The 72,089-nt window shown below is 49.9% G+C and overlaps 1 protein-coding gene and 2 pseudogenes across 1 annotated transcript; 1 reads left to right on the forward strand and 2 right to left on the reverse strand.

The window, feature by feature from the left end:
- Positions 1-24,350: 24,350 nt before the first annotated feature.
- LOC135276045 (amyloid-beta A4 precursor protein-binding family A member 2-like) lies at positions 24,351-33,424 on the forward strand (annotated as a pseudogene).
- Positions 33,425-36,025: 2,601 nt separating this feature from the next.
- On the reverse strand, positions 36,026-52,403 carry LOC105722664 (golgin subfamily A member 6-like protein 2). Its single transcript, XM_064378951.1, is given in 10 exon segments — positions 36,026-36,594; positions 36,936-37,028; positions 37,030-37,078; positions 37,412-37,470; positions 38,807-38,962; positions 39,254-39,357; positions 39,972-40,046; positions 40,176-40,437; positions 41,668-41,907; positions 52,395-52,403. Coding segments are annotated over 10 exon segments (1,575 nt in total). The 3' UTR covers positions 36,026-36,066.
- On the reverse strand, positions 43,160-59,951 carry LOC105722675 (amyloid-beta A4 precursor protein-binding family A member 2-like; annotated as a pseudogene).
- Positions 59,952-72,089: the final 12,138 nt, after the last annotated feature.

The raw sequence follows: 72,089 nt of genomic DNA on the forward strand, positions 1-72,089 counted from the left end.
CATCACACCAGGACACAGATAGAGGACAGGCCCATGTCCAGGGTTCCCCGTCACACCAGGACATAGAGGGAGGAAGGTTGGGCCCTGCGTCCACACGTCCACACCACACCAGAACACAGAGGGAGGAGAGGCCCCATGTCCATGGGTTCACGTCATACCAGGACACACAGGGAGGAAGGCTTGGCCCTGTGTCCACACGTGCACATCACACCGGGACACAGAGGGAGGACAGGCCCTGTGTCCAGGGATGAATGTCACACCAGGACACAGAGGGAGGATAGGCCCCGTGTCCAGGGGTCCACATCACACCAGGACACAGACAGAGGACAGGCCAAGTGTTGAGGGGTCCACATCACACCAGGACACAGAGGGAGGACAGACCCCATGTCCAGGGGTGCATGTCACACCAGGATATAGAGGGAAGACAAGCCCCGTGTCCAAGGCTCCACGTAACACCAGGACACAGAGGGAGGAAGGCTGAGCCGTGTGTCCACACGTCCACATCACACCAGGACAGAGAGGGAGGACAGGCCATATGTCCAGGGGTCCATGGCACATCAGGACACAGAGGAAGGGCAGGCCCCGTGTCCAGGGGTCCAGGTCACACCAGGATATAGAGGGAGGAGGGCTGGGGTGTGTGTCCACATGTCCACATCACACCAGGACACAGAGGGAGGACAGGCCCCATGTCCAGGGGTCCATGTCACACCAGGACATCGAGGGAGGACAGGTCCCGTGTCCGGGGTCCACATCACAACAGGACACAGAGGGACAGGCCCCATGTTGAGGGGTCCACGTCACACCAGGACATAGAAGGAGGAAGGCTGGGCCCTGTGTCCACATGTCCACATCACACCAGGACACAGAGGGAGGACAGGCCCCATTTCCAGGGTTTAACGACACACCAGGACATAGAGGGAGGAGGGCTGGGCCCTATGTCCACACGTCCACATCACACCAGGACACAGAGAGAGAACAGGCCCTGTGTCTAGGGGTGAGAGTTACACCAGGACACAGAGGAAGGATAGGCCCCGTGTCCACGGGTCCACACCACACCAGAACACAGGAAGGACAGGCCCCGTGTCCAGAGGTCCACATCACACAAGAACACAGATAGAGGACAGGTCTCGTGTCCAGGGGTCGACATCACACCAGGACACAGAGGGAGGAACGCTGGGCCCAGTGTCCACACGTCCACATCACACCAAAACACAGAGGCCAGACAGGCCCCATGTCCAGTGGACCATGTCACACCAGGACATAGAGGGTGGACAGGCTCCATGTCCAGGGGTCCAGGTCACACCAGGATACAGAGGTAGGACAGGCCCCGTGTCCACGGGTCCACATCACAGCAGGACACAGAAGGACGACAGGCCCCATGTACAGGGGTCCACGTCACAACAGGACTTAGAGGGAGGACAGGCACCGTGTCCAGGGTTCCACTTCACACCAGGACACAGAGGGAGGACAGGCCCCATGTCCAGGAGTCCTCGTCACACCATGACATAGAGGGAGGAAGGCTGGGCCCTGTGTCCACATGTCCGCATCACACCAGGGCACAGAGGGAGGACAGGCCCCATGTCCAGGCGTCCCTGTCACATCAGGACATAGAGGGAGGACAGGCCCGGTGTCCAGGGGTCCACATCACACCAGGACACAGAGGGAGAACAGGCCCCATGTCCAGGGGTCCAAATCACACCGGGACAAAGATATAGGTCTGGCCCCGTGTCCAGGGGTCCACCTCACACCAGGACACAGAGGGAGGACAAGCCCCTTGTCCAGGGTTCCCAGTCACACCGGACATAGAGAGAGGAAGGCTGGGCCCTGTGTCCACACGTCCACATTACACCAGAACACAGAGGGAGGACAGGCCCCATGTCCACGGGTTCACGTCACACCAGGACATAGAGGGAGGAAGGCTGGGACCAGTGTCCACATGTCCACATCACACCGGGACACAGAGGGAGGACAGGCCCCATGTCCAGGGGTCAACATCACACCAGGACACAGACGGAGGACAGGCCAGGTGTTCAGGGGTCCACATCACACCAGGACGCAATGGGAGGAAGACTGGGCCCTGTGTCCACATGTCCATATCACACCAGGACACAGAGAGCGGACAGGCCCCACGTCCAGAGGTCCACATCACACCAGGATACAGAGGGAGGACAAGCCCCATGTCCAAGGCTCCACGTATCACCAGGATACAGAGGGAGGAAGGCTGGGCCGTGTGTCCACACTTGCACATCACACCAGGACACAGAGGAAGGACAGGCCATGTGTCCAGGGGTCCATGTAACACCAGGACACAGAGGAAGGACAGGCACCATGTCCAGGGGTACACGTGACACCATTACAAAGAGGGAGGAAGGCTGGGCCCTGTGTCCACACGTCCACACCACACCAGGACATAGAGGGAGGAAGGCTGGGCCCAGTGTCCACACGTCCCCATCACACTGGGACAGATGGAGGACCAGTCATTTGTCCAGGGGTGCATGTCACACCAGGACACAGAGGAAGGACAGGCCCCATGTCCAGGGGTCCACCTCACACCAGGACACAGAGGGAGGACAGGCCCCGTGTCCAGGGGTCCACATCACACCAAAACACAGACAGAGGACAGGGCAGGTGTTCAGGGGTCCACATCACACCAGGACACAGAGGGAAGAAGGCTGGGCCCGGTGTCCACATGTCCAAATCACACTAGGACACAGAGGGAGGACAGGCCCCATGTCCAGGGTTCCACGTCACACCAGGACATAGAGGGAGCAAGGCTCGGCTCTTTGTCCACACGTCCATATCACACCAGGACACAGAGGGAGGGCAGGCCAAATGTCCACAGGTTCACGTCACACGAGGATATAGAGGGAGGAAAGCTGGGCCCTGTGTCCACACGTCCATTTCACACCAGGACACAGAGGGAGGACAGGCCCTGTGTTCTTGTGTGAATGTCACACCAGGACAAAGAAGAAGGACAGGCCCCGTGTCCAGGGGTCCACATCACACCAGGACACAGAGGAAGTCAGGCCCCGTGTCTAGGGGTCCATCTCAAACCAGGACACATAGGGAGGACAGGCCCCGTGTCCTGGGGTCCACGTCATACCAGGACATAGAGGGAGGAAGGCTGGGCCCTGTGTCCACACATCCACATCACAAAGGGACACAGAGGGAGGACAGGCCCTGTGTCCTGGCATGAATGTCACACCAGGACACAGAGGAAGGACAGGCCCTGTGTCCAGGGGTCCACATCACACAAGTACACAGAGGAAGGACAGGCCCCGTGTCCAGGGGTCCACCTCACACCAGGACACAGAGGGAGGATAGGCCCCATGTCCAGGGGTCCACATCACACCAGGACACAGACGGAGGACAGGCCAGGTGTTCAGGGGTCCACATTACACCAGGACATAGAGGGAGGAAGTGTGGGCCCTCTGTCCACATGTTCACATCACACCAGGACACAGAGGGAGGAGAGGCCCCATGTCCAGGAGTCCACGTCACACCAGGACACAGAGGGAGGACAAGCCCCGTGTCGAAGGGCCTACAAAACACCAGGAAACAGAGGGAGGAAGGCTGGGCCATGTGTCCACACGTCCACATCACACCAGGACACTAGGGAGGACAGGCCATGTGTCCAAGGGTTCATGTCACACCAGGATACAGAGGAAGGACAGGCCCTGTGTCCCGGGTTCCAGGTCACAACGGGACACATATAGAGGAAGGCTGGGGCCTGTGTCCACACGTCCACTTCACACCAGGACACTGAGGGAGGACAGGGACCATGTCCAGGGGTCCACATCAAACCAGGAGATAGAGGGAGGACAGGCCCTGTGTCCAGGGGTCCACATCACACCAGGACACAGAGGGAGGACAGGCCCCGTGTCCAGGGGTCCACATCACACCAGGACACAGAGGGATGACAGGCCCCATGTACAGGGGTCCACGTGACACCAGGACACAGAGCGAGGACAGGCACCGTGTCCAGGGGTCCACATCACACCAGGACACACAGGGAGGACAGGCCCCATGTCCAGGGGTCCACATCACACCAGGACATAGAGGGAGGACAGGCCCCGTGTCCAGGGGTCCACATCACACCAGGACACAGAGAGAGGACAGGCCCCATGACCACGGGTCCACGTCACACCGGGACACAGTGGGAGGAAGGCTGGGCGCTGTGTCCACACGTCCACATCATACCAGGACACAGAGGGAGGACCGACCCCATGTCCAGGAGTCCTTGTCACACCATGACATAGAGGGAGGAAGGCTGGGCCCTGTGTCCCCACGTCCATATCACACCAGGACACAGAGGTAGGACAGGCCCCGTGTCCAGGGGTCCACATCACAACAGGACACAGAAGGAGGACAGGCCCCATGTCCCGGGGTCGACGTCACACCAGGACATAGAGAGAGGAAGGCTGGGCCGTGTGTCCACACGTCCACATTACACCAGGACATAGAAGGAGGACAGACCCTGTGTCCAGGGGTCCACATCACACCAGGACACAGATGGACGACAGGCCAGGTGTTCAGGGGTCCATATCACACCAGGACATAGAGGGAGGAAGGGTGGGCCCTCTGTCCACAGGTCCACATCACACCAGGACACAGAGGGAGGACAGGCCCCGTGTCCAAGCGTCCACGTCACATGAGGACATAGAGGGACGAAGGCTGGGCCCTGTGTCCACACGTCCACATAACACCAGGACGCAGAGGGAGGACAGGCCCTGTGTCCAGCGGTCCATGTCACACCAAGACACAGAGGAAGGACAGGCCCCGTGTCCAGGGGTCCACATCATACCAGGACACAGAGGAAGGACAGGCCCCGTGTCCAGGGGTCCACGTAACACCAGAACACAGGAAGGACAGGCCCCGTGTTCAGAGGTCCACATCACACAAGGACACAGACGGAGGACAGGCCCCATTTCCAGGGGTCCACGTCACTCCAGGAAATAGAGGGAGGAAGGCTCGGCCCTGTGTTCACACGTCCACATCACACCAGGAGACAGAGGGAGGACAGGCCCCGTGTCCAGGGTTCCACTTCACACCAGGACACAGAGGGAGGACAGGCCCCATGTCCAGGGGTCCTCATCACACCATGACATAGAGGGAGGAAGGGTGAGCCGTGTGTCCACACGTCCACATCACATCAGGACACAGAGGGAGGACCGGCCCCATGTCCAGGGGTCCACGTCACACCGGGAAATAGAGGGAGGAAGGCTGCGCCCTGTGTACACATATCCACATCACAGCAGGACACACAGTGAGGACAGGCCCAGTGTCCAGGGGTCCACATCACATCAGGATAAAGAGGGAGGACAGGTCCCTTGTCCAGGGGTCCACATCAAACCAGGACATAGAGGGAGGACAGGCCCCGTATCCAGGGGTCCACATCCCACCAGGAGACAGAGGGAGGACCGGCCCCATGTCCAGGGGTTCACGTCACACCAGGAAATAGAGGGAGGAAGGCTGCGCCCTGTGTACACATATCTACATCACAGCACGACACACAGTGAGGACAGGCCTCGTGTCCAGGGGTCCACATCACAGCAGGATATAGAGGGAGGACAGGTCCCGTGTCCAGGGGTCCACATCAAACCAGGATATAGAGGGAGGACAGGCCCCGTATCCAGAGGTCCACATCACACCACGATACAGAGGGAGGACGGGCCCCATGTACAGGGGCCCGCATCACACACCAACTGCTAAGGAGCCGCGAAGCTGCAGAACCACGGGCGCGTCCCGGAAGCGGCCTACGGCAAGCCCGCAGGGCCTCGTCCACCTGGCACACGCGCACTCACCTGAGGCTGCCAGAACGGCCGCCCAGTCTGGCCGCTTCACCCCACCGTCTCTTGGATCACTGCGGCGTGAAACGCGAGCGGTTGGCCGCGCATGTCCCGCAGGCTCAGTTCAGTGCGCATGCGCCCGGTAGAGGCGGCCCTGCGCGCTTGCCGTCCGCACTTCCGGGACGCGCCTGCGCCCACGCCGCTTCCGGGACGCGCCGGCGGCCGCTCCGCTGCAGACGGTTTGTACGGCTTCGCGCGGCCTCGCTGAGGAGGTCGGCTTTACTGACGGAGCGGGCGGCGACTCCGCGCGACGGTAGCGCGCTGCAGCAGCTCCGCACCCTGGCCAGGTAAGCTGGGGGCCTCAGGCTGCCGGACTCGCAGGCGGCGGCAGCGTGGGGTGTCCCGCGGTGCTGCAGGCACCCGGACGCGTCGGGGGCGGCCGGAGGTTGCGGCCCCAGTTCTCCGGAGCGCTGCCTTGTGTACTCGGCGGAGCTGCGGGGTGGTTGTTGCTGGGATCTAGGGGAGCAGCCCAGCGGCCCCACTCCTCTCCTACGGGCCACTTCCTGCTCCCACGAGCGGTGGAGGGGGCGTGCAGCGGGTACTAGGCGGCGACTCCCGCATCCCTGGGTTGGGTGGGGGAGCCTGGCAGCGAATGGCCACCTGGTGCCGGCTAGAGGCTGTGTCTGGGGTTTGGAGGGTACTCGAGTCCCGCCGCCCGGCTGGGTGGGCCGCTGGTGGCTGGTGCATTCCTCCATCCTCCCTTGGCGCTGGCATCGAGTCCCAGTGCTGGGTGGCAACTGGGTTTGGGTCGCCTCTGGGTTCGCTGTCCCCGGAGAACCTGAGCCTGGATCTTCGCCCCCTTCCCTTTTCCTTTATAATAAAGCCCAGAGAGAAAAACTTCTCAATTAAAAGACCTCACACCCCGTTGCTCCTGGGTCGCAGGCACCGGGTTGGGGGCACGGGGGGCGGGGGAGGGCGGGACCTGCCCCTGGGCCGGGCCCCTTTCACAAGGTACGCACTGCCTGGCAAGGCTGCTGGTGGTAGATCTGGCTGCAGATGGTGAAGGAGAACATTGAGGACAGTTCCCCGCCCTTTGGCTGTGCTGAGCCCATCTGGAGTGTTTCTGGTTCTAATCAGAAGTGGAACAGTTTCAGTGCATCTTAGAGGTTCATGGTAGTGATAAACTTGGGAGGAGATGGTGACACAGCTTGTTGTCTCCTCCTAGGCTCTTAGTGCATCCAAGATCCTGAGCTGCCAGGGGCCTGGCCACTCCCACCCCGAGCCCTACCTTGGCTGAGCTGGTCACCGCTGTGTATCCCGGGCTGCTGGCCTGCCTGTCATCTGCAGTGCACAGGTATGCATGCGTGTGCATACGTACACGTACCACACACATACCATACCTGCCTCACACACAGCACACCCATACCCCATGCACACCACACACATATCATACCCACCTCTCACATACTATACACATGCCATGCCCACCTCACATACACCACACACATGCCCCATACACACCACACACACACCACACACCTAACTCATGTATACCACACACACCGCACATACATACATACTCACCTCATACACATACTCCATACACACCATACACAACACACGTACCCACCTCACAGAGGACGTATACACTATGCCCACCTCATACACACCACACACTTAACCCATATACAGCACACACACCACACACATACCATGCCCACCTCACACACACCACACACATAGCCCATACACACCACACACTACACACATATCATACCCACCTCACACACCACACAGTACATACATACCATGCCCACCTCACATACCCCACACATTTAACCCATGTACACCACACATATGCCATGCCAACCTCACACACCCCACTTAACCCATACACACCACACACAGAGCACACACACATATCCCCACCTCACTCACACACCATACACTTACCATAGCCACCTCACACACAGACACCATACACACCACACACAAAAAACATCATACCCAAGTCATACACCACACACCACATATACACCATGCCCACCGTACACACCCTACACACTTAACCCATATACACCACACACATACCACTCATACCATACCCACCTCACACACACCATACATATATCATACCCATCTAACACACATACCCCATAGACACCACACAACACATAATACTCACCTCTCACACCACATATATACCATGCCCACCTCACACACCCCACACCCTTAACCCATGTACACCACACACACAGCACACATATCATACCCACCTCACACACACCATACATGTATCATACCCATCTAACACACATACCCCATACACACCACACAACATATATCACCTCTCACACCACATATATACCACGCCCACCTCACATACCCCACACCCTTAACCCATATATACCACACACACACGGCACACACATATCATACCCACCTCACACACCACACACCACATATATACCTGTCCTCCTCAGACACAGCACACCTTTAACCCATATACATGACGCATACCACACACATATCATACCCACCTCACATAGACACTGTACACTTCTCATACCCACCTCACACACCACACAGCACATATACACCGTGCCCAGCTCACACACCCCACACATTCAACCCATATACACCACACACATTCCACCCACATATCATGTCCACCTCACACAAACCATACACATATCATACTCACCTCACACGCATACCCCATACACACCACATGTGTAGAACAACCACGTCACAGACACCACATATATACCGTGCCCACCTCACAAACACCAGGCACTTAACCCATACGCACCACACACACACCATACAGACCAAACATATACCCACCTCACACACACGACACCCATACGCCGTACACACCACGCACAACACGTATCACACCCACCTCATACACCATACCCTAGATATTTACCATGCCCACCTCACACACATCATACATACATCATCCCTACCTTACACACATACCCCATACACACCACATACAACACACATACCCACCTCACACAACAGATATATACCATGTCCATCTCACACAGACCACACACTTAAGGCATATGCACCACACACAACACACATACTACCATGCCCACCTTACACACATTATACACATATCATACCCACCTCACACACCAGACACCCTTAACCCATATAGAACACACACCACATATATACCATGCCCACCTCACACACCCCACACACTAACCTTTATACACCACACACAAAGCACACACACATCATATCCACCTCACACACACCCCACACACCCCAGGTACACCACACACATATACCCACCTTACACACCAGACACCATACGTATACCATGCCCACCTCAGACACACCACACACTTAACCCACGTACATCATGTACGCCACGCACATATCATACCCAACTCACACACACACCATGCGCATATCATACCTCCCTCACACACATACCCTGTACACACCACACACAACACGCATATCATATGCACCTCACACACCACAAAGCACGTATACACCATGCCCACCTCACACACAGCACATACTTAACCCATGTACACCACACAGACCCCACACACATACTTCATGTATGCCATGCCCTCTACACACATACTACACACCACAGATATACCTCATGCACACCACACACACCATACACACCACACACACCACGTAATACCATACGTACACACCATACAGATTTTGTAAACACCTACACATCCTATACACGCCACACACCTTACACACTTCATAAATTCCACACACACAGCACACCGCACTCCACATACGTTACATCATCCATACAGCACATCACCTTCTACACAACTTATTCACACTGCACAGATACCACACACACCACATATCATATATAAATATGCCGTACACACCTGATACACACCACACACACCCCATACATACCACACACTACACCATACACACGAAACATACACACTCAACCCTTCCACACTACATCACACTCCACACATACCAGACATGCATCACATACACCACAACCACACATCATACACAGTATATCGCACACACTCACCCTCAAGGATGCCCTGCCACCACACACACACACACACACACACACACACACACACGTACACACGTGCACGCACCACACACATACCACGCCCACCTCACACACACCACACACACCCCGTACACACCCCATACACACCACACAAAACACACATATCATTCCCACCTCACACACCACATACTGCTAAATATGTGCCATACCCACTTCACACACACCACACTCACCCCATACACACCCCACACAACACACATATCATACCCACCTCACACATGAAATACTACTGCATATATACCATGCCCACTTCACACACACCACACACACCAGATACCACGCACAACACACATCATACCCAACTCACAAACACCACATACTGCTACATATATACCATGTCCACCTCACACGCCACATTCTACTACGTATATACCATGCCCACCTCACACACACCTCACACACCACACACAACACACATCATACCTGCCTCACACACACCACATACTACTACATATGTACCATGCCCACCTCAAACACACCATGTACACACGACACCTTACCCACCTCACACACACCACATACTACTACATATATGTCATGCCCACCTCACACACACCACACACACCACATACACACCACATACAACAGACATATCATACCCACCTCACACACCTCATACTACTACATATATACCATGCCCACCTCACACACCCCACACACTTAACCCATATACAGCATACACCACACACATACTATGCCCACCTCACACACACCACACAGATGCCATGCCCACGTCACACACACCACACACATACCACATGCACACCACACACAACACACATATCATACACACCTCACACGCTAAACACCACGTATAACCACGCCCATGTCACATACCCCACGCACTTAACCCATATACAGCACGCACACACCACACACATACCATACCCACCTCACACACATACCCCACACACACCACACTTACCATACCAACCTCACACACAGCACACACATACCCCGTACACACGACACACAACGCACACATATCATACCCACCTCACGCACCCCACACACTTAACCCATATACACCACACACAACACACATATCACACCCACCTCAGACACCACACACTACATACACACCATGCCCACCTCACACACCCCACAAATTTAGCCCATATACACCACACCTACACCACAGACATACCATACCCACCTCACACACAACATACACGTATCATACCCATCTCACACCCCAGGCACGTATCATACCCAACTTACACACACCACACACATACCCCATACACACCACACACAACAGACATACCCACCTCCCACATCCCACACATTTAACCCATATACACCACACACACACTATACACATATCATATCCCCCCACACACACCACACACATAATATACCCACCTCTCACACGCCACACACCACATATATACCATGCCCACCTCACACACACCACACACTTAACCTATATACATTATACACACCCACCTCTCACACACCCATATACACTACACACACACCACACACATGTCATACCCACCTCACATGCACCACACATACCCATATAGACAACACGTATCATACCCACCTCACACACACCACACACATATCATACCCACCTCATACACACCACACATACCCATATACACCACACACACATCACACACATATCATACCCACCTCACACGGCACACACACATCATATTCACCTCAGACACGACACACACTTAACCCATAGACACCACACACATCATACCCACCTCGCACACACAACACACTTAACTCTTATACACTACACACACACCACACACATATCATACCCACCTCACACACCTCACACACACCCTATATACACCATACAAATATCATAACCACCTCACACACACCACATGCCACATATACATCATACCCACCTCACACACACTACACCCTTAACCCATATACACTACACACACACCACACACATATCCTACCCACCTCACACACCTCACACACACCCCATGTACGCCATACAAATATCATAACCACCTCACACACATCACATACCACATATACATCATACCCACCTCACACACACCACACCCTTAACCCATGTATACCACACACGGCGCACACACATCATACCCACCTCACACACCACACACCACATGTATACGTGTCCTCCTCAGACACACCACACACTTAACCCATGTACATCACACACACCACACACGTATCATACCCACCTCACGTAGACACCATACACTTCTCATACCCACCTCACACACCACACAGCACGTATACACTGTGCCCACCTCACACACCCCACACATTCAAGCCATATACACCACACACATTCCACCCCCATAACCATGTCCACCTCACACACACCATACACATATACCCACCTCACACACACCAGATGTGTATGACAGCCTCGTCACAGACACCACGTATGTACCGTGCCCACCTCACAAACACCAGCCACTTAACCCATACGCACCACACACACACCGTACACACCACACATATACCCACCTCACACACACCACACCCATACGCCGTACACACCACGCACAACACACATATCATACCCACCTCTTACACCATACCCTAGATACATACCATGCCCACCTCACACACATCATACATACATCATCCCTACCTAACACACATACCCCGTACACACCACATACAACACACATAGCCACCTCACACACCACTTATATACCATGTCCATCTCACACAGACCACACACTTAATGCATATACACCACCCACACGACACATACTACCATGCCCACCTTACACGCATTATGCACATATCATACCCACCTCACACATCAGACACCCTTAACCCATATGCAACACACATCACATATATACCATGCCCACTTCACATACCCCACACACTAACCTTTGTACACCACAAACAAAGCACACACATATCATATCCATCTCACACACACCGCAGGTACACTGCACACATATCATACCCGCCTTACACACCACACACCACATATATACCATGCCCACCTCAGGCACACCACACACCTAACCCACGTACATCATGCACACCACGCACATATCATACCCAACTCACACACACACCATACACATATTATACCTTCCTCACACACATACCCCGTGCACACCACACACAACACGCATATCATATGCACCTCACACACCAGAAAGCACGTATACACCATGCCCACCTCACACACAGCACATACTTAACCCATGTACACCACACAGACCCCACACACATACTTCATGTACACCATGTCCTCTCCACACATACTACGCACCACAGATATATCTCATACACACCACAGACAGCCTACACACCACACACACCACGTAATACCATACGTACACAACATACAGATTTTGTAAACACCTACACACCCTATACATGCCACACACCTTACACACTTCATAAATTCCACACACACACAGCACAGCACACTCCACATACATGTTACATCATCCATACAGCACATCACCTTCCACACAGATGACTTATTCACACTACACAGATACCACACACACCACATAATATACATACATACTACAACATACACACCTAAGACACACCACACACACCCTATACACACCACACACACCCCATACACACCACACACACCCCATACATACCACACAGTACCCCATACACACTACACCGTACACACGAAACATACACACTCAACCCTTCCACACTACATCACACTCCACACATACCAGACATGCATCACATACAACACTACCACATACCATACACAGTACGTTGTGCACACTCACCCTCAAGGATGCCCCGCCACCACACACACACACCCACCCACCCACACCCACACACTTCACACTTCTTACCCATCACACTACACACGCTGTATCTCACGCACACACCACACAGCCCCGGCCACACAAGCTACCCATTGAATGAAATGGAATTATTTAGTTTTCCCAAAATTTATACTGCCCATCTGGGCAACCCCAGCTATCCTGGCCGGCACATTCCCTGGTCCCGCCCTCCCTTGGGTCAGCACTGCCTCCGGTGTTTCTGGTGTCTTTGGCTGTGCCATGGGGTGTGCTCACGTCCCGATTGCCTGAGAGGCTGGCCCCTCTGCCCCAGTGCCGCCTTCCAGGAGGAGACTGGCCTTTTTGCCACCTCTCCTGACGCCCAGAGTGGGGGCGGGTATGCGAAGTCCTGCCTCCTCCCCTCGGTGCCAGGAGCCTGCACACAAAGGGTGGCTTTTTCTTAGGCTTCTGGGTCAGGGTCCCTCCAGTGAGGTGAGGCAGGGGTTTCTCCTCTCCCAGGAGTGGCCACTATGCAGGGGACGCGATCTGGGTTTCCCAGTCCGGGGCGTCCAGGATGCCCTGCTCTCTGTGCTGATTCCTGGTTGACCATGGGGGCTGCCTCCCCCTGCAGCCTGGGCTGGAGAGGGTCTCCTGAGCCTAGGATTTGTGGGGCAGGAGGGCTGATGTTACACGGTCGTGGAACCCGCTGGGGCTCCCGGTGGTGTCCGGGGAATGAGTGGATAAAGCTGGAGCTTGCGGCTGTGTGCTCGCGGGCCTCCCTCGGTGGGCGCTAGCAACACTGGCAGGGGGGGCCCTTGGAGTGGGCTCCATGTCTGGGCTGGTACTGGCACCTGTAATGGGTTACTGAGTCTTCCCTCTCATTTGTTAGGGATTGTGGTCTGTGCCTTTCCCCGCTGTTGGGCTCTTGGGCTCCTGGGGTCCTGGGCTGGGAGAAGCTGCAGGCTGAGTCCCGTGGGTGTGAGTGTGTGTGAGCAGGAGAGGTGGGGTGGGTGCCGGAAGGAGGTGGAGCTGGTGACCATCAGCTCCTCATTCTCTTCCACCTTGCTTGGTTTCTTGGACACCCTAGACCCAAGTTGTGGCCTGCTAGTTAACTTATTTACATAACCTTCTTAAGTAGTTCTAACCTTTTTTTCTTAAACAAAATGTTAGTTTCACATTCGTAATTGGTGGGGATGGATTGTGAAATGGAGGTATGTAATACCCAATTTGCCAACTGAGTTAAGAAATACTGGATAAAAATAAGAGATAATTGTAAAAGACGCTGATCACACCCCTGGAAGCTGAGAGGGGTGATAAGACACCTTGATTTTTCCTAGACAAAACTGAGAGGAAGTCAGAGGAAAAACAGTTGATGGTGAGGTTGGCATCAGGCTGGGCTTTGTTTGGATGGGGCCTTGGTGGCCGAGGTGAGGGCTGTTGGAGTGGGGACGGTGGGGTCTGAGCCTGGCTGTAGAGGCCCCATCCAGGCCTCAGCTCCTCTCTGGTGCTCCTCGCCACGAATACCTGCCCCGGTGACTCAACAGGTGTGGGCCTCAGGTGACACCATGGTCTGAAGTCTTGGAGAAACCTTGACTGTCCCGGGGAGTCGGAGAGGGCTGGTGGTCGGTGGGGATCGAGACCCTGAACACATTCCTGGCTGGCCTTAGATGTTTTCCGGTACAAGTGGTGGAGATGGCATGCCCTGCCTTGCAGCTTGGTCCTTAGAGAATTGGAGAGAGCTCAGGGCCTGGGTGGCGGTCTTGGCTGTGCCGCTCACAGGCTGTGTGCCTTCCCCGCACAGCCTCAGTTCCTCACCCTTGCCAGGTGGCCATGAGGACTGCGGACGTGGAGGCACAGGTAGGGTGTGAGGTAGCCACTGACCACCAGGCAGGCCTCTCCAATGTAGGTCAAGTTTGAGATGGCTGCTCACCAGAAGTCAGCCTGTGTGCCTGGCGGGGGTTGGTGGGTGCTCTTTGTTCCCTTGGATGGTGGTTGTGCCGAGCGCTCAAGGGAGGCTTCTCTGGCTCCTTCCCTTCCCTGAGTTCCTCCCTACCCCACTGCCGCCCACTGCCTGGGTTGGGTCCAGCTCATGTCTCAGAGCAGCCTGCTGGCACAGGCTGAGTCAGCTGTCGTGAGCACCGTCTTTTCTCGCCACTCCTGGATCCAATCCTCCCCTCTCTCCCTGTCCGGACAAACAAGGGAGCCAGGGGAGGTAGGTGACCTCAAGGTCCTGCAGCCAGGCTCTCTCTGTGGAACCCCGTGTACTGGTGGGGTGCCATTACTGTGTGCATTATGATTTCTGTGCCGGCTGTGAGGTTTCCCAGATTGAGCTGTGGGGTACCCCTAACTCAGTGGGTTGGCCCAGGCCAGGTGTGTCACTTTTGCCCAGGCCTTCAGTGGCTTTCCAGCATCCCCTCTGCATCCACGTTACTTGGCCGGATTTTCTCAAGTTACCCCCTTGCTCCCAAGCACGGTCCTTCCAGGCTGCCCGGGCTCCAGGCAGACAGGCTCACTGCCCAGATCTGCTCTGGGTTGTCCCCACCCCATCCTCACCTGTCATCTTGGCCCATGTCCATCCTGGAGAGTCCCAGCTGAATGCGGGCTCTTTCCCTCTTATCCCTTGGTCCTCAGATTGGCCAGGCCACTCTTGCCCCAGGGCCTTTGCACCTGCTGTTCCCACCCCCTTGGCATGAGCCGCCCCCAGATGTCCAGCTAGCCGGCTTTCTCACTTACTGCTGGCTTCCTGACAGCCTTACACAAATTAGCGTTACTTCCCTTTTCTTGTTAACCTTGGTTTGTGTTTCTCCTTAGTACTCACCGTTCAGTGTGTAATTTCTATGCTTATTGTCTATCTCTTACTACTCAAATGTCAAAGACTTTGTTCACCTCTGGATCCCCAGTCGCTAGAGAAGTGCCCGGCACACGGTAGAGCCTTAGCGCTATAGTTGGATGAGCGAGTGAATGAAACACGGGAGCACTGCTCTTCCTTGCGGCACATGTCCTGCTCCCTGCTCCTCCTTTCCCCGAGTCCCAGAGCTGAAACCGAGCTGCGTTCACATTTGGATCCTCCTCGACTGTAGCACAGACCCTCACTCAGTGGGCAGTCAGGAAAGCGCTGCAGAGTTGTACAGGGCAATACCGGTTTCACATGGGCCAGAGGAGAACGTGCTTGGGAAGGTGACCAGCCCAAAGAGTGCGCTTTCTGATTCTGCACTAAGATTCCTTTGTGGATTTTCAGTTATTTGGGTTCTCTGCACCCAGGCGGTCCCTGCTGCCCAAGCCAGCTCTGCGTCTCCCTGCAGTCACCTCAGATATGGATGGGCTTTGGAAGGAGGCACCCTTACCCCCGCACCCAGATTCCCTTCCTGCTCCGTGTGGCTCTTTCCAAACTTGTCTTGTATCTAACGTCAGACTCTGTCCCAGGGCTCCCAGCCACTCTGCTTTCCCTTCCTTCCACAAGCCTCCTCTTGCCTGAGTCCCTCCTGCCTGTGTCCTGGCCCAGGGCCCCAGGGATTAGTGGCAGGGCCTGACTGGAGAAGACGCTTTGGTTCTATGAGAAAGGGACTGGGAGGTCGGAAAAGAGGATGGGATCTGGAGTAAGAAGAGCTCAGCTCTAGCCAGGCCCTGCCACTAATCCCTGGGGCCCTGGGCCAGTCACCTGGCTTGAGAGTCTTTCTCAGCATCTGTAGTACACACGAGGCCTCTCCTCTCGCCTGGGGTTGTTTTGAGGCACAAACAAGATGCGAGGTACTTTATGACAGCAAGGGCTCCGTGGCGTGGCTGCGTGGGCTCTGTGGCGTGGCTGCGTGGGCTCCGTGGCGTGGCTGTGTGGGCTCCGGCCTGTGCGACTTCTCTTCTCGTCCTGAGAGTTTTAAGGGTCAGGTTTGTGAGTTACAGCTACGGCCTAGTGAGAGAACACAGAGGAGGCACGTCATAAACTCTAAGGGGCTGTTTTAATGTAAGGCGCTACTCCTGTTGTTTTGTGTTTGAAGGATCAAAATTAAGAGAAAAAAATATGTGGTTGAAATTCCTGCATTGAGTGACTGTGAAAATAGTTTCATCTCTAGAAATTTTCTGGAAAGTGAAGCCCTCCGACACTTGAAGGTGGATTTGATGGTGAAACCACTGGAATGAAACACACATCGTCGGCAGTTTTGTTTGTTGAGTTCCGTCCCTCTTTGCCATTTTAAATAATTTCCTGACAGCGTGTCTTGTCATTTTTTTTTTTTTTTTGGAGACAGAGTCTCACCCAGTGTCGCCCAGGCTGGAATGCAGTGGCGCCATCTCAGCTCATTGCAACCTCTGCCTTCCGGGTTCCAGCGATTCTCCTGCCTCAGCCTCCCAAGTAGCTGGGATTACAGGCACCCACTATCACGCCCAGCTACTTTTTTTGTATTTTTGGTAGAGATGGGGTTTCACTATGTTGGCCAGGCTGGTCTCAAACTCCACCCACCTCGGCCTCCCAAAGTACTGGGATTACAGGCATGAGTCACCACGTCTGGTCACGGGTCTTAAGTTTGCGTGAGGAGGCTGAGGACAGGCAGCTGTGGGTTGCCTGAGAACGCTGCTGAGACGGGGCAGTGCTGGACTTTGGGCCTGAGCTGGAGAGTATGAGGCCCATGTTTCCTCCCTGTCTCCTGCTGGGGCCCATTTTGTATCAGATTTGTTTTTAACAGGGTGGGCATGATAGGACTTATGACCACTGGTGGGCACGTGCAGGGGCTGATTTTCAACACGTGCTGAGAGAATCTGATGGCCGGCATCGGAAAGTCATGGAAATGCCACAGATAACGTGGGCCCTTTGCAGGGCTGGGAGAGGGTCCAGGGCTTGCCCTCCAGGAAGAGGCTGACATGGTTGGTGGGGCACCAAGGTGTTTTCACATTTTGCACTTGAAGCCAATATGGCTTCTTAGCACTTCTTTTCCCTAGAATCAACTGGGCGGGGAGACGGTTGGTTCTGAAACTCTCAGGCAGAGACAGTTCTGAGCAAACACTTATTAGTAAATAGTGAGTCAGAGAACACTACTGACATTAGGAATTTTCAGTTGAGATACATATGTACCATCGTGCATCACATGACAATGTTTTGGTCAATGATGGCATATATGACAGAGGTTCCATAAGATTATTATGGAGCCAAAAAATTCCTATTTCCTAGTAACATTTTTGTAAAGTTGTAGTGCAGGTTACTTTATTTATTTATTATTATTATTATTTTGAGACAGAGTCTTGTTCTGTCACTAGGCACCAGGCAGGAGTGCAGTGGTGCGATCTCGGCTCACTGTAACTTCTGCCTCCCAGGTTCAAGCAATTCTCCTGCCTCAGCCTCCCAAGTAGCTGGGACTACAGGCGTGCGCCACCACACCCAGCTAACTTTTGTATTTTAGTAGAGATGGGATTTCACTATGTTGGCTGGGATGGTCTTGATCTCTTGACCTTGTGATCCGCCCGCCTCTCCCTCCCAAAGTGCTGGGATTACAGGCGTGTGCCACTGCGCCTGGCCCAGTTACTTTTTAAAAAAAATTTAATGTAGCTTAAGGGTACAATGTTTATAAAGTCTGCCCTAGTGTACAGACGGACTCACCCAGCATCTTCCAGTCCTGCAAGCGCCATTCATGGTAAGTGCCCTAGACAGGGGTACCGTGTTTTATCTTTTACACCATATTTTTACCATGCCTTTTGTATGTTTAGATACACACATACTTACCATTGTGTTACACTTGTCCAGAGTATTCAGCACAGTAACATGCTACCCAGGTGTGTAGCCTCGGAGCAGTGGCCTGCACCCCATAGCCAAGGCGTGGAGTAGGTTTGTATAAAGTATGCTCTGTGATGTTTGCACAGTGATGAAATTGCTCAATGACAAATTTCTCAGAACACATCCCTGTCATTAAGCGACGCATGATTGTGTGTGTGTGTGTGTGTGTGTGTGTGTGTGTGTATAGTTTTTTTAATTTGGTTGGTTTTACATTCCTAGAATTGACTCCCCAGCAGGGCAGCTCTACATATGAATTCTTCCGAGCTGTTGTGTGCATTGTTAATTTAATAAAGAGGTACAGTTTATGGGTTCCCGAAATTGGTTTGATTATCAACTGTCTTGGGAAAATTCATTGTTTCAAAAATAGAAAAGCCACTAATTGAGTGAACTCATGCATTTAGGGATGGTGGATGTCTCAGGTCTGTCTGGAAGCAAGTGTGTGCATTGTGCAAATAAAACATGGTTTCTGTTTCTCAACCCTTTGGTGTAATAAGCGAGCCATGTGCTCCAGCATCTGTCTGTATTATGTGGAGCTGGTGGCAGCTGTCACAGGTGTGATGCGGTGGGGCCAGGCATGTGTTAGGAATTGGAAGCTCTGGGAAGCCAGGCTCTGCCCCGACGAGTGAGCCAGCTGTAGAGCGTCACTGCTCAGAGTTTGACTCATCCCAAAAGGGCACGTGGAGATCCGTGCCTCCTTCCTCACCTGCCACTGAGTTACTGTGGATGGAGATGAGATGCATGCAAGTGTTCTGCTGCGGTAAAGCATTCGGTCAGTGCAGTCACCATGGTTGGTGTGTGTGTGTGTGTGTGTTTTCGTTTTCTTACCAACTTGCCTGCTGGGTTTCAGATACCGGTAATTCCTTAAGCCTCTTAACTGGTTCTGGCTAGTGAGCATGAAAGCTGTCAGCAGAGTGATGAATGGACTGATTTTAGCCACGGGTCCTGCACTGCCCACCTGGCCTGACTGCTAGATTCTGAGCCCCTGAGGCAGGACTGAGTGGGTCACATTGATGGCTGATTCTCTAGGGAATGGCACCAGTGAAGTCGAGGTTTGCCTGACCCACAGCCTGTAGTAGAAGCACCTTTCTTTTATGCATGTATTGTGAAGATTCTGCCTGAGAACTTTCTCCACCCTTTGAGGCCTCAGGTTCAGGTACCTGGAGAGCAGCTTGCCATCGTTCCGCAGGTTGTATGTGCAGTTGCTGGGGAAGACGCCTTTGTGCTGTCTTGGGTTGGAGGCTTTGAGAGCAGAAGCTCTTCAGACCAAGAACTTCTGACTGTGTCTTTCCCTTGGGCTTTCACAGGTTTCAGCTTCTAAATTAATTGCATTTTATTAAGTAATGGTTTTCTTCTTGATCACAGGCGTTCCTGTGCTTAATCAGCACTGAGGACTGCTACTAATTCAGTTGATTTGAAACACCCAGAGGCAGCCTCACGTCCAACTTGTCTTGACTTCGTTTGGGGAGCTGCCTTGGGGGACCCGTGGACTGGCAGCATTCCCACCCCTCACATTGGCAACCCCGGCCTAACTCCTTTTATGTGTTGCTCCTTTTATACATCAGGTAGGATAGTTTATCTATAATGGAAACAGCTGTGTGGGACACTAACCTGGTAGGTCTCCCCTTGCCTGTCATTCACCTCTCAGTCCTTTGACAGTCAGGGGCTGTGCAGTGGTAGGAGTGGGGGCAGGTACCTTTCACTTTTCTTACCCCTGAGTCCCTTTGCCTAGAGCTCTGTCCATCCATCCACCCATGCATCCAGTAGGTATTTTTTGAGCAGCTACCGTATTCCAGCTTTCCTGTTCCCAGTTTAGAGCTGGTGGGATTAGGAGGGAGGGCATGGAAGGGGCTGCTGGAGAATGTGCAATGGCATCAGAGCCCCATTCTGGCTCTGGGTCCAAGGCCCTCCTAGAGAGGCACAGTCTGGAAGATGTGAGAGCCCCACAGTAGGTTGGGGTGTTTCCTGGACCCCATCCTAGAGTGGGCGGGTTTGCCCCTTCAGAACCTAGGCCAGAAGAGCCCTCCAGGCAGAAGGGCCAACCTGGAGTGGGGCACCCTGGGCACAGGGAGGGCCAAGTTTTTGGCAGGAGGACTATGTGGTTTGTGCAGGTCAGAGCTGGAGATGGGGGTTGGAGGGCAGTTCCTGACCATTAGGAACTTGGTGGCCCTGGAGAGTCCTTGCAGCGAACTCTCGGAGAGTGATTTCTGCAGCCGGCTTTTCTAGTGGACAGGTCAATGTCGGAGAAGGAAGTGGTCAGGGGCGCACTCAGAGGTTCAGGGGAGGGTGCAGGGAGGTGCAGGCGGACGATGCGTGGCATGGGTTGGGCAGGGGCTCAGTGAGGATGCCGGAGGGTGGGGGGGGCAGGTGTCTGGCTGAGGCAGCGCCTGCGTCATGGTGGGCGGGGAGGCTCCGGAGCCCGCTCCCTACTGTGTTCTGTGGGAGGCGGTGGCTGCTGTCAAGTCCCAGCCTTGCTGGTGCGGACGTTTAATTTTACCCTTTAGAGATTTACAGGATTTCTAGATTAAATTGCCCCTGTTCTTCTACAAGAACGACAAAATCCGCGACAAACCAATCATCACGTTATTAATTTGCTCACCCAGTGTTAACCTGTGCAGCTCTGCTGACTTACCCTGGGCACACAGGGAGGGCTGGGTCTTTCTGGCAGCTCCAGTGTGAAGGGGTGCGGTGGCAGCGCATGTGTGGTCTCCTTCCTGCCCACCTCGTGACTGGCCTCAGCCTGGCTGGGCATGCAGGCTGTATTTACGGGGCTCCTGGTCGCTTTCTGGCCCTGTGTCAGGAGAGGGGACTGCAGAGGGCTTGGGAAAGGGAGTGGGAGCAGCAGTGCTGCAGGGTGATGGGCTCCAGAGGCCTCTGCAGCAGTGGTGGTGGGGGGTTTTGGGGAGACATTTGGGTGCCTCCTGTCCGTGGCCTGGATACACCCGGGCACCTGCAGCTTGGGGCCCTGGGGGCTGCTGGGTCAGAAACATCTCTTACCTGATAATGTCAAGCATCAGAGGTCCCTGTTTTTCGGGTAAGTTGCTGTATCTTTCGGAGCTGTAGTCAGTCTGTTTTTCTCACGGGCACGGTGTGGACGTGGCGGGGGGGGCAGTATTCCCTCCCATGAGGCCCACGTCCCCCTCATTATCCCTGTCTGCTGGGATTGCACTGAACGATGGCTGAGGCTGCTTTTGTTACTTTTATGCGCCGTAACTGAAAAGGCTTTCTATTCCTTAGGCTTCTTAGAAATCTGATTTGAAGGCTGGGGGCAGTGGTTCATGGTGTAGTCCCAGCACTTTGGGAGGCCAAGGAGGGAGGCTCGCTTACGCCCAGGAGTTTGAGACCAGCCTGGGTAACATAGGAAAATCCCGTCCCTACAAATAATAGAAAAGCTAGCCAGATGTGGCGGCTCACACGTGTGATCCTGGCTACTTGAGGTGGAGGTGGAGGATCGCTTAAGCCCAGGAGGTTGAGGCTGCAGTGAGCTGTGATCGCACCACTCTACTCCAGTCTGGGTATGACTCAGAAAAGAAAATACCTGATTTGAAAGAGAAAGCTCTATTTGATGTGGGCATTGGGGGAGGAAAGTACCTCTGTGAGTAGAACTTTCTATCATCTTGATGGTTTTAATCAGACATCTAATATTATGCTGTAGTTCACATCAACTGATGTCTCAAACCTGCTTTCTTTCTTTATTATGATGTAGAGAAACCAAACTCTGGTGTATTTAATGTTTCACAGCAGAGTTCAAATGGTTATTGTCAGTGGCGTCACTGCCTCACTCACCCATCATGGTGTGGGGGCAGTGCCTGATTCTGGAGATGGGCTATCACTATGCCGACTGGGTCAGCTGTAGCTGCTTCCGCAAAGTCCCATAAAACCCACGTGTACTTGTAGAAATCCTAATAGAGTTTGCTTTCCAGTGGCTACCCTTTTAAGTATAATTAGATTTGGTTTCAAGGAAGTAACTGGAGATATAACACATTAATTTGGGACTGATTTTTGTCCCACCCGTCCAGTCCCTGTGAGGACTTCATCTTGGCCGCTCGTGCTCTCTGCCGCTCCACCCTTTGCAAGGGTTGGGTGGACAGGCCGAGGCTACCTGCTCATCTGGCATTGAGCAGACGGGCCTGGTGCTGGGCACAGAGGATGCAAACTGGAGCAGGAGCCAGTTCCTGCCCTCAAAGTGCGGTAGGAACTAACATGCCATATTAATGCCACCCTTCCAGGGCTTTATAAAGTTAAGAAAAGAGCTTCTATCCATCCCGAAGGCTGTGTGACCACTGGCTTTGTAATCTAATGGATGCTTCTGTATTCCTAGAGTTAGGTGGGAGCTCTTGGAAGGATCTCTTTTATCCCAGTGGTCTGGGTAAGAATGGATAGCCCCTTTGCGTGACTGTGACTGCAGTAGCTGGTGCAATCATCTGGTGACTTGCACCAGAGCCTAGGAGGTCGGTTGTGGCCTGCAAAGCTCACCTCTCATACTGGGATGCCAATAAATATTATCTGAAGTTGATACCCGGAAGGGGAGTTTAAAAATTATTTAGAGACGTGAAAAATAGCTACCAGTAGAATGAAAATCAGAAATAATGACAAGGATGGCCAGTGGAGTGGGGAAGTCCAGATTGGGGAATATGACGTTTCATTGTAAGCCCTTTCAGTGTTTGATTACTTTGGTCTGAGTGAAAGAATTGTCTCCTTTTTTTAGGGCTATGTACAGCAAAGGACTCACCATCTGTCAGACATACTGGTCAGTTCTCCTGGCAAGGCAGAGTTGGAGGTTTCTGTCCTCAGGTGGGTGGGCAGGGACAGCAGCTTGCCATGGAGTATCCAACAGCACCAGGGGCAGGAAATGAGAAGTGCTCAGTGATTGGTGGGATAATGGCATCAAGCACAATGATTCTTGTCAAAACCTTAATGGTGTGCAATAAATGAAAATGCTGCCCCAGTCAGATGGGACTAGCATTTTTCAGCCACCTTCAAGGTCTTGTGTCATAGAAACGAAGATCTGGCCATTTTCCACCCATGGAGGGGGTTGGTGAAGGAGTTTTCAATCTCGGGCACCCTGGGCTGTGCTGAAAGCCTCTGTCACACTGCCTGGGTTCGTTGGGAAAGAGCTGCCACTGATCTCTTTTAACCCTCGTCCTTTTGTACCACAGCAATTGCTTTGCTGGACGTCAGAACCGTGGCTGGGTTTAACATCGTCTTTGGAAATCCTAAAAAGCAATGAAGCGTTTTTTCTCTCTCTTTTTTTTTCTTCTTGATATAGCTGCATCAGTTTGAAATTTTATTTTCATACTTTTTCTAATAGTGTGTCTGCTTGACATAGTTTCTATTAAATGGGCTTGATACGGAGTTATTTAAAAATTCAAATATTTAAGAGTTACAGGACCCATCATCTTGATTTTTCAGACAGTACCTCAATTTCATACAGTGTTACTCTTTTCCAGAAAGATGGGTCACTGAATAATTTACATTTTATGGTTATTTTATAAGAAACAGTGTTTCTGGTTATAAGTGGTAAGCATCTTGTAGGTTTTGCAGTAAGAAATGATACGTTAGGAAAAAAGAGCCGTAAGTATCTTCTGCTCCAGAAGGTTTTCTGTTCATGGATGCTGCATCTTGGATTTGGAAACTGTGTTGCACTGCATCTTGGATTTGGAAACTGTGTTGCACTGAGGTGTGGTCTGTAGGGAGGAGCCTGTGGGCAGAGCAGTTTGGGTTCTGCTGGCCGCCTTTCTCCTCTGTTCAGGGAGGCTGGGTCCCAGAGAAAGATGACAGCAGTTAGGTCTTGTTGGGAAGAAAACACGGCTACCAACCCTGGATCATTTTGCCATCCCTGAACACATGCGATAGTCGTTTGCCTGCTTTTGGGGACGGTGCCTGTGGTTTGCGCGGGACGAGGTGGCAGCTGGCTGGCCTGCTTGGTGGAGGTAAGATGCTGAGACCCACTGCTGCTATTCAGGGGTGATGGAAGGAATTAATGCTCTTCCTTCTCTCCCCCAATCTCATTTACATGTCTCTGGAGCTGAACGTGTATTCTTTTTCTTTCTTCATCTCAATAGAGGTTTTAAATTAAATACATGCTGCATAAGCCATTCAGAAATGTTTCACATTTAAAAAACAGAAGGTAGCTGCCTCCATGATGCATTTGTGCCTGCCTACACCGCAGCCTTGTAGGACAGCGCCCCCCCCCCCCCCGCCCCGCCCCGCTTGGCTGTGCTGAGCCCATCTGGAGTGTTTCTGATTCTAATCAGAAATGGAACAGTTTCAGTGCAGATTATAGGTTCATGTTAGCCTTAGTGATAGAGGGATGGAAATAGATGCTTCATCGTTATTACCATTCCAAGTAAAATAATGAGGCTGCATATTTGCAGTGAGCTGCCTAAGTCAGACGTCACTAGAGTAATTTGGATTAGTGGGAAGTTGGAACATACTGTTTTAAAAGCGATTTTAGGAGCATCATCTTTGGAAATCCTGTATAGCAATGAGGTGATTTTTTTTTCACATTTTCATTTTTATTTATGTTGCTGTATCTGTTGGAATTTTTAGTTTCCTATCAATTCCCTCTAGTAGTGTATGTGTTTGAGATATTTTGACTTCTATTAAGTGGGCTTAATATGAAATTATATTAAATAATTTTTAAATAAATTATAATAAATAATTTTTCTTGCTATTTGGAAGACCTGGAAGTGTTTCCAGTTTTCATATTTTGGGTTTTGGAGATGCTACTTCCCATCCATTTTGTGACATGTAGAGTCACGCCATTTCAAGGAAGGGCCAGAGGAGACACTTTGTGTTTCTGAGACTATACCGTGGTTTAGGACATGTGGGTTATTCAAAGATCTGTCCTTTTTGTGCTTTGAATCTGAAACGTAGAAACTGTGGCCTCACCGAGGAGGAGTTCTAGGATCTGCAAGGGGGCTGATCAGGACAGAATCTTGTATTTGGGAACCACATCCAGTCCCCGACAGCGTTGCTAAGGAGAGGGAGTTCATAAAAGCCCCGAGTTCTAGCTGTCAGCCACTGATCTCTGGGAGCAGCAGGGTGAACGAGGCTCAGGCTGAGGAGTCCTGATGGCTGCCTGGTTGTTACAGGATGTTACACAGCTGAGGCCCAGGGGACACGGCCCAGCACCCGAGGCAGGAGAGGAGCTGGCTTCATTTCTGGCAGGCACCCTGCTATGGTTATTGAGCAATCCTCCAGTCTGCAGAGATGTCAGAGGAGGGCCGTAATGTCTCCTGGTTTTTTTTTTTTTTTTTGAGACGGAGTCCTGTGGCACAATCTCAGCTCACTGCAACCTCTGCCTCCCAGGTTCAAGCAATTCTTCTGCCTCCACCTCCCAAGCAGCTGGAATTACAGGCGTCTGCCACCATGCCCAGCTAATTTTTTGTACTTTAGTGGAGATGGGGTTTCACTGTGTTACCCAGGCTGCTCTCAAACCCCTGACCTTGTGATCCGCCTGCCTTGGCCTCCCAAAGTGCTGGGATTACACAGGCGTGAGCCACCATGCCTGGCCCCTGATTTTGATTATTTTATTCTTTTCGCTAGGCCTTTTACTTGCAGATATCTTGAATACCTTGTGTGTGTATTTACTGTGAAAGCACACATTTAAGTGTGTATAAGAAAAAGGTTTTAAAAACATCCATTGATCCATTCATTCATCATTCAGGAAATACCTGTTGAATACCTACTGCTACATATATGCCATGCCCACTTCACACACACCACACTCACGCCATACAAACCCCACACAACACACATATCATACCTCACACGACATACTACTACATATACTACATATATACCATGCCCACTTCACACACACCACACACATACCACATGCACACCACACACAACACACATACACACCTCACACACTAAACACATATAACCACGCCCATGTCACATACCCCATGCACTTAACCCATATACAGCACACACACACACCTCACACACATACCCCACACTCACCACACCTATCATACGAACCTCACACACAGCACACACATACCCCGTACACACGACACACAACGCACACATATCATACCCACCTCACACACCCCACACACTTAACCCATATACACCACACACAACACACATATCACACCCACCTCACACACCACACACTACATACACACCATTGCCCACCTCACACACCCCACAAATTTAACCCATATACACCACAGACATACCATACCCACCTCACACACAATATCATACCCATCTCACACCCCAGGCACGTATCATACCCAACTTACACACACCATGCACATACCCCATACACACCACACACAACAGACATACCCACCTCACACACTACACACCACGTATACACCATGCCCACCTCACACATCCCACACATTTCACCCATATACACCACACACACACTACACACATCATATCCCCCTCACACACACCACACACATAATATACCCACCTCTCACACACCACACACCACATATATACCATGCCCACCTCACACACACCACACACTTAACCTATATGCATTATACACACCCACCTCACACACACCCATATACACTACACACACACCACACACATATCATACCCACCTCACACGCACCACACATACCCATATAGACAACACGTATCATACCCACCTCACACGCACCACACATACCCATATACACCACACACACCACACACATACCCACCTCACATGCCACACACACATCATACCCACCTCAGACACGACACACACTTAACCCATATACACCACACACATCATACCCACCTCACACACACAACACACTTAACTTATACACTACACACACACCTCACAAATACCCCATATACACCAAATATAACCACCTCACACACACCACATACCACATATACATCATACCCACCTCACACACACCACACCCTTAACCTATACACACTACACACACACCACATACATATCATACCAACCTCCCACACACTGCACACCCATCATAAGTATCTCTCACACACCACATATACACCATGCCCACCTAACACACCCCACACATTCAACCCATATACACCACACGTATCATTCCCTCCTCACATACATACCCCATGCACATATCAAACCCACCTCACACACATACCCCATACGCACTGCACATACTCACCTGACACACCACATAAATAGTATGCCCACCTCACACACACCACACACTTAACTCATGCGCCACACACAGCACATATATCATGCCCACCTCACACACACCATACACATATCATACCTACTTCAGGTACAACATACACTTAATGCAAATATACTACATACACACAACACACATCATACCCACCTGACACACACCACACACACCCCATATACACCACACATATACCACACACATATCATACCCACCTCACACACCACTCACTGCATATATACCATGCCCAGCTCGTACACACCGTACACATACCATACCCACCTCACACACCACACACACTTAACCCATATGCACCTCACACACCACACACACTTAACCCATATGCACCCCACACACCCCACACATTTTACCCACCTCACACACACCACATGCCACCTATACACCATACCCACTTCACACACACACCACACCCTTAACCCATATACACTACACACACACCACACTGATACCGTACCCACTTTAGATATACCACACACATAACATACCCACCTCACACACACCACACACTTAACCCATAGACACTACACACATATACCCACCTCACACACACCACACAACCCATATACACTACACACACGGCACACATAGCATACCCACCTCAGGCACATACCCCATACGCACCAGACACTACAGATACACCATGCTCACCTCCCACACCCCACACATTCAACCCATATACACCACACACATACTACACACGTACTTCATACACTGTCACACACCACACATAAAATCCTCACACACGCCATATACACCACACACATATCATGTCCACCTTGTAAACACCACACACATACTTCATACACACCACGCACTCTTCACAGTTACCAGACACCACGCATATACCCGATACCCACCACACCCACCTTATATACACACACCACACATACCACACTCACCACGTAATACCTCACATGTACACACCGTACGCATTTCTTTTCCTTTTTTTTTTTTTTTGAGATGGAGTTACGCTCTTGTTACCCAGGCTGGAGTGCAATGGTGCGATCTCGGCTCACCACAACCTCCGCCTCCTGGGTTCAGGCAATTCTCCTGCCTCAGCCTCCTGAGTAGCTGGGATTACAGGCACGCACCACCATGCTCAGCTAATTTTTTGTATTTTTAGTAGAGACGGGGTTTCACCATGTTGACCAGGATGGTCTCGATCTCTTGACCTCGTGATCCACTCGCCTCGGCCTCCCAAAGTGCTGGGATTACAGGCGTGAACCACTGCGCCCAGCCACGCATTTCATGTACACCACACACACTTCATAAATACCACGTATACACCACACCATACTCCACATACATATTACATCACCCATACAACATAGCACATTCCACACAGACAACTTATTCACACTACAAAGATACCACACGCACCATACAATATCATGCATACATATACCATACACATTTTATAGGCACCACACACCCCATACATACCACACACCCCCTTACAACCACACACGTTACACACACCTCATACGTACCACACACCACAAAACTACACCATGCATAGAAAACATACACACTCAACCCTTCCACACTATATCACACTTCACACACACCACACACACATATCACATTCACATCTCACACACCACACACCATACACAGAACACTCCACACACCACATTCTCCAGAATGCCTCACCAGCATGCATACGTACGCACCCCACATGATCCCTACGTACCACACCATGCGCACTGTATGTCACACACACACCACACACCACCACACACATTTGCATGCAAACTACTCATTTTGCATTCAGACTGCTTGAGTGAAACTGAATGGTTTAGTTTTCCCCAAATTAATACGGCTCGTCTGCACGCCGCCGGCTGTCCTGGCTTGCATGTCCCCTGGTCCCGCCCTTCCTTGGGTCAGCGTCACCTCCTGTGTTTCGGCTGTCTCTGGCTGTACCCTGTGGTGTGCTCATGTCCTGATCATATGGGAGGCTGGCCCCTCTGCCCCAGTGGCCGTTTTCTTGGTGGAGACTGGCCTGTTTGCCACCACTCCTGAGGCCCAGAGCAGCGGCTGGTGCAAGAAGTTCTGCTTCCTTCCCTCCCCACGGGACATTTTGTCTCAGGTCTGACATCTCCCCAGCTAGAAGAGAGACTCTCAAAGGTGCACAGGTGGCTTTGATTATAATGCTGGTAAATAATCAATGCGTTTTGGTAAAAAACTCAACCGGTACATACATCTTCAATAAAGTAAAATGTGCATGGCCCCTCTGCTCCCACCTTTCTCCCCTCCCCTCCCCTCCCCAGAGGACACGACTGACAAGCCTTTGGGGAGCTCCCCCTTTCTGTGTGCCTTCGCGTCCGTGTATGGGCTGGTGAGTATGTGTATTCTCTAGCCATCATAACGGAGCTGGAGCTGGGATCTACACACGTGCACTGACTGTGTAGCTCACTTGTCATTTTCCCTCCAAAACAGGACTTTAAGATCCCTGACTGTAGTGCCTGTTGCCCTGCCTCTTTAAAAACGCCATCGACTCTTGGAGCACACAAACTCTTTCATTTATTTAACCATCCCCTTATTTATGGGTGCTTTGGTTGTTTCCAGTTTTTTAAAAGATTACCGGCTGGGTGCGGGGCCTCACTTCTGTAATCCCACCACTTTGGGAAGCTGAGGCGGGTGGATTATGAGGTCAGGAGTTCAAGACCAGCCTGACCAATATGGTGAAACCCCATCTCTACTAAAAATGCAAAAGTTAGCCAGGCGTGATGATGCGAGCTTGTAGTCCCAGCTACTTGGGAGACTGAGGCAGGAGAATTGCTTGAACCCGGGAGGTGGAGGTTGCAGTGAGCCGAGATCACGCCACTGCACTCCGGCCTGGTTGACAGAGTGAGACTCTGTCTCAAAAAAAAAAAAAAAAAAGATTGCTGCGATGAAAACCTTTAGCTGTCATTTTTCATCTTGCTGTGGGAGAACATGGTGGGAGATGTCGTGGTGGTAGAGTGGCCTGGCACATGGCCAGGCTTTGTGTGGTTCTGACTATTCTTCCCATTGTTCCTTTCTACAGTGGTTGCCTCTGGGAGATGACGACTGTGTGAGTGCCCACCATGGCCCACCAGAAGTGTGAGAGTGTGGGGAGCGGCATGTTGGACCACAGGGCAAGGCCAGGCCCTGTCCCGCAGTGCCAGGAACCCAAGAACGAGGACGTGGAGCTCCCATTGGAGGCCATGTACCTGAGGGCCTGGAGCTGGCCACCCTGTGGCCAGAGAGCCCCATGCCCGAAGAACAGGAGTGCCACAACCACAGCCCCGATGGGGACTCCAGCTCCAACTACGTGAACAACACTTCCAGGGAGGGAGGACTATGACGAGGGCCTCTCTGAGGAGGAGGAGAGGGCATCACCTACTACATCCGCTACTGCCCCGAGGATGACGGCTACCTGGAGGGCATGGAATGCAACGGAGAGGAGTACCTGGCCCACACAGCATGCACGCCGTGGATGGCGATGAGTGCCAGGAGGCCATCAGTGGAGGAATGGACGGACTCGGCAGGCCCACACCCCCAGGACCACAGGGCTGAAGGCAGCCAGGACTACCTGGATTGCTACCTGCCCATCCGGGAGTTTGAGCCCTCCGTCCTAGAGGCCCGTGACCAGGAAGAAGATGGCCCCCACTGTCCCAGCAAAGAGGGCTACCAGGACTACTACCCGGCAGAGGGCAACGGGAACACTGGCATCTCCCCTATTGCCTGAGGTGTGGGGATGGGGACCTGGAGGACCAGGAGGAGGACGTCGACCAGATCGTGGCCTAGAGCAAAATGAGCCTGAGCATGATGAACATCACCAGCGCCAATGAGGCCAGCCCTGAGCATGGGCCTGAGCCAGGGCCTGGGGACTCTGCAGAGACCTGCCTTGCCAGCAAGGCCCCAGCAGGCACGAGGCGAGGGCCAAGTCACTGTGAACCTCCCTTCCAAGGACAAGCACCACGGAGATCGCCAGAGACGCTTCAATCCCAATACCAGGACCCCAGAGGAGAGGCTGAAGTGGCCCCACGAGCAGGTAGGACCCTGGCTGTCCCAGAGAAGGGAGCAGAGGGGCCTGAGAGCAAGGAACCTCCTGGTACAGGCCTCGCAGATGCTGAAGCAGGAGGTTGGGAGGGGTGGGTGCCTTGCAGTTCTGATGGTGGCTGAGCCCTTCACTGGTCCGGTTACGAGGCATGTTGTGTGAATGCTCTGGCCACTCTTATGCTCACCCCTCAGACTGAGGAATAAAGTCTTTTTGAGGGCTGATTGGCCACTGGTGTTTCACAGAAGATGCCCCTGCTCCCACCCTAGAAGAGAGTCCATTTCTACCCCGCTGCCCTGGATGCGCTCATGGTGGGGCAGTGTCTGTGGGAGAGCCTGTCAATCCTTAGGGGTGTACTCAGACCAGCAGGGCACTGGCAAACACGTGGGGGCGTGGCTGCTCACACACTGCCATCGCCAGTGGTGGGTGCCCTGGTGGCTGGGGTGGGGGCCGCCGTGCATTTCACAATGGAAGTGTCTCTAAAAGCCTGGGGACCTTGGTCTGATGGGCAACTAGCTGTGAATAACTATTTGGAAAAGGATTTTTTGAAAGTTTGACAAAACCTTGGGGAAGAAGCACATGGTAATGAGGGCAGTGGATGTCAGCATAGCTGTGTTTTCTTTTAATTATAGCAGAGTCAGCGTGCATTCTAATAATCACATTTGAAAAGCTGCCTTCCAAAAAATAAAAAAAAGCCTCACTGTGAGTATATAAAGAAGATGTGATTGATTATTGGACTTGTGTAGAGGAACCTCTAGTTGTCCAGTTACGTGGACTGCTTTCAGAGCGGGCGGCGACTCCATGGGATGGCAGCGCGCTGCAGCAGCTCTGCACCCTGGCCAGGTAAGCTCGGGGGCTCAGGATACCTAACTCGCAGGCGGCGGCAGCCTGGGGTCTCCCACGGCGCTGCAGGCACCCGGACGGACGCGTTGGGGGCGGCTGGAGGTTGCGGCCCCAGTGCTCCGGAGCGCTGCCTTGTGTACTAAACCAGGCAGGGGAGGATCTGGACAGTGGGCGTGGCTGCTGTAGGCATGGAGACACAGATGGCAGCACTCCCAGGGAGAAATGTCGGGGTCTCCATGTGTGGATGTGTGCAGATGTGGGGGTGCTGAGGACGGAGGAGGTGCGGGGAATTTCTCTTCTCTCTACTGACTCTGAGTTGGAGATGTCAGACGGAACCATGGCCTGTCATAAACTAACACAATGTCCCCACCCACAGGGTTAGAACCCCACCCCTGGATGCAGCTCTGAGGGGAGCATTCACATGGGGAGAGTGCAGGACGTTGTGTCTGGAAGGGAGAAGGAGGTCACCGAGTAGGCTGACCCTGCTCTGGCCAGGTGGCTGCCTTCTGACATAACAGCCTCTCTGTAGCACAGTGGGCCCACACACACCCAGCCTGTCAAACTACAGCCCTCAAGAAGGCATTGTCCAGATTAATAGAGTGGCTCCCTCTCCGAGGGGGAGGCTGAAGTTTGGGGAGGGCAGCAGACCTGTGTATGCTCTGTTCCCTCCCTCCACAGCCAGACAGAAAGGGAGGGGCTTTCAGCCAGGCTCACCCAGGCTGGGGTCTGAGTGTCAGTGTCCAGCCAAGGGCTTCTGGCTTCATGGGGGAGCCCAGCTGCTGCCATGTAGCTGCCACCCCAGTGAGGGTGAAGGAGCAGGAGGCTCCGCTGCACTTCCAGGCTCAGGCTGCCTGGCCAGATCTGGTCTGTGGAGCCTGTAGGCTGGTGGAAACCATCAGGAGGAGGAGGGGAGGCAGCTGCCAGGCCCCACCCCTGCGAGTCCAATTTCTGAAAACTTGGGTATACAGTATTAGGCTGTGGGCTGCTGGGCCAGGAAGGATTGTTTGTTTTTCAGGGTTTGTTTATCTATTGAATTGATGAGGGAGGGTTATAGGTAGAACCAGTTTAAAGATGGCAGGTTTGAGAGAGCAGGCAGGGATTTAGTGCTGGGGAAAGCAAGCAGGCTTGTGAAAACAGCTCTGTTGGGGAGGCCAGCGTCCTGAACCAATGTCCTCAGCATGTGCAGCAGCAGCTGCTGCGGGAGTGCAGGACAGGATTAAAGCGCAGAACTTTCTGGATGATAGAAATGTTCTGTATCTTGAAAGGAGGTGGGTTACATGAGTAATGTATTTGTGAAAACTCATCAAAATGTACACTTCAGATCTAGGCGTTCCACTGAATATAAGCTATACCACAAATTAAAAAGATGTTTTTTTTTTTGAGACGAAGTGTCACTATGTCACCAGGCTGGAGTACAGTGGCGGGATCTCGGCTGACTGCAACCTCTGCCTCTCTGGTTCAAATGATTCTCCTGCGTAAGCCTCCCAAGTAGCTGGGACTACAGGCACACACCACCACACCCTGATAATTTTTGTATTTTTTTAGAGACAGGGTTTCACCATGTTGGCCAGGATGGTCTCAATCTCTTGATCTGCCTGCCTCAGCCTCCCCAAGTGCTGGGATTACAGGCATCAGACACCACACCCAGCCAAAAAACATTTATTAAAAGAGATGGTGGTGCACACCTATCATCTCAGCACTTTAGGAGGTCAGGGCAGGTAGGTCACCTGAGTCAGAAGCTCAAGATCACCCTAGCCAACATGGTGGAACTAAAAATACAAAAATTAGTCAGGCAGTGCCAACACACCTGTGATCCCAGCTACTGGAGAGGCTGAGGCAGGAGAACTGCTTGAACTCAGCAGGCCAAGGTTACATTGAGCCCACATCACACCACTGCACTAGAGCCTGGGCAACAGAGCGAGACTCTGTTAAAAATAATAAATAAATGGATAAATAAGACAGGAGGAGATTTTCAACTTTAAAGGCAGAGTAGCTTGTTATAGATTAGTCTCTTCACAAGAACAATTAGAGAAACTGGACAGTTAGAAAAACTGTGTCCCCACCCCCACCAAAAACGATTGTTGGAAGGTAACTAGAGACCTCAGCGAGGACTTGAGTGACCTGGCCTTAGAGGTGGCCCTGACAGTCTGTAGGTCTTTTCCCCACATTTGGTGACTGGTAAATGGCATAGGGCCAAGAGGCTAAGAAACCAACTATGAAGGGATAGTTAAGAGGCTGGAAAGCCGAGCTGAATGTCTGGCACTCTCACAGGGCTCAAATGACTTCATGAGAATTTGGGTCCCAGTAAGGAGTTGGGACCTTGGTGGTGACCCTGGAAGGGTCGCCCCTAGGATCCCAAATGGATAAAAATTAGACCAGATGTCACAAAACCTAAAACCTGATTTGAACCAGCTTAGCAGCTTAGTCCCAAATTAGATGAAAGTGATCTGCCCTTACTCCGATTGTGTGCCATAAAGTCAAAGTCAATACACTCTGGAGGCAGATACAAGTTTACTAGGCATGCCATCAGGCAAGACTAAAAGAGAAAGACCAAGAGATAAAAAAAGACAATAGAAACATACATAGATATGAGAGTCCTCAGGTAGAAATTTTAAAATAACTTTTATTAAAACGGTAAATTTGATACTAACTTTTCTTCTCCTGCTCCCTCAGTTGTTCCTTCGCATCCCACAGCCTCTTCTTTTCCTCCTGCATCTTCTCCCAAATCTTTTCTTCCTGCTCCTGAATCTTCTGTTCCCGTCCCCGAATCTTCTCTTCTCGCCTTTGCATCATCTGCTCGTGCTCCCTCATCTTCTCTTCCTGCTGCCGCATCTTTAGTTCCTCCTCCAGTATTTTTTGCTCCCAGTGCACCATCATCTGCTCGTGCTCCCAGTGCACCATCATCTGCTCGTGCTCCCTCATCTTCTCTTCCTGCTGCCGCATCTTTAGTTCCTCCTCCAGTATTTTCTGCTCCCAGTCCACCATCATCTGCTTGTGCTCCCTCATCTTCTGCTCCTGCTGCCGCATCTTTTGTTCCTGCTCCCGTATTTTCTGCTCCCCGTCCTGTATCTTCTCCTCCTGCTCCCGGTAGAGGCGTTCCCAGCGATTATTTTCATCCAGCGCTTCTTGGAGCTCTCCTTTGGTTATGTGAAGCTCTTGCTTCAGGTTCTCGATCTCCTCTTATAGCTGCACCTGGAATAATCAAAGTGTTGGTTTGAACCTCAAAAAGAAATAGGCTCATGAGCTAGCTATAGAAATGTCATCTATAAAACAATGGTTTTCATCCATGATGCTTTAAAAATTTTTTTTAAGTACTAACCCTGAGATTCTGATTCCCCAGGAAAGGCCACAATTTGTAGATTTTTAGCACACTCTAGAGGATTATATGGCGGGACCAGCACCAGGACCCAGATTTTCCAGCTCTGGGCTGGAGCCTCCCCATACCCGGCATGATCCCTAGACCATGGCCTCAGGTGGATGGGGCTCCCCCAACCCCCGGGGCTGCAGCCTCTCACCTGCGGCAGCAGGTGGTTGGCCCTATCCAGCTTTCTTTGTAGCTCCTGGACACTGAGCTGGATGCTGGACTTTTCGGACTGCAGGAGTCTTAAGTTTTTCTTCCAGTTTGGTGTTCTTCCTCTGCAGCTCCTCATTGATTATACTATGGCCAGAGGCAGTAGAGAAAGGCATGAACGATGAACAGAAAGGACTGCTTTGCTGATCAACCCTCTACCCTCACCCCACAACCACCACAGAACCGTGGCATTGGAAGGGACCCCAGAAATTAAAAGACACAGGCGGCAAGCCAGAGAGAAGATATGAGTTGCCCGAGTCTAGCCCATGAATCAGTGGCACAGCCAGCACTAGAGCTTTGCTGGGCACACGTGCAAACCTCTGTGACCCCCTCACCATGCTCACCTGTACACCCCACCTCCCAGCACTCCACCCACGCTAAGGGCCCCCAGACCTCCCATCCCACCTTCCCCAAACCTACGTGTTCCTGTACAGTTCCAGACTCAGGCCAACCGTCTCCTTTTTTAACTCCTCATTGCACTGCAAATACAGAAAAGTTAAGTCGGAATGCAGCAGAGCAGCAGCTGACCAACAGGAACAACGGCTGCAGTGACTAGTCCACAGCAACTCTTCCTCACTCTCAATCACGCCTGGCATGTCCCAAGGCATACCCATGGTCTCCTTTGTTTTCCTTTCTTTTTTTTTCTCCTGCCTCAGCCTCCTGCCATGCACCATCACATCTGGCTCAATTTTGTATTTTTAGTAGAGAGAGGGTTTCTCCATGTTGTTCAGGCTGGTCTCAAACTCCCAACCTCAGGTGATCTGCCCACCTCAGTGTCCCAAAGTGCTGGGATTACAGATATAAGCCAATGAGCCTGGGGCCCTCATTTGTTTTTCAAAGAACTCAGTAAGGGTGGAAAGGACAGGGAAAGAGATTGAATTTATAGCTGGCTAAGGAGCCCAGAGAGATCAGATAATAATGCTGTGAAAGAGACTGAATTTATAGCTGGCTAAAGAGCCCAGAGAGATCAGATAATATTGCTATTGTCATGACTGTTATTACTACCACTGTTGGAATCTTCACTGAGTGCTTTACCAGGCACTATGCTAACAATCCCATTTAATCTTCACAACCAGCAGGAGACGGTTACTATTATTACCTCTATCGTGCAGATGAAAAACATTGGGTATTAAAGGTTAAGTGCTTGCCTAAGATCACTGAGACAGAGCTGGGATTTCAATCCCCAGGTATCTCAACCCCCAGGTATCTCTGATTCTCTAAACCCATTCTTTCCTGGGGGTAGGGGCACAGATAAGGAGGAGGAAATTAATCTTTTGTTGACTTTTTGAAAGGACGATAGGTTGGCATAGTCCCAAACTCAGAAGGTACAAGAGGGAAATATCGCCAGCTGCGGTGGCTCACGCCTGTAATCCTAGCACTTTGGGAAGCCAAGGTGGGTGTATCACCTGAGGTCAGGAATTCAAGAGGGAACTCTCTCTCACAGTGCTCCTCTCTCCTGAGTTTTTTAATGAATCCTTACATGTTTTATGTATATTACCATAATACACACAGACACAAACACGTATTCCCTCTCGCTACACAAATGGTAACATACTAAAGATACTCTTCCATACCTTCATGGTACAAGTACCCTAACCCCTACCTAGGATTTGGCCAAGGCCAAAGCACCACTCCCTACAGCACCCCCGACTCAGCCCCAGCCTGCCTCTGACAACCATACACAGAAGCAGCAAGAAATGGCCCATGCTGCCTTCTGGGAAGGATGCTCCATCCTGCAGAAGGAACCTTTACCATCATCACTCCTCCATCTGGGAAGCCGGATTGCCAGGGGACGGGGCAGGTGTTTGGACTCACCCTGTCTGCCACCTTTTTCTGTGTGGAGACATCAGACAAAGCCTGCTTCAAGTCCTCCACCTGTTGGGAGGCATGTTGCAGGCAGCCGGAGAGGTATCTGCAGTCTCCTGGAAGGAGAGAGGTTGAGATGAGGCCCAAGGGACTCCCCCTAAAAGCCTGTCAAAGTGCCAGGTTGAAATGATCATGACGGGGTGCCCAGATTCCCACCTTCTAGCTGCCTGGCTGCATTCTGGCTGAAGTATAGGGCTGTCTACTGGGCACCGATGATGTCAGCCTGAGCCTGTGGGAGAAAACCCAAGCACGTGCTGAAACAGAAGCAAAGAAACCTCCTCCAGAGGACAGGAGGGAACTCCACACCCTCCACTCACCTCTACCTGCCACTTGAGTGCTGCCAGATGGTGGTAGATTGGCTTATTTTCCTATAGGAAGAGAAGACAGAGCTCTTACTAGGAGGGTGGCAGAGACAGCATAGCGAGACATGCCACCAATGCCCCAGGACAGGACCACCCATGGGTCCAGGTTATCAGGGACCCTGTGGGATGGGGTGGAATCTGGGAGGGGGGATGAGCCTTCTTCCCCCGGATGGGAGTGGGCGAGACAAGACTGGGACCTCTACATCTCAGTGCCCCCCCAAAACCCAGCAGTCATGTCAAGGGCAAACCAGTAAATCACGTTACTTCATCCAGCTGAGCTCGGTTCTGTTGTTTGTATGGGGAGAATCAAAGGAAGGTGACTGAGGGTGGCCCACTCGACTCTATTCCCCAGGCCAGGAAGCGGTAGGCAGGGGCCAGGAGTGGAGTTTAGAGTCAAAGTTCTCAGACCCAGTGGGAACATAAACTAGTAAACTCTCCTCAAGCTCCCAAAGAAAGAGGATTTGGGTTTTGTTGGTTTTCACCCACAGCCACAGAACTGAAAGTCTGAAACTAGATTCTCTCCAAAGGACAGTCACATCAATCTTCAGAGATGGAGTGTGAGAAAAGCTCACCCTTCTGCCAGCTTGTGATTTATAAAGGTGCATTCATTCAGCAAACACTGAGCACATACGGGCCAGCTACACTTCTTCACAGTGGGGATATGGGACGGAAAAGGCAGACAGGAGCCCTTGGCCCCAAGGTTTCCACTCTCATTGGCCTTGAAATCCCGGACTCCCAGAGCTAACAGAAACCTGTGATGCTCTCTAACTCCACCTCCTCAGGAAACACAAGCCCAAGGAGGAGAAGTGCTGACAGCAGGCCCTGTACTACGGATTAACATAAAAACAAGAACAAATATTGAAACTTCACAAATGTAAGTAAAACAATACCACCCCTATTTTACAGATGTGAAAGCAGAGGCCCACAGAGCTCAAGCAATTGGCCCTAAATCATACCCTTAGCAGATGGAGAGAGAGCAATCAAACCCAGGATTCTTAACCAGTACCCGGCAGTTCTTCCACAATCTTCACTGTTACCCTCTACTGTCCCTTGGGCCCTCTGTCCCCTGGAGCCTGCCCAGCCAAGACACTCATCCTCAGGTGAGTGGCAGCCAGCAGAAGTGATGGTCTCAGGGTTGCTGCCACTATTTATTTGCCCTTTGGTGTCGGTTGCTCCTGTACCAACACCAGGGCTGTTGTGCTGATGATATTCTCTCAGCTGTGAAAAGAAGAGCAGTGATACTCATGAGAACTACAAGCCCCTACAGTCACGTCCTACTTTACAGGTTTTTTTTTTTTTCCTTTGTTGTTGTTGTTGTTGTTTTGAGATGGAGCCTCACTCTCTTACAAGGCTGGAGTGCAGTGATGCAATCTCGGCTCACTGCAATCCTTCAAGTGATTCTCCTGCCTCAGCCTCCTCAGTAGCTGGGACTACAGGTGCATGACACCATGTCCAGCTAATTTTTGTATTTTTTGTAGACAAGGGGGGTTTCATCATGTTGGCCAGGTTGCTCGAGATCTCTTGACCTCATGATCTGCCTGCCTCGGCCTCCGAAATTGCTGGCATTACAGGAGTGGGCCACCACGCCCAGAATAGAAGCCTGGGAGAAAACCAAACCAAAGCAAGCCCATTCTCCCATCACCGCTCAGAGACACTGTCAACGTTCTCAGCTCATGGGGGAGGTGCAGGTCTTTCACAGTCAAAGTCTGTGTAAAGGGAGTGAGGCAGCCTGAAACCTCTCTCTCCTAGGTCCCACGGCCCCCATTTCTCTTCCAGCTGAAAATCTCTGCTGCCACCAGAGGAACCAAAAACAGAGCAAGAACAGTTAGGGGACTGGGTCCTAAGATCAGGCCAGTCTAGTGGCAGTAATGTCAGTTCCTGGGGGACTGCAACGTCACTACATTCCACTTCTCCGTGGGGTAAGGGGGACACATCAGTGTGATGCCCGAGTTGCCACTTTGCGATGGGGCAGGGGGCGCAGGGCCAGAACCCAGGTCCTTGGAGACACAAGCCCAAACAGCACACAGAGCTCAGACTTAGGGTGGCAGGAGGTGAGGGCTGAGTATGGAGCAGGGGCACCAGGAGTCACCTGCCCAAAGTCACCTTGAGGCAACTGGTGAGAGCAGGCACCGGGGGACCCAGGTCCTTGGACATTCGAGCCCAAAGAGCCCAGGGAGGTCGGGTTTGGGGCAGCAGGAGGTCAGGGCAGAGTACAGAGTGGGGAGCCCCGGGAATCACCAGCTCAAAGTCGCCCTGGGGCGACTGGTGAGAGCAGGAGCAGGACCGCTGACAGCGTAGGGCTGGCTGACAAAATTTTGGTGCAGGGATCCCAGAGGCACTGGGGAGCCAGCTCGGTGTGCCTCAGGAGTGGCACAGACTCTGGCAGGAGTTCTCCTGTCAGAGAGGGCCTGGAGCTGGGTTGGGAGGCTGCAACCTGGTGCATTTTACCTTTTCCTTGGCTTCTGCTCATTTACTCTGTGTAGTTTCTTTCGCCATCTCACAGTGGGGAGGGACGTGGGGCTGGGGAGGGAGGTCAAATCCAGAAAGTCGAGTCGGGGAGGGAATTCGAGTCGGGGCAAGAAGTGGGGTCGGGGAGGGAAGTGGGGTTGGGGAGGGACGTGGGGCTGGGGAGGGACGTGCGGTTGGGGCCACATTGGCATGATACAGAAGAGGACAGTGAGATATGTCCTTTCACCTACCACGCAGCTGTGTGACTGAGCCAGAGGAAGCATAACCAGGGCCTCACTAGAACCCAGAATATGGATGTGGCCTGAATGCTTCAAGCTCATTGGTCATATGAATGCTTCAAGCTCATTGGTCAATGAGAAAGATAAAAGGGAATGGAGGTGTGGCCAGGCAGTGGCGTGTCATGAGGGACCTGTGGTGTCACAATGAAGGCTGCCCATGCACCAACTGCCCCCACCCACTCCAGGACAGGGGCAGGGCTGGGTTTCACTTGAAAAACTTTAAAACTTTATTACCTCAAATCCATAGCATGCTTGATGATGATCAGACTGTGTTATCCAACATTCCAATGAGATGAAATAATCACAATGATTTTTTTTTTATTTGGAAAAAGTTTCTTTTAGTCTCCTACATTTAAAAGAATTTTTTTTTTTTTTTTAAAGATAAACGTCTGCGGGGCCTGGTGGCTCACGTCGGTAATCGCAGCACTTTGGGAGGCTGAGGCAGGAGAACCATGAGGTCAAGAGATCAAGACCATCCTGGCCAACATGGTGAAATCCCAACTCTACTAAAATACAAAAATTAGCTGGGTGTGGTGGCGCACACCTGTAGTCCCAGCTACTAGGGAGGCTGAGGCAGGAGAAATGCCTGAATCCGGGAGGCGGAGGTTGCAGTGAGCTGAGACTGCGCCAGCCACTGAACCCCCAGCCTGGGGCCTAGTGACAGAGCAAGACACTGTCTCAAAAAAAAAAAAAAAAAAAAAGAAAAGAAACACGTCTAACATCTTTAAAAACACAAAGCTTTTGAGCTGAGCATGGTGGCTCATGCCTGTAATCCCAGCACTTTGGGAGGCTGAGGTGGGTGGATCACCTGAGGTCAGGAGTTCAAGACCAGTCTGGCCAACATGATGAAACCTTATCTCTATTAAAAATATAAAAACTAGCTGGGCATGGTGGCGGGAGCCTGTAATCCCAGCTGCTTGGGAGACTGAGGCAGGAGAATTGCTTGAACCCAAGAAGTGGAGGTTGCAGTGAGCCAAAATCGTGCCACTGCACTTCAGCCTGGGCAACAGAATGAGACTCTGTCTCAAAATAAATAAATATACAAAGTTTTCCACTTAATAAGCATTCAAAGCTCTTTACCAGTTTAAAACAAATACAAGACCCTCCTAAAGTAAGGCTGAATGCTAAGTGATGGGGGAGAGAAAAAGGACATAAATAACTCCTACTCTCAGGAGGTTAATCACTAAATCCTATTTTTCTAGAATCACCTGGCCTCTCTAAGTCCTGTGAATGAAACTGAATTTCTCATTTCATACTTGGCTATGACTTGCAATCATGAAAACCAAGAATGGCATTGTGTCACTGTGTACTGCTTGTTACCTGAATTCCACATTAGGCTGGGATCAAGGGTTGACTTTTTCATGATTTGCTCCATTACCTGTGTGCTTTTATCTCACACCAAACTAAGCTGTTTTCTAGAGTTCTACAGTTTACAGCTAGTATATAAAAGTGGTTCTCAAAAATGTAGACCAGCACCAGTAGCACCTGGGAACCTCTTATAAATGCACATTCTCAACCTAACCAAAACTGTACCCCAATAAACATTAACAAGCCTCACAGTTCATTATTATACGTCTTCCTACTACTGGACAAGTACAAAGCCTTCAGGTTCTAGAGTCCATCTCCATGCTGATGAATCAAGTGAAAGAACACTGTCTGGATGTTAATAAAACTCAAACTCTCTTCCTCATCACTTCTGTCAAAAAAAAAAAAAACCCCTACAAAATATTACTTGCAGATGAGAAAATATTAAGCTTCCACAACTACACATATGAATGATATTTTAAGTTAGAAATCTAAAGAATGCCCATAACTGGCACCAAGCCATTTACTAAAGGAGTCCTCTTCTAGTAAAAACATACAATCTTTCTAAGAAGCCAAATCTAGGATTAATTTTTACCCAATCGGTACAACCAACCTATTATCTTAACTTCCAATTAATATACCATCAGTATTCTCCGTAGTGGTGCACATCTACCTACTAGGTCACGGATTTGTTTTTTACATAATAAATTCACACAGCACAACACTCAAAAATGTCTATATCCTAAGCACAAACTCTTCCCCACTTGTCCCCTAACCACCAAGTTTCCTCCTATTCATCCCCCTTCCTCCACAAAAGTTAACCGCTATTATGAATTTCTTGTATGTTCTTCTTTAAACAACAGTGGACAGCCCACTGTTATGAGCCACCATCCCCTGCTTTCTCTCACAGACAGATGCATGCTACAGACACTGTTTCAAAATCCTATTTTCTTTGATACGAAAGCTACATCACTTGTTGGTTTGAGACGGAGTCTCGCTCTGTTGCTTAGCCTGGAGTGCAGTGGTGTGATCTAGGCTGAATGCAACCTGCCCCTCCCGGGTTCAAGGGAGTCTCCTGCCTCAGCCTCCCCAGTAGTTGAGATTCCAGGCACATGCCACCATGCCCAGCTAATATCTGTACTTTTAGGAGAGACGACGTTTCACTATGTTAGGCTGGTCTCAAACTCCTGATCTCAAGTGATCCGCCTCAGCCTCCCAAAGTCCTGGGATTACAGGCGTGAACCACCGTGCCTGGCTACATCCCTTGTTTTTGCTTAATGTATACTGGCATATCTATCGATCTCTCTCCTTTATAAAAACTTTCCATCTTTTCGTATCCTCATACTTCATATATGATAGATTAAAACAGCTGGATTTTATCAATCAGTCTAACTTTAGTCCATTTACATTTGTTGTGATTGATTTATGTGGATTCCTTCTATGACTTTTAGAGCTTCTATACCTTAAGAACTTCTATTTCACTTTGTTTTTTTGTTTGGTTTGGAGACGGAGCTCCATTCTTGTCACCCAAGCTGGAATGCAGTGGTGATCTCAGCTCACTGCAAACTCCACGTCCCAGGTTCAAGCAATTCTCGTGCCTCAGCCTCCCCAGTAGCTGGAATTACAGGCACCCGCCACCATGCCCAGCTAATTTTTGTATTTTTATTAGAGATAAGGTTACACCATGTTGGACGGGCTAGTCTTGAACTCCTGGCCTCAAGTGATCCACCTGCCTCAGCCTCTGAAAGTGCTGGCATTACAGGCATGAGCTACTGTGCCTGGCCTTTCTCTCACTTTCTAATATCATTTTAAGATTTCCTTCTAGGTCCACTGAGACATATTTTAGACCTCATTCTGATCTCTCCCCCCACCACCCCACCTACTTCTGCCCTATCATCTATCCTCATTGTCTCTGTGTAACATTCTGCCTTATGTTTTTGAAGATAATCGTCTAATCAATTAATTCCCTCTTCTGATGTCTAATCCATCTACTGAGTTTCTTATTTTAGCAATTACATTTTGTATTGATTTTATTTTACTTTATATTAAGACAGAGTCTCACTGTCACCCAGGCTGGCACGAACATTTCTCAGTGCAGCCTCAGCCCCCTGCACTCAAGAGATCCTTCCACCTCGGCCTCCTCAGCGCATGCCTATAGTAGCTAGAACTATAGGCACAGAGAAAAAAAAGTTAAAATAAATGAATAAAAGACTAGAGCCTAGCACATAAAAGTTCACCTGTTACTAGTTCTATATAAGAACTCAATTTTGCAAAACTTCCAAGTACATATAATTTTTAACTTACTAGGGTATACTGTTGGGAGAAGGTCTTGACACACGTGTGATGAAGTATGTTGTTTGCTGAAAGGCAATGGGAAGGAACACTGAGCCATCCCCAGGCAGAAAACTGCTAGAAATGTAAACAATATGTACCAGTTATGCACTAGTTAAACCAGTTTGCAAATCACAGGATATTTGACCTTGTCCTCATCGCTGACTCGCAAAGAGTGCTCTCTAGCTTATTTCTATTTTACTAGTGAACAGGCACTAGCTGCCTCTTTAGTCTGTCTTTATCCTATGAAGAAACACTGAGTACCTGCTTATTAAAAATAATCGCTTGTTCAAAAAGAATCAATACGTAGGTCAGAGTCTGCTCTGGGCTCTCAGCTGGGAAATGCTGTCAGCCCCCTGACATCCCACTCTGATCCCACTTTTGCACTTTATACTGTTTCTTAACTCCTTCAGCACCGCCAAAGGAATAGGACTCCACGACCCAGCTGGTCTCAGCAGGATACACACCAGTAATAAATTTACAACAGTAGACATGTTTATCTACAGTACATCTAACACAGACTAAAAAAACAGACCCTAAATCATTCAATGGTAATTAATTCGTATCTTTGATTTTCTTATACTTCTATATATTCTATAGATCACTTTTGTAACAAGAAAACAAAGCAAATGAAAATGAAATTCATTCTCTCAAAAAGAAGTCAAGACAAAAAGAAGGCTCATAAAGTAATATAAAATATGTTTTAGGGTTTAGGTAAAATTCTTACTAAAGTTACCTTATTTGCTCCAAACTGCATTCTGGTTTTGCCTTCAACTAAGGTGACATTCATTTGCATCATGACCCATTCCATTCAATAGGTACTGCTCCAGCCCTACAGGAAGAACAAAACATCTCTAGAATACAGCAACCTTCCTAATTCCCACTTGGGAAGGCCTAACAAAATGGCATATAACTCAACAGCAGCAAATCGGTATTAAAAAGTCTGTAGTCAAGGGGAAAAGTAAAACTGGACCATTTCCAGAATCTCAAAGAACAACAAACCTATGTTCTAAGTGCCTAGCATGAGCAAATTAGAACCTTAAATAAAGGTCACTCTTAATGCCTATCCTAGCATAGATTCAGCACCAAGTACAAAACCACTTTTCTGGTTTACCATTTTCATTCTTGAAAGTAGGAGGTACTAAAAAAAAAAAGAAGCAACTAAAATTTCTTCAAGAGTAGGAGCTATTACTTAAGAACTTTCTCCTTACAATCTGACTTACATCATCAAAACACAATATTAAGGGTGAAAATTTAAAATTTTAAGAAAATAGTCACCTGTTTTGTGAGAAGTTCCATATGAAATGCTCCTCTACCCAATACATACCTTAAAAAAAAAGAAGGAACCATACAAAATTCTCTCAGGAATTATTCCTCCAGAAACTATTTCTAAGTGGCATTACTAAGAAAGTACGCACACAAGTAAAGATGAGAACATGCAAACATAAAATAGTTGTGAGGGATACACGACTATGGGTATGTATTTAGTTATTTCTTTATTAGTAGAGACTTACTCTGTTGCCCAGGCTGCAGTGCAGAGGCACGATCTCGGCTCGCTGCAACCTCTGCCTCCCAGGTTCAGGGGATTCTCCTGCCTTGGCCTCCCGAGCAGTTGGGATTACAGGCGCACGGCACCACATCCGTCTAATTGATATATTTTTAGTAGAGGCAGAGTTTCACCATGTTGGCCAGGCTGGTCTCAAACTCCTGACCTCAAGTGATCCACTGGCCTTGGCCTCCCAAAATGCTGGGATTACAGGTGCAAGCCACCCCACCTGGCGGACTACAGGTAATTTTAAAATTCTAATGCTATTAACTCTAATCACTCTTAAATTCTAGTCAATTTTTTCAAATGGCTCCTAGAACAGAATACTTTCAACTTTTTATGATGTCAGAAACTAAGAACTTAGCCCTAAATATTCCAAAGAATAGGGGCAGAAGAACCAGTTTCCTTAAATGACGTTAGAGTGTTCTTTATCCTTAAATGACATCAGAGTCTTCTTTACCTCCAAATTTTCTTGATCATCACGTTACAGTCAGGAGTTTTTCCTCCGACAATGGCACAGGAATCAGAAGGTGGTTCCAGGATGTGAAGAGCTGATGAACAGGGTTAAAAAGTGGCTATCAGTAAATGAGAAAGGCAATCTAGAGCAATGAAACATATAACTGAGGCTATGTATGCACAGTGGCTCATGCCTGTAATCCCAACACTTTGGGATGCTGTAATGGGAGGATCCCTTGAACTCAGGTGTTCAAGATCAACCGAGAAACATAGTGAGCCCTCATATCTACCAAAAATCAAAAAAATTACCCTGGCGTGGTGGCACATGCCTATAGTCCAAGCCACTTGGCAGGAGGTTCCTTGGGGCCTAGGAGACAGTGAATTATGATTGTGCCACTGCACTCTAGTCCAGGTGACAGAGCAAAGACCCTGTCTCAATACCAACAAACATATGACTGAATCCACTGCTAAGGCAGGAATGGAGGAGAAAAGCAGCTGAGATCAGCATGTTAATGAATTGCTGGTATAAACTATAATTACATAACCACAAAGGTCCAGGTTCTAGAGATTGATACACACTTACACATTTCAATGGTCTTGCCTCTGAGTTGTCCTAATTTTTTCTAATATTGCCAAATTTTCTTTTTCAAGTCCACCATCCTCTTTTTCCCACTAATAGGCTCTACTTCCTTCATCTCATAGTGATCTAAGTCTTCTATATCCTGCAAAAAGAAGAAAAATATTACCTTATTAAAGGTGTTATTCTTCATAGTTTCCTATGCCAAAAGTTAAACTATTCTTGGCTCAGTGGAAGACAAGAACCAGAATATGTCTATACTATGGGGGACAAGAGGTTCCTTCCTTTTATATCCTATCTTTTATTTAAAAGCTGGACTCTGGGTAAAGCAGATTAGAAGTTTTGTAAACTCCCATTACGAAATAAGCCAACATACACACATACATACATACATACATAAATTCATTCACTCACAGAAGTCTCCCTCTGTTGCCCAGGCTGGAGTACAGGGGTACAATCTCAAGTCACTACCACCTCGGCCTCCCCGGTTCAACTGATTCTTGTGCCTCAGTCTCCCGAGTAGCTGGGATTTATACACATCCACTAACATGCCAGCTAATTTTTTTGTATTGTTAGTAGAGATGGGGTTTCACCATGTTGGCCAGGCTGGTCTTCAACTCCTGACCGCGAGTGATCTGCCCACCTCTTGCTCTCCTGCCCTTCCGCCTTCTACCACGTGAGGATACAACAAGAAGGCCCTCAGACACCAAATATTGGTATTTTCATCTTGGACTTCCCAGTCTCAAGAACTGTGAGAAAATAAATGTCCGTTCTTTATAAATTACCCAGTCTCTGGTATTCTGTTATAACATAAAACAGACTAAGATAAAACTCCTTGATGATTTTTCAACAAGAGAGAGTTTCACTACTTCTGGTGAGTAGTCCCTCAAATCTACTCAAATTCTTTTATGCAAACATAATATTTTTAAAACTTAGCAGTTCCTCTTCTGAAAAATAACCAAATACAGGTTAAAGACTGATTAGTATTAAATACAATATAATGTTGGTACTAAAAGTAAATAGCTCTTGTTTGCCAGGAAACCAAATCCAAAGAATTCAGATAAAGCAATTTGCTCAAAGGTGCGTCATCAGTTAGAGGTAAAAGCCAGAGCTGAGAAATTATATTCCATTCCAAATACACCGTGCTTTCAATTATCCCACATTAACAGTTTACAGAGAGATTAGAAAATTATTCAAATGTTCACAAATGAAGATATTTATGAAATGTCATTCTTATCTAAAATACCTACTTCAGCCATCTCCTCTTCTTCCTCTTCCTCTCAAGTCGCTTATTCTATTGTCCCATTCTGAAATAGAGCAAGAATCTGCCAGGACTACACAGGCTGAATACAGGCTGAGTCCATTAGAAGACTGGTGCCATAGCTTTAGGGAGAAACTCTCAACCACCTGTCACTGCAGTGCCGCTACCATAAAGTTTATTAAAATTAAATGTTAAAAACAAGCACAAAATAAACAAAGAAACAAACAACTTTGCCATTATACTTTCTCCTGGATAACTGCAGATATTTCCTGTCATTTCCATTCTGTTTCAACACTGCAGAACAATACCTTCGTGGCCCAATGGTGAAGCAATGTGCACACAAGTGACAAAACATGGGAACAGGAAAAAGAATATAAAGGTAAATCAAACTTTTAAAGTCCCAGTAATGCAACAGCTTCTTTCCTTACTTACTGGATTAATGTCCATTCCACATGAATTCACATTTTGGTTCCAGGAGGCCATGCACCATAAGCCCTAATAACAAAGACCACTATTTCTAGAGGGTGAAACAGAGCCTGTGGCCAGTAACTCCTGGTGAAAAAACTCTTCTAGAAGACTCATAAAATTATGTTCTGTTTGTTTTCCGGATTTGGGGGACCACGGAAATAGAAAAGGACAGAAACAAGGCATGCTTTTGAGGTTCCTTGGGCTCGTTAGTAGGAAAATAGGTGTTTTCCTTTGGGGATTTTTGCAGCTTAGAATACTTTTTCATTTTCCTCAGTCTTTAAGGGGGTGGTAGGCTTTGGTAGTCCCACTGCTGACAAAATCTTGTCTTCTTAAACTGAGCCTTCTTGTAGGCATGATGGAGTTCCATGTGCGCCCACAGAGAACACAGGAGGATGGCTTGTTTGTTTATTTTGTGCTTGTTTTTATCCCCTTGAGGTTTTTTCCACTGGTTTTTAAATAAACTTAAGAAATTTAGATTACGAGTATGCATGGCTATAAGAAAAAAAAACTGAAAGTTGATCACAGCAAATTAAAGAAATCTTTTCCTCCCAGAACTTAAAGTAAAATAAAAATAAAAATATATATATAAATAAAAATAAGAATAAAAATAAATCTTTTCCACAGAGAAAGGCAACTATGATTATAACATTTAACAGTCCCCCAAACACTGAGTGAATGAGATTTTTGCTCAGGAAATACTTTATCTGTAACAATGCCATTAAATGCAAATCTCTTCTAAATGATGGCATACCATGTAATGTCTTTCCTGGTCTTTGTGGCCACTGCCCTGGACTAGCGGAAGAATGGACTCTAGTCTTTCTCTACAAGAGGAAATAAGACTTTCTGTCAGACTGCCCGGCCAGCTTGGGGCACTGAAAATAGAGCTCATTTTAATAAGTTACATTTATCAAGCAGCCTAGTTTTGCCCAACATTTAAGAAACAGCACAGAGCCAGTAAATCTCCTATGATCTTCTTCAAGCCATTATTTTAACTCAAGAAAACACCAGAGAAGTAAAGAAGTCACATTGAAGAAGATATAAGAATGTGTCAAGACCATCCAGAAATGATATGAGAAATACTGCTGTTTTAAAAGGTGACATCATCCAGTGAAATGAATCTATATTAAATGTCATTTTAACTATGCTATTATTAAAGCCATGCATATAGAGTTAGTCTTCAAAACTACTGTTATATTTTGGTTTTATTTTTCTTTTTTAAAACCTGACAACATTTGTCCTAAGTAAGATGAGGAAAAAAATTCTTCAACTCCTTTTGGCCAGAAAAGCATAACAGAAAATAAATTTTGAATGTGTACCTAAGTCTGTATATTAAACTTTTTTTTTTTCAATCTTAAAAGCAGAATGAAGACAACTTAGGTTACTAATCTAGTTCAACATGAAATTATTTAGATACCAATTTTTAAAATACTGGAGAGAATTTATAGGTCTTTTTCCAGAGTTCCATGCTAAGCATTTGGAGCACATTTATTCCTCTAGATAATAAATGTATGTTCAATAACTTTTTGTGTTTTTTAAAGCATTAGTAAAGCCTTCAATAATATTAAATGCAAAATGAGAGACAAAAATTAAATCTTCACTTTTAAATCCAGCTTTGAATTGACAAACAACAGTTAACAGCTTTTAAAAATGGAACAATTTAGAACAAATCAACTAACGGATGCCTTAGGAATAAAGAAAAGCAATCCGTCAAATATAAAGCAAAACCAAAAAAAAGGTTACAACATAATCTAATTTAAAATAAGAAACATTTCACTTATATGGCTATGTGAATAAGATCAATGCCTTATTTTGTTTAAAATAAATATCCCAAACTATTCATTCCTTAAAATAACTACCATTTTAACTTGGAAAAGCCTGAATCATTACATAAATTCAATTCCTTATATTTTAAAAGATCAGATGTGTTATTTATAGACGCTTCACAAAACTAAGAATTTGCCTTACTAAAAAGCAAATTTTATTTTTAAAAATGTTATTTACTACAAAATACTTCTCTGTAAGACAGAATTTACCAACTGACACAATTTATAATTATCAAGTTTAGAAGTGAATTTACTGGCATTTTTGGAAGTGCCTTCATACCCACTTTGGGCAAAGGTCAAAAGACAAGCTTCCTGGCCAGGGCACAGTATATAAATGCATCTTTAACCATGAAGGCCAGTACAGGTTAGAAGCCAGTATATGTATGTGCCCTTTTAAGCAGCAACTACCACCCACCCATTCATTCATTCCCATTCATTCACTTCCCAGCTCTCCAACGCCAAGATCTCTGGGTTTTTTTCACCCAAATTAGTATCTGGTTAGCATGAAGCACAAAAGCAGAAAAACATCGGGTCTTGCTTACTTCCCAGCAGGCTCTAAACATCATTTTCCTTGACAAGAACTTGACCAGAGATACCATTTGTCACAAGAAGACACAGTGTGTCACACACTGTGCACAGCCCACGTCAATCCCTGTGTTGCCTTCGCCATTGTTGCGGGACAAGCCCAGGCCCTGCCAAAGACCAAAGAGAAACACAGAGAGGCACTCTGGCCTAAAGCCCAGATCCAGGTTCCAGGGCCTCCTGGCCTTAGGGGAGAGCTCTGCCAATATCCGCTAGTACCATGGGAGTTCCTGTGCATCCCACAGCCCCGAAAACATGGAATTGCTTTGAATCACAGGAACACCCCCAAAGTGAAGTCAACTGACACTGAACGTGCTTTACAGAAAACATAAGACATCTAAATACAAGTGCTGAAAATCCCAAGTGACAATAAGATTTCCATTCCAAACCCAAGCTCTCAGTACACACACACACACACAAACACCCACACCCACACACAAACACACTCAAATTCATGAACTCTTCTCAGAAAAAATACCTAAGGCTTTAAAAAATATGAAAGCACTCCACATAACTGGACTAATACAAGTTCCTTTACACAAGTCCAATAATGAATCACATCTTCTTTATATACTCACAGTGAGGCTTTTTTTTTTTGTGGAAGGCAGCTTTTCAAATGTGTTTATTAGAATGCACGCTGATTCTGCTATAATTAAAAGAAAACACAGCTATGCTGACATCCACTGCCCTCATTAGCATGTGTTTCTTCCGCAAGATTTTGTCAAACTTTCAAAAAATCCTTTTCCAAATAGTTATTCACAGCTAATTGCCCATCAGACCAAGGTCCCCAGGCTTTTAGAGACACTTCCATTGTGAAATGCATGGCGGCCCCCACCCCAGCCACCAGGCCACCCACCACTGGCCACAGCAGTGTGTGAGCAGCAGCGCCGCCACGTCTTTGCCACTGCCCTGCTGGTCTGAGTACACCACTGAGATTGACGGGCTCTCCCACAGACACTGCCCCACCATGAGCAGATCCAGGGCAGCGGCGTAGAAATGGACTCTCTTCTAGGGTGGGAGTAGGGGCGTCTTCTGTGAAATACCAGTGGCCAATCAGCCCTCAAAAAGACTTTACTCCTCAGTCTGAGGGGTGAGCATAAGAGTGGCTGGAGCATTCACACAACATTCTTCATAACTGGACCAGTGAAGGGCTCAGCCACCATTAGAACTGCAAGACACCCACTCCTCCCACCCCCTCACTTCAGCATCTGTGAGGCCTGTACCAGGAGGTTCCTTGCTCTCAGGCCCCTCTGCTCCCTTCTCTGGGACAGCCAGGGTCCTACCTGCTGGTGGGGCCACTTCGGCCTCTCCTCTGGGGTCCTGGTGTTGGGCTTGAAGCCTCTCTGGGGATCTCTGCGATGCTTGGCCTTGGAAGGGGGGTTCACAGTGACTTGGCCCTCGCCTCATGCCTGCTGGGGCCTTGCTGGCAAGGCAGGCCTCTGCAGAGTCCCCAGGCCCTGGGGCTCAGGCCCATGCTCCAGGCTGGCCTCACTGTCACTAGTGATGTTCATCATGCTGAGGCTCATCTTCATCTCGGCCACGATCTGGTCGATGTCCTCCTCCTGGTCCTCCAGGTCCCCATCCCCACACCTCAGGCAATAGGGGGAGGCGCCAGTGTTCCCGTTGGCCTCTGCCGGGTAGTAGTCCTGGTAGCCCTCTTTGCTGGGACAGTGGGGGCCATCTTCTTCCTGGTCACGGGCTTCTAGGACAGAGGGCTCAAACACCGGGATGGGCAGGTAGCCCTCCAGGTAGTCCTGGCTGCCTTCAGCCCTGTGGCCCTGGGGGTGTGGGCCTGCCGAGTCCATCCATTCCTCCACTGATGGCCTCCTGGCACTTGTCGGCGTCCACAGGGTGCACGTTGTGCGGGCCAGGTACTCCTCTCCGTTGCAGTCCATGCCCTCCAGGTAGCCGTCGTCCTCGGGGCAGTAGCGGACGTAGTAGGTGATGCCTTCTCCTCCTCTTCAGAGAGGCCTTCATCATAGTCCTCCCTCCCTGGAGGTGGTGTTCATGTAGTTGGAGCTGGAGTCCCCATCGGGGCTGTGGTTGTGGCACTCCTGTTCTTCGGGCATGGGGCTCTCTGGCCACAGGGCAGACAGCTCCAGGCCCTCAGGTACATGGCCTCCACTGGCAGCTTCATGTCCTCGCTCTTGGGCTCCTGGCACTGCGGGACAGGGCCTGGCCTTGCCCTGTGGTGCAACATGCCGCTCCTCACTCTCACACTTCTGGTGGGCCATGGTGGGCACTCACACAGTTGTCATCTCCCAGAGGCAACCACTGTAGAAAGGAACACTGGGAAGAATACAGTCAGAACCACACAAAGCCTGGCCATGTGCCAGGCCACTCTACCACCACGGCATCTCCCACCACGTTCTCCTACAGCAAGATGAAAAATGACAGCTGAAGGTTTTCATTGCAGCAATCTTTTTTTTTTTTTTTTTTGGAGACAGAGTCTCACTCTGTCACCCAGGTTGGAGTGCAGTGGCATGATCTCGACTCACTGCAACCTCCACCTCCCGGGTTCAAGCAATTCTCCTGCCTCAGCCTCCCAAGTAGCTGGGACTACTAGCTAGCATCATCACGCCTGGCTAATTGTTGTATTTTTAGTAGAGACGGGGTTTCACCATATTGGTCCGGCTGGTCTTGAACTGACCTCGTAATCCACCCACCTCAGCCTCCCAGAGTGGTGGGATTACAGGAGTGAGCCCCGCGCCCAGCCAGCAATCTTTTAAAAAACTGAAAACAACCAAAGTACTCATAAATAAGGGAATGGTTAAATAAATGATGAAAGAGTTCGTGTGCTCCAAGAATTGATGGCGTTTTTAAAGAGGCAGGGCAACAGACACTACAGTGAGGGATCTTAAAGGCCTGTTTTGGAGAGAAAATGGCAAGTGAGCTATACAGTCAGTGCACTTGTGTAGATCCCAGTTCCAGCTCCGTTAAGATGGCTAGAGGATGCATACACACTCCCCAGCCCATACACGGATGCGAAGACACACAGAAAGTGTGAGCTCCCCAAAGGTTTGTCAGTCATGTCCTCTGGGGAGGGGAGGGGAGGGGAGAAAGGTGGAAGCGGAGGGGGCTTGCGCATTTTACTTTATTGAAGATGTATGTACTGGTTGAGTTTTTTACCAAAACGCATTGATTATTCACCAGCATTATAATCAAAGCCACCTGTGCGCCTTTGAGGGTCTCTCTTCTAGCTGGAGAGATGTCAGACCTGAGACAAAATGTCCTGTCTGGAGGGAAGGAAGCAGAACTTCCTGCACCAGCCGCTGCTCTGGGCCTCAGGAGTGGTGGCAAACATGCCAGTCTCCGCCAGGAAAATGGCCACTGGGGCAGAGGAGCCAGCCTCCCATGTGATCAGGACATGAGCACACCACAGGGTACAGCCAGAGACAGCCGAAACACAGGAGGTGGCGCTGACCCAAGGAAAGGCGGGAGCAGGGAATGTGCAAGCCAGGACAGCCGGCGGTGTGCAGACGAGCAGTATTAATTTGGGGAAAACTAAACCATTCAGTTTCATTCAAGCAGTCTGAACGCAAAATGAGTAGTTTGCATGGAAATGTGTGTGGTGGAGGAGTGTGGTGTGTGTGTGATATACAGTGTGCATGGTGTGGTACATAGGGAGTGTGTGGGGTATTCTGGAGAGTGTGGTGAGTGTGTGGAGTGTTCTGTGTATAGTGTGTGGTATGTGGTGTGTGAGATGTGAATGTGATATGTGTGTGTGGTGTGTGTGAAGTGTGATATAGTGTGGAAGGGTTGAGTGTGTGTTTTCTGTGCATGGCGTAGTGTTTGTGGTGTGTGGTACGTATGAGGTGTGTATAATGTGTGTGGTTGTATGAGGGGTGTGTGGTGTGTATGGGGTGTGTGGTGCCTATAAGATGTGTATGGTATATGTATGTATGATATTGTATGGTGCGTGTGGTATCTTTGTAGTGTGAATAAGTTGTCTGTGTGGAATGTGCTGTGTTGTATGGGTGATGTAATATGTATGTGAAGTGTGGTGTGGTGTGTACGTATTTATGAAGTGTGTGTGGTGTATATGAAATGTGTATGGTGTGTGCATGTGCGGTATTATGTGGTGAGTGTGGCATGTGTGGTGTGTGTATATAAGGTGGGTGTGGTGAGTATCGGGTATATGCGTGGCGTGTGTTAACTGTGAAGAGTGCCTGGTGTGTATGAACTATGTGTGTGGTTTTTGCAAGGCGGACATGATATGTGTGTGGTGTATATCACGTGTGTGGAGGGTTTATGTGTGGTGTGACAGTGTATGAAGTAGGTGTGTAGTATGTGTGTGGTGTATATGGGTTGAATTTGTGGGGTGTGGGAGGTGAGCATGGTGTATCTGTAGTGTGTGGTGTGTATGGGGTATGTGCATGAGGTGGGTATGGTATGTGTGCGGTGTGTGTAGTGTATATGTGTTAAGTGTGCGGTGTATGTGAGGTGGCTATGATATGTGTGTGGCTGTGTAGTGTATTTGGATTAAGTATGTGCTGTGTGTGAGGTAGGTATGCTATGTGTATGGTGTGTGTGAGGTGGGTATGATGTGTGTGGTGCATATGGGCTCAGTGTGTGGGGTGTGTGAGGTGAACACGGTATATATGTGGTGTGTGAGGTGGGTATGTGTGGTGGGTGTGGTGTGTATGGGGTATGTGTATGAGGTGGATTTGATATGTGTACAGGGTATGTGTGTGAGGTGGGAAGGATATGTGTGTGGTATATATGGGTTAAATGTGTGGGGTGTGTGAGGGGGGAATGGTGTATATTTGGTGTGTGAGAGGTGTTTCTGATATATGTGTAGTGTGTGAGGTGGCTATGATGTGTGTAGTGTATAGGGATTAAGTGTGTGGTGTGTGTGAGGTGGGTATATGTGTGTAGTGTACATGGGTTAAGTGTGTAGTGTGCATGAGGTGGGCATGGTATATATGTGGTGTGTGGTGTGTGTGAGGTGGGTATGATGAGTGTGGTGTGTGTGTGGTCCATATGGGTTAAGTGTGTGTGGTGTGTGAGGTGGATATGATGTGTGTGGTGTGTGTGAGGTGGGTACAACATGTGTGTAGTGTACATGGGTTAAGTGTGTAGTGTGTGTGAGGTGGGTATGTTATGTGTGTGGTGTATCTAAAGTGGGTATGATATGTGTGTGGTGTGTGTGGTGTATATGGGGTGTGTGTGAGGTGGGTATGATATGTGTGTGGTGTGTGTGCCACATATTTGGGTTAAGTGTATGGTGTATGTGAAGTAGGTATATGTGTAAGGTGTGTATAGTGTATATGGGTTAAGTGTGTGGTATGTGTGTGGTGGGTATGATTATGTGTGTGGTGTGTGAGGTGGGTATGATATGTGCATGGTGTGTATGTCAGGTGGGCATGGTATTTGTGCTATGTGTGGTGCGTATGAGTTAAGTGTGTGGTGTGTGTTAGGTGGGCATACTATTTATGTGGTGTGTGAAGTGAGTATGTGCAGTATGTATGGGGTCTGTGTGTGAGGTGGGTTTGATATGTGTATGGAGTATGTATGTGAGGAGGGAATGATATGTGTGGTGTATATGGGTTGAATGTGTGGGGTGTGTGAGGTGGGCATGGTGTATATGTGGTGTGTGACACATATTTATGGTATGTGTGCAGTGTGTATAAAGTAGGTATGATATGTGTGTGGTGTGTGTGAAGTGTATATGGGTTAAGGGTGTGGTGTGTGTAAGGTGGGTATGGTGTATATGTGATATGTGGTGTGTGTGAGGTGGTTATGATATGTGTATGGTGTATATGGGGTGTGTGTGGTGTGTGTGACGTGGGTATGATGTGTGGTGCATATGGGTTAAGTGTGTGTGATGTGTGAGGGGTATAATATGTATATGGTGTGTGAGGTGGGCACGGTATATATATGTGGTGTTTGAGGTGGGTATGATGTGTGCAGTGTGTGTGTGGTGTATATGGGTTAAGTGTGTGTGGTGTGTGAAGGGGGTATGATATGTGTGTGGTGTGTGAGGTGGGCATAATATGTGTATGGTGTGTGTGAGGTGGGCATGGTATATACATGTGGTGTGTAAGGTGGGTATGATGTGTGTGGTGTTTGTGTGGTGTATATAGGTTAAGTGTGTGTGGTGTGATATGTGTGTGGTGTGTGAGGTGGGTATGGTATGGGTATGGTGTGTATGAGGTGGGCATGGTATATATGTGGTGTGTGAGGTGGGTATGATGTGTGTGGTGTGTGTGTGGTGTATATGGGTTAAGTGTGTGGTGTGTGAGGTGGGTATGATGTGTGTGTGGTGTGTGAGGTGGGTATGGAATGGGTATGGTGTGTGTGAGGTGGGCATGGTATATATGTGGTGTGTGGTGTGTGAGGTGAGTATGATAGGTGTGTGGTGTATATGGGGTATGTGTGTTTTAGGTGGGTGTATGTGTGTAGTGTGTGTGGTGTATATGGGGTGTGTGTGGTGTGTGTGAGGTGGTTATATGTGTGGTGTGTGTGTGGTGTATATGGGTATGTGTGGTGTGTGTGAGGTGAGTATGATAGGTGTGTGGTGTGTGTGTAGTGTATATGGCTGTGAGATGGGTATTATGTGTGTGTATAATGTATATGGGTTAAGTGTGTGGTGTGTCTGAGGTGGGCATAGTATAGACATAGTGTGTGGTGTGTGAGGTGGATATGATATGTTTGCTGTGTGTGGTGTGCGTGGGGTGTGTGTGAGGTGAGTATAATATGTGTGTGGTGTGTGTGGGGGTATGATATGTGTGTGGTGAGTGGTGTATATGGGTTAAGTGTGTGGTGTGAGGTGGACATGGTATATATGTGGGGTATGTTGTGTGAGAGGTGGGTATAATATGTGTGTGGTGTGTGTGAGGGGGTATATGTGTGTAGTGTGGTGGTGTATAAGGGTTAAATGTGTGGGGTGTGTGAGGTGGGGCATGGTTTGTAAGAGTTATGTGGTGTGTGAGGTGGATATGATATGCGTGTTGTCTGTGGTGTGTATGGGGTACGTGTGTGGTGTGTGTGAGGTGGGTATGATATGTTCCTGGTGTGTCAGGTGGGTATGATAGGTGTATGGTGTGTGTGAGGTGGTTTTAGTACGTGTGTAGCATATGTGGTGTACCCATACAAATTCAACGTGTGGGGCGTGTGAGGTGGGCGTGGTGTATAATGTAGTGTATGATGTGTGAGGTGGGTGTATGTGTGTTGTCTATGGTGTGTATGGGGGTATGGGTGTGGTGTCTGAGGTGGGCATGGTATGTGTGTGATGTGTGTGAAGTGGGCATGGTATGTGTGTGGTATGTGTGCTGCATATGGGTTAAGTGTGTGGGGTGTGTGAGGTGGGTAGACATGTTTGTTGGGTGTGGTGTGTATGGGGTATGTGTGTGGTGTGAGGTGGGCATGGTATGTGTGTGGTGCGTGTATGTATGCACACACATGCATACCTGTGCACTGCAGATGACAGGCAGGCCGGCAGCCCGGGACACGCAGCAGTGACCAGCTCAGCCAAGGTAGGGCTCGGGGCAGGAGTGGCCAGGGCCCTGGCAGCTCAGGATCTTGGATGCACTAAGAGCCTAGGAGGAGAGAACAAGCAGTGTCACCATCTCCACCCAAGTTGATCACTAACGTGAACCTCTAAGATGCACTGAAACTGTTCCACTTCTGATTAAAACCAGAAACACTCCACATGGGCTCAGCACAGCCAAGGGCGGACTGTCCTACAAGGCCACGGTGTAGGGGTGGGCGAATGAATCATGGAGGCAGCTACCTTTTGTTTTTACAAATGTGAAACATTTCCGAATGGCTTAAGCAACACGTATTTAATTAAAAGCTCAATTGAGATGAAGAAAGGAAAAGAATACATGCTCAGCTCCAGAGACATGCAAATGAGATTGGGGGACAGAGGGAAGTGCATTCATTATTTCCATGATCCCTGAATAGCAGCAGTGGGTCTGAGCATCTTATCTCCACCAAACAGGCCAGCAGGCAAGCCAGCTGCCACCTCGTCCCGCGCAAACCACAGGCACCGTCCCCAAAAGCAGGCAAACGACTATCGCATGTGTTCAGGGATGGCAAAATGATCCAGGGTTGGTAGCCGTGTTTTCTTCCCAACAAGACCTAACTGCTGTCATCTTTCTCTGGGACCCAGCCTCCCTGAACAGAGGAGAAAGGCGGCCAGCAGAACCCAAACTGCTCTGCCCACAGGCTCCTCCCTACAGACCACACCTCAGTGCAACACAGTTTCCAAATCCAAGATGCAGTGCAACACAGTTTCCAAATCCAAGATGCAGCATCCATGAACAGAAAACCTTCTGGAGCAGAAGATACTTACGGCTCTTTTTTCCTAACGTATCATTTCTTACTGCAAAACCTACAAGATGCTTACCACTTATAACCAGAAACACTGTTTCTTATAAAATAACCATAAAATGTAAATTATTCAGTGACCCATCTTTCTGGAAAAGAGTAACACTGTATGAAATTGAGGTACTGTCTGAAAAATCAAGATGATGGGTCCTGTAACTCTTAAATATTTGAATTTTTAAATAACTCCGTATCAAGCCCATTTAATAGAAACTATGTCAAGCAGACACACTATTAGAAAAAGTATGAAAATAAAATTTCAAACTGATGCAGCTATATCAAGAAGAAAAAAAAAGAGAGAGAAAAAACGCTTCATTGCTTTTTAGGATTTCCAAAGACGATGTTAAACCCAGCCACGGTTCTGACGTCCAGCAAAGCAATTGCTGTGGTACAAAAGGACGAGGGTTAAAAGAGATCAGTGGCAGCTCTTTCCCAACGAACCCAGGCAGTGTGACAGAGGCTTTCAGCACAGCCCAGGGTGCCCGAGATTGAAAACTCCTTCACCAACCCCCTCCATGGGTGGAAAATGGCCAGATCTTCGTTTCTATGACACAAGACCTTGAAGGTGGCTGAAAAATGCTAGTCCCATCTGACTGGGGCAGCATTTTCATTTATTGCACACCATTAAGGTTTTGACAAGAATCATTGTGCTTGATGCCATTATCCCACCAATCACTGAGCACTTCTCATTTCCTGCCCCTGGTGCTGTTGGATACTCCATGGCAAGCTGCTGTCCCTGCCCACCCACCTGAGGACAGAAACCTCCAACTCTGCCTTGCCAGGAGAACTGACCAGTATGTCTGACAGATGGTGAGTCCTTTGCTGTACATAGCCCTAAAAAAAGGAGACAATTCTTTCACTCAGACCAAAGTAATCAAACACTGAAAGGGCTTACAATGAAACGTCATATTCCCCAATCTGGACTTCCCCACTCCACTGGCCATCCTTGTCATTATTTCTGATTTTCATTCTACTGGTAGCTATTTTTCACGTCTCTAAATAATTTTTAAACTCCCCTTCCGGGTATCAACTTCAGATAATATTTATTGGCATCCCAGTATGAGAGGTGAGCTTTGCAGGCCACAACCGACCTCCTAGGCTCTGGTGCAAGTCACCAGATGATTGCACCAGCTACTGCAGTCACAGTCACGCAAAGGGGCTATCCATTCTTACCCAGACCACTGGGATAAAAGAGATCCTTCCAAGAGCTCCCACCTAACTCTAGGAATACAGAAGCATCCATTAGATTACAAAGCCAGTGGTCACACAGCCTTCGGGATGGATAGAAGCTCTTTTCTTAACTTTATAAAGCCCTGGAAGGGTGGCATTAATATGGCATGTTAGTTCCTACCGCACTTTGAGGGCAGGAACTGGCTCCTGCTCCAGTTTGCATCCTCTGTGCCCAGCACCAGGCCCGTCTGCTCAATGCCAGATGAGCAGGTAGCCTCGGCCTGTCCACCCAACCCTTGCAAAGGGTGGAGCGGCAGAGAGCACGAGCGGCCAAGATGAAGTCCTCACAGGGACTGGACGGGTGGGACAAAAATCAGTCCCAAATTAATGTGTTATATCTCCAGTTACTTCCTTGAAACCAAATCTAATTATACTTAAAAGGGTAGCCACTGGAAAGCAAACTCTATTAGGATTTCTACAAGTACACGTGGGTTTTATGGGACTTTGCGGAAGCAGCTACAGCTGACCCAGTCGGCATAGTGATAGCCCATCTCCAGAATCAGGCACTGCCCCCACACCATGATGGGTGAGTGAGGCAGTGACGCCACTGACAATAACCATTTGAACTCTGCTGTGAAACATTAAATACACCAGAGTTTGGTTTCTCTACATCATAATAAAGAAAGAAAGCAGGTTTGAGACATCAGTTGATGTGAACTACAGCATAATATTAGATGTCTGATTAAAACCATCAAGATGATAGAAAGTTCTACTCACAGAGGTACTTTCCTCCCCCAATGCCCACATCAAATAGAGCTTTCTCTTTCAAATCAGGTATTTTCTTTTCTGAGTCATACCCAGACTGGAGTAGAGTGGTGCGATCACAGCTCACTGCAGCCTCAACCTCCTGGGCTTAAGCGATCCTCCACCTCCACCTCAAGTAGCCAGGATCACACGTGTGAGCCGCCACATCTGGCTAGCTTTTCTATTATTTGTAGGGACGGGATTTTCCTATGTTACCCAGGCTGGTCTCAAACTCCTGGGCGTAAGCGAGCCTCCCTCCTTGGCCTCCCAAAGTGCTGGGACTACACCATGAACCACTGCCCCCAACCTTCAAATCAGATTTCTAAGAAGCCTAAGGAATAGAAAGCCTTTTCAGTTACGGCGCATAAAAGTAACAAAAGCAGCCTCAGCCATCGTTCAGTGCAATCCCAGCAGACAGGGATAATGAGGGGGACGTGGGCCTCATGGGAGGGAATACTGCCCCCCCCGCCACGTCCACACCGTGCCCGTGAGAAAAACAGACTGACTACAGCTCCGAAAGATACAGCAACTTACCCGAAAAACAGGGACCTCTGATGCTTGACATTATCAGGTAAGAGATGTTTCTGACCCAGCAGCCCCCAGGGCCCCAAGCTGCAGGTGCCCGGGTGTATCCAGGCCACGGACAGGAGGCACCCAAATGTCTCCCCAAAACCCCCCACCACCACTGCTGCAGAGGCCTCTGGAGCCCATCACCCTGCAGCACTGCTGCTCCCACTCCCTTTCCCAAGCCCTCTGCAGTCCCCTCTCCTGACACAGGGCCAGAAAGCGACCAGGAGCCCCGTAAATACAGCCTGCATGCCCAGCCAGGCTGAGGCCAGTCACGAGGTGGGCAGGAAGGAGACCACACATGCGCTGCCACCGCACCCCTTCACACTGGAGCTGCCAGAAAGACCCAGCCCTCCCTGTGTGCCCAGGGTAAGTCAGCAGAGCTGCACAGGTTAACACTGGGTGAGCAAATTAATAACGTGATGATTGGTTTGTCGCGGATTTTGTCGTTCTTGTAGAAGAACAGGGGCAATTTAATCTAGAAATCCTGTAAATCTCTAAAGGGTAAAATTAAACGTCCGCACCAGCAAGGCTGGGACTTGACAGCAGCCACCGCCTCCCACAGAACACAGTAGGGAGCGGGCTCCGGAGCCTCCCCGCCCACCATGACGCAGGCGCTGCCTCAGCCAGACACCTGCCCCCCCCACCCTCCGGCATCCTCACTGAGCCCCTGCCCAACCCATGCCACGCATCGTCCGCCTGCACCTCCCTGCACCCTCCCCTGAACCTCTGAGTGCGCCCCTGACCACTTCCTTCTCCGACATTGACCTGTCCACTAGAAAAGCCGGCTGCAGAAATCACTCTCCGAGAGTTCGCTGCAAGGACTCTCCAGGGCCACCAAGTTCCTAATGGTCAGGAACTGCCCTCCAACCCCCATCTCCAGCTCTGACCTGCACAAACCACATAGTCCTCCTGCCAAAAACTTGGCCCTCCCTGTGCCCAGGGTGCCCCACTCCAGGTTGGCCCTTCTGCCTGGAGGGCTCTTCTGGCCTAGGTTCTGAAGGGGCAAACCCGCCCACTCTAGGATGGGGTCCAGGAAACACCCCAACCTACTGTGGGGCTCTCACATCTTCCAGACTGTGCCTCTCTAGGAGGGCCTTGGACCCAGAGCCAGAATGGGGCTCTGATGCCATTGCACATTCTCCAGCAGCCCCTTCCATGCCCTCCCTCCTAATCCCACCAGCTCTAAACTGGGAACAGGAAAGCTGGAATACGGTAGCTGCTCAAAAAATACCTACTGGATGCATGGGTGGATGGATGGACAGAGCTCTAGGCAAAGGGACTCAGGGGTAAGAAAAGTGAAAGGTACCTGCCCCCACTCCTACCACTGCACAGCCCCTGACTGTCAAAGGACTGAGAGGTGAATGACAGGCAAGGGGAGACCTACCAGGTTAGTGTCCCACACAGCTGTTTCCATTATAGATAAACTATCCTACCTGATGTATAAAAGGAGCAACACATAAAAGGAGTTAGGCCGGGGTTGCCAATGTGAGGGGTGGGAATGCTGCCAGTCCACGGGTCCCCCAAGGCAGCTCCCCAAACGAAGTCAAGACAAGTTGGACGTGAGGCTGCCTCTGGGTGTTTCAAATCAACTGAATTAGTAGCAGTCCTCAGTGCTGATTAAGCACAGGAACGCCTGTGATCAAGAAGAAAACCATTACTTAATAAAATGCAATTAATTTAGAAGCTGAAACCTGTGAAAGCCCAAGGGAAAGACACAGTCAGAAGTTCTTGGTCTGAAGAGCTTCTGCTCTCAAAGCCTCCAACCCAAGACAGCACAAAGGCGTCTTCCCCAGCAACTGCACATACAACCTGCGGAACGATGGCAAGCTGCTCTCCAGGTACCTGAACCTGAGGCCTCAAAGGGTGGAGAAAGTTCTCAGGCAGAATCTTCACAATACATGCATAAAAGAAAGGTGCTTCTACTACAGGCTGTGGGTCAGGCAAACCTCGACTTCACTGGTGCCATTCCCTAGAGAATCAGCCATCAATGTGACCCACTCAGTCCTGCCTCAGGGGCTCAGAATCTAGCAGTCAGGCCAGGTGGGCAGTGCAGGACCCGTGGCTAAAATCAGTCCATTCATCACTCTGCTGACAGCTTTCATGCTCACTAGCCAGAACCAGTTAAGAGGCTTAAGGAATTACCGGTATCTGAAACCCAGCAGGCAAGTTGGTAAGAAAACGAAAACACACACACACACACACACCAACCATGGTGACTGCACTGACCGAATGCTTTACCGCAGCAGAACACTTGCATGCATCTCATCTCCATCCACAGTAACTCAGTGGCAGGTGAGGAAGGAGGCACGGATCTCCACGTGCCCTTTTGGGATGAGTCAAACTCTGAGCAGTGACGCTCTACAGCTGGCTCACTCGTCGGGGCAGAGCCTGGCTTCCCAGAGCTTCCAATTCCTAACACATGCCTGGCCCCACCGCATCACACCTGTGACAGCTGCCACCAGCTCCACATAATACAGACAGATGCTGGAGCACATGGCTCGCTTATTACACCAAAGGGTTGAGAAACAGAAACCATGTTTTATTTGCACAATGCACACACTTGCTTCCAGACAGACCTGAGACATCCACCATCCCTAAATGCATGAGTTCACTCAATTAGTGGCTTTTCTATTTTTGAAACAATGAATTTTCCCAAGACAGTTGATAATCAAACCAATTTCGGGAACCCATAAACTGTACCTCTTTATTAAATTAACAATGCACACAACAGCTCGGAAGAATTCATATGTAGAGCTGCCCTGCTGGGGAGTCAATTCTAGGAATGTAAAACCAACCAAATTAAAAAAACTATACACACACACACACACACACACACACACAATCATGCGTCGCTTAATGACAGGGATGTGTTCTGAGAAATTTGTCATTGAGCAATTTCATCACTGTGCAAACATCACAGAGCATACTTTATACAAACCTACTCCACGCCTTGGCTATGGGGTGCAGGCCACTGCTCCGAGGCTACACACCTGGGTAGCATGTTACTGTGCTGAATACTCTGGACAAGTGTAACACAATGGTAAGTATGTGTGTATCTAAACATACAAAAGGCATGGTAAAAATATGGTGTAAAAGATAAAACACGGTACCCCTGTCTAGGGCACTTACCATGAATGGCGCTTGCAGGACTGGAAGATGCTGGGTGAGTCCGTCTGTACACTAGGGCAGACTTTATAAACATTGTACCCTTAAGCTACATTAAATTTTTTTTAAAAAGTAACTGGGCCAGGCGCAGTGGCACACGCCTGTAATCCCAGCACTTTGGGAGGGAGAGGCGGGCGGATCACAAGGTCAAGAGATCAAGACCATCCCAGCCAACATAGTGAAATCCCATCTCTACTAAAATACAAAAGTTAGCTGGGTGTGGTGGCGCACGCCTGTAGTCCCAGCTACTTGGGAGGCTGAGGCAGGAGAATTGCTTGAACCTGGGAGGCAGAAGTTACAGTGAGCCGAGATCGCACCACTGCACTCCTGCCTGGTGCCTAGTGACAGAACAAGACTCTGTCTCAAAATAATAATAATAATAAATAAATAAAGTAACCTGCACTACAACTTTACAAAAATGTTACTAGGAAATAGGAATTTTTTGGCTCCATAATAATCTTATGGAACCTCTGTCATATATGCCATCATTGACCAAAACATTGTCATGTGATGCACGATGGTACATATGTATCTCAACTGAAAATTCCTAATGTCAGTAGTGTTCTCTGACTCACTATTTACTAATAAGTGTTTGCTCAGAACTGTCTCTGCCTGAGAGTTTCAGAACCAACCGTCTCCCCGCCCAGTTGATTCTAGGGAAAAGAAGTGCTAAGAAGCCATATTGGCTTCAAGTGCAAAATGTGAAAACACCTTGGTGCCCCACCAACCATGTCAGCCTCTTCCTGGAGGGCAAGCCCTGGACCCTCTCCCAGCCCTGCAAAGGGCCCACGTTATCTGTGGCATTTCCATGACTTTCCAATGCCGGCCATCAGATTCTCTCAGCACGTGTTGAAAATCAGCCCCTGTACGTGCCCACCAGTGGTCATAAGTCCTATCATGCCCACCCTGTTAAAAACAAATCTGATACAAAATGGGCCCCAGCAGGAGACAGGGAGGAAACATGGGCCTCATACTCTCCAGCTCAGGCCCAAAGTCCAGCACTGCCCCGTCTCAGCAGCGTTCTCAGGCAACCCACAGCTGCCTGTCCTCAGCCTCCTCACGCAAACTTAAGACCCGTGACCAGACGTGGTGACTCATGCCTGTAATCCCAGTACTTTGGGAGGCCGAGGTGGGTGGAGTTTGAGACCAGCCTGGCCAACATAGTGAAACCCCATCTCTACCAAAAATACAAAAAAAGTAGCTGGGCGTGATAGTGGGTGCCTGTAATCCCAGCTACTTGGGAGGCTGAGGCAGGAGAATCGCTGGAACCCGGAAGGCAGAGGTTGCAATGAGCTGAGATGGCGCCACTGCATTCCAGCCTGGGCGACACTGGGTGAGACTCTGTCTCCAAAAAAAAAAAAAAAATGACAAGACACGCTGTCAGGAAATTATTTAAAATGGCAAAGAGGGACGGAACTCAACAAACAAAACTGCCGACGATGTGTGTTTCATTCCAGTGGTTTCACCATCAAATCCACCTTCAAGTGTCGGAGGGCTTCACTTTCCAGAAAATTTCTAGAGATGAAACTATTTTCACAGTCACTCAATGCAGGAATTTCAACCACATATTTTTTTCTCTTAATTTTGATCCTTCAAACACAAAACAACAGGAGTAGCGCCTTACATTAAAACAGCCCCTTAGAGTTTATGACGTGCCTCCTCTGTGTTCTCTCACTAGGCCGTAGCTGTAACTCACAAACCTGACCCTTAAAACTCTCAGGACGAGAAGAGAAGTCGCACAGGCCGGAGCCCACACAGCCACGCCACGGAGCCCACGCAGCCACGCCACAGAGCCCACGCAGCCACGCCACGGAGCCCTTGCTGTCATAAAGTACCTCGCATCTTGTTTGTGCCTCAAAACAACCCCAGGCGAGAGGAGAGGCCTCGTGTGTACTACAGATGCTGAGAAAGACTCTCAAGCCAGGTGACTGGCCCAGGGCCCCAGGGATTAGTGGCAGGGCCTGGCTAGAGCTGAGCTCTTCTTACTCCAGATCCCATCCTCTTTTCCGACCTCCCAGTCCCTTTCTCATAGAACCAAAGCGTCTTCTCCAGTCAGGCCCTGCCACTAATCCCTGGGGCCCTGGGCCAGGACACAGGCAGGAGGGACTCAGGCAAGAGGAGGCTTGTGGAAGGAAGGGAAAGCAGAGTGGCTGGGAGCCCTGGGACAGAGTCTGACGTTAGATACAAGACAAGTTTGGAAAGAGCCACACGGAGCAGGAAGGGAATCTGGGTGCGGGGGTAAGGGTGCCTCCTTCCAAAGCCCATCCATATCTGAGGTGACTGCAGGGAGACGCAGAGCTGGCTTGGGCAGCAGGGACCGCCTGGGTGCAGAGAACCCAAATAACTGAAAATCCACAAAGGAATCTTAGTGCAGAATCAGAAAGCGCACTCTTTGGGCTGGTCACCTTCCCAAGCACGTTCTCCTCTGGCCCATGTGAAACCGGTATTGCCCTGTACAACTCTGCAGCGCTTTCCTGACTGCCCACTGAGTGAGGGTCTGTGCTACAGTCGAGGAGGATCCAAATGTGAACGCAGCTCGGTTTCAGCTCTGGGACTCGGGGAAAGGAGGAGCAGGGAGCAGGACATGTGCCGCAAGGAAGAGCAGTGCTCCCGTGTTTCATTCACTCGCTCATCCAACTATAGCGCTAAGGCTCTACCGTGTGCCGGGCACTTCTCTAGCGACTGGGGATCCAGAGGTGAACAAAGTCTTTGACATTTGAGTAGTAAGAGATAGACAATAAGCATAGAAATTACACACTGAACGGTGAGTACTAAGGAGAAACACAAACCAAGGTTAACAAGAAAAGGGAAGTAACGCTAATTTGTGTAAGGCTGTCAGGAAGCCAGCAGTAAGTGAGAAAGCCGGCTAGCTGGACATCTGGGGGCGGCTCATGCCAAGGGGGTGGGAACAGCAGGTGCAAAGGCCCTGGGGCAAGAGTGGCCTGGCCAATCTGAGGACCAAGGGATAAGAGGGAAAGAGCCCGCATTCAGCTGGGACTCTCCAGGATGGACATGGGCCAAGATGACAGGTGAGGATGGGGTGGGGACAACCCAGAGCAGATCTGGGCAGTGAGCCTGTCTGCCTGGAGCCCGGGCAGCCTGGAAGGACCGTGCTTGGGAGCAAGGGGGTAACTTGAGAAAATCCGGCCAAGTAACGTGGATGCAGAGGGGATGCTGGAAAGCCACTGAAGGCCTGGGCAAAAGTGACACACCTGGCCTGGGCCAACCCACTGAGTTAGGGGTACCCCACAGCTCAATCTGGGAAACCTCACAGCCGGCACAGAAATCATAATGCACACAGTAATGGCACCCCACCAGTACACGGGGTTCCACAGAGAGAGCCTGGCTGCAGGACCTTGAGGTCACCTACCTCCCCTGGCTCCCTTGTTTGTCCGGACAGGGAGAGAGGGGAGGATTGGATCCAGGAGTGGCGAGAAAAGACGGTGCTCACGACAGCTGACTCAGCCTGTGCCAGCAGGCTGCTCTGAGACATGAGCTGGACCCAACCCAGGCAGTGGGCGGCAGTGGGGTAGGGAGGAACTCAGGGAAGGGAAGGAGCCAGAGAAGCCTCCCTTGAGCGCTCGGCACAACCACCATCCAAGGGAACAAAGAGCACCCACCAACCCCCGCCAGGCACACAGGCTGACTTCTGGTGAGCAGCCATCTCAAACTTGACCTACATTGGAGAGGCCTGCCTGGTGGTCAGTGGCTACCTCACACCCTACCTGTGCCTCCACGTCCGCAGTCCTCATGGCCACCTGGCAAGGGTGAGGAACTGAGGCTGTGCGGGGAAGGCACACAGCCTGTGAGCGGCACAGCCAAGACCGCCACCCAGGCCCTGAGCTCTCTCCAATTCTCTAAGGACCAAGCTGCAAGGCAGGGCATGCCATCTCCACCACTTGTACCGGAAAACATCTAAGGCCAGCCAGGAATGTGTTCAGGGTCTCGATCCCCACCGACCACCAGCCCTCTCCGACTCCCCGGGACAGTCAAGGTTTCTCCAAGACTTCAGACCATGGTGTCACCTGAGGCCCACACCTGTTGAGTCACCGGGGCAGGTATTCGTGGCGAGGAGCACCAGAGAGGAGCTGAGGCCTGGATGGGGCCTCTACAGCCAGGCTCAGACCCCACCGTCCCCACTCCAACAGCCCTCACCTCGGCCACCAAGGCCCCATCCAAACAAAGCCCAGCCTGATGCCAACCTCACCATCAACTGTTTTTCCTCTGACTTCCTCTCAGTTTTGTCTAGGAAAAATCAAGGTGTCTTATCACCCCTCTCAGCTTCCAGGGGTGTGATCAGCGTCTTTTACAATTATCTCTTATTTTTATCCAGTATTTCTTAACTCAGTTGGCAAATTGGGTATTACATACCTCCATTTCACAATCCATCCCCACCAATTACGAATGTGAAACTAACATTTTGTTTAAGAAAAAAAGGTTAGAACTACTTAAGAAGGTTATGTAAATAAGTTAACTAGCAGGCCACAACTTGGGTCTAGGGTGTCCAAGAAACCAAGCAAGGTGGAAGAGAATGAGGAGCTGATGGTCACCAGCTCCACCTCCTTCCGGCACCCACCCCACCTCTCCTGCTCACACACACTCACACCCACGGGACTCAGCCTGCAGCTTCTCCCAGCCCAGGACCCCAGGAGCCCAAGAGCCCAACAGCGGGGAAAGGCACAGACCACAATCCCTAACAAATGAGAGGGAAGACTCAGTAACCCATTACAGGTGCCAGTACCAGCCCAGACATGGAGCCCACTCCAAGGGCCCCCCCTGCCAGTGTTGCTAGCGCCCACCGAGGGAGGCCCGCGAGCACACAGCCGCAAGCTCCAGCTTTATCCACTCATTCCCCGGACACCACCGGGAGCCCCAGCGGGTTCCACGACCGTGTAACATCAGCCCTCCTGCCCCACAAATCCTAGGCTCAGGAGACCCTCTCCAGCCCAGGCTGCAGGGGGAGGCAGCCCCCATGGTCAACCAGGAATCAGCACAGAGAGCAGGGCATCCTGGACGCCCCGGACTGGGAAACCCAGATCGCGTCCCCTGCATAGTGGCCACTCCTGGGAGAGGAGAAACCCCTGCCTCACCTCACTGGAGGGACCCTGACCCAGAAGCCTAAGAAAAAGCCACCCTTTGTGTGCAGGCTCCTGGCACCGAGGGGAGGAGGCAGGACTTCGCATACCCGCCCCCACTCTGGGCGTCAGGAGAGGTGGCAAAAAGGCCAGTCTCCTCCTGGAAGGCGGCACTGGGGCAGAGGGGCCAGCCTCTCAGGCAATCGGGACGTGAGCACACCCCATGGCACAGCCAAAGACACCAGAAACACCGGAGGCAGTGCTGACCCAAGGGAGGGCGGGACCAGGGAATGTGCCGGCCAGGATAGCTGGGGTTGCCCAGATGGGCAGTATAAATTTTGGGAAAACTAAATAATTCCATTTCATTCAATGGGTAGCTTGTGTGGCCGGGGCTGTGTGGTGTGTGCGTGAGATACAGCGTGTGTAGTGTGATGGGTAAGAAGTGTGAAGTGTGTGGGTGTGGGTGGGTGGGTGTGTGTGTGTGGTGGCGGGGCATCCTTGAGGGTGAGTGTGCACAACGTACTGTGTATGGTATGTGGTAGTGTTGTATGTGATGCATGTCTGGTATGTGTGGAGTGTGATGTAGTGTGGAAGGGTTGAGTGTGTATGTTTCGTGTGTACGGTGTAGTGTGTATGGGGTACTGTGTGGTATGTATGGG

Source organism: Aotus nancymaae, unplaced genomic scaffold (assembly GCF_030222135.1).
Source record: "Aotus nancymaae isolate 86718 unplaced genomic scaffold, 86718_ANA_hifiasm-v0.15.2.pri h1tg000020l, whole genome shotgun sequence".
NCBI classification, from domain to species: domain Eukaryota; kingdom Metazoa; phylum Chordata; class Mammalia; order Primates; family Aotidae; genus Aotus; species Aotus nancymaae.